The following is a 61,329-nucleotide window of genomic DNA, read 5'->3' on the forward strand; positions in this document are numbered from 1 at the left end:
AATTAACTCTAAGAGCATTGCCATCAATGAGGAAAATTTTCCTCATGAGCAAAAATGTTGAGCAAAAATGATGAATTTGGTACTACAACAATGAGGAAAAAAAAATTTGCTCATGAGGAAGTCCAAAAATGCTCATAGGATGAGGAAATCTGATGATGAATAGTGTATAGTGGGCCCCACAAAAATTACTAATCGCAGCTTTTTTTTTTGCTGAGCCCACCCCCAAAACGACGCGTTTTGGGAAGCTGAAAGAACAAGCTTCCATCAAAACGCGTCGTTTTGATGGTTGCTCATGAAAAAAAAAATATATTTGCAGCCGCTGACAGGGCGCGTCAGCAGCGCCAATGAATGGCTGACACGCGTCCTGTCAGCATTTCTCACCCAATCAGAAAATTCCTACCGTTTTAAAACGGTCACATATCTAAACGGCTATTTTCGTTTAGATATAATTAAAAAAAAAAAAAAAATTCACAAACGGTCTTAAAATTTTTTTCCCTACAAATAGACATCCATTTTGACATATTTTGACAAACTTTTAAAAAGCACAAATTTTTTCTTTTGCTAATTTTCTCCCAAATCTACTTACATCTAAATATTATTTTCTTATATAAATTTGAGAAAGGCTATAATTAAAAAAAAAAAAAAAAAATTCCCATAATTTTGTTTCGTTGTTTTAATTATAATTTCGGAGCAGTTTTGTTGTCAACATCAAGCTCATCTGATTCTGATCAATATGCGGAATTTGATCAATTAGTTGATGACTTTTTCACTACTCAGCTACCAACTATGTTGCCTAACCAAACACAACCCCAACCCATAACCGAAATTGATCGTGTTCCAGAGCCTAGAGGCGATACAGATAAGAGAGATAGGGAAAAGGGGCATGTACAGTTGTTTAATGATTATTTTGCAAGTAACTCAGTATACAACGAAAAACAGTTTCGCCGTAGATTTCGAATGCAACGACCTTTGTTTTGTAGGATTATGAACAAGGTCGTTGAAGGAGATCAATTCTTCCAACAACGTAGGAATGCAGCTGGCAGACTTGGGTTATCTCCGTTACAGAAATGCACCGCAGCAATTAGGATGTTGGCATATGGGATCGCCCCGGATGCCGTGGATGAATACTTACGCATTGGTAACACTACCGCTCGGAATGCATTGCAACACTTTTGCCAAGGGGTTATCACCCATTTTGAAGCTGATTACCTTAGAAGTCCCACGGACGAAGATTTAAGGAGAGTCTTGTATCAAAATGAAATGCGTGGCTTTCCCGGTATGATAGGTAGCATTGATTGCATGCATTGGGAGTGGAAGAATTGTCCTATGGCATGGAAAGCGGAATACGCAGGCCGAAGTAAAAATGCTACCCTTATTCTGGAAGCCGTGGCAGATCAAGATTTATGGATTTGGCATGCCTTCTTTGGAATCCCTGGAGCTTGTAATGATCTTAATGTCCTCTATCGGTATCCGGTGTTTGATGATGTTTTGCATGGCCGGGCACCTCCAATTAATTTTTCTGTGAACGACCATGAATACAACTTGGGCTATTATTTAGCAGACGGCATTTACCCTAAATGGCCTACTTTCATTCAAGGTATAACTCTACCTCAACTTCAGAAGGATAAATTATTTGCTGATAAACAAGCCGCTGCTCGGAAGGACGTTGAACGAGCGTTTGGGGGTACTACAGGCCAGGTTCGCCATACTACGACAACCGGCACTTGCCTTTAACGAAGACATTTTGTGCGATATTATGAAAGCTTGTATCATTATGCACAACATGATTGTCGAAGATGAACGACACAACTATACTCGGGCCGAAGTTTTGAGAAAGTACTACGAACAAGATCGGCCACAACACAACAGTGCAACAACAAGTGTCACGGTGAACAACAACGAGCCTTTTGAATTCAATGTTGGCCGACCGCCTAACGTTGATTTTGACACGTATGTTCAGAGAAGAATGACCTTACGTGATAGAGACACTCATGTTTCTTTAAAGGCGGATTTAGTGGAACACATTTGGCAAAAATATGGTTCTACTAATGAGTAAAAAAATCAAATATCGTACAATGTTCGAATTCAGTAAGCGTAATTTTAATAATGTAAGGTTATTAAATATTAAAGTTTGTAGAATAGTTTATAATAATTGTACGACAATATATTATTTTAGTATGTAGAATAGTTAACGATTGTACGTTATTTTTCGTTCTATTATTATTATCCAAAAAAATTCGGTTTTATTACTACGGAATTTTTTTTTCAGGTTTTATTTTTATGCACGTTAAATTAGAAATTTATATTTTAAATTCATTAAAATAATTTGATTACTAAACCTAAATCGTAATATTTACACTTAATTATACAAAAATCAACAAATATATGGTGATGTGTAAGAGAGATAAAAGTAAGTGGAGTATTGGAATAAGTAGGAGAGAGAAAGGTGAGGAAATTTTTTTTGATCATTGATGGGGTAAAATTTCCTCACCAATTTTCCTCATGAAATAAAGGAGAGAGAAAGTGGGTAGAGAGAGAATGAGGAAATTATTTTTTCCTCATTGTTGTGCATGCTCTAAAATCTAAATTAGAATTCTAGTAAGAGTAAAAGATAAGATTAGAAAGGTTGACTTATATGAATGATCTTTATTAGTGGATTTCTATTGAGAAGTGTTTGACCATCTTTGTGTTGTATCATGTATTAAGAATTTGAAAGTGATCTTTAAAATTGAATTCCGACTACATTATTTTTCAATTATGACTCTCTGAACTACAAATTGTGGAAAATAAAACTTACTAAAATAATCTTTCTTTAGAATGTTAATGGTTACCATTTATCTCTATGATCTCTTATCAAATACGATCTATTGGTGTCTTTACTGTTTGGAACAATTTTGATCAACTATTGATTATGATAAGCCTTCCCACAAGTGAGATTTCAACTCTAGTGCATAATTAAATAAGATTAATTTCATTCTAGGTATCATTATTTAGGTTCTTGTCAAATCTAAAATGTTAAATTAGATAAGGGTAGTTTCATGCCAACTCAACCAAATCTTAACACTTAAACAATTCCAGTCCAAATACAATCAATGTACCCCATTATACTAACAATTAAGGATTTTTAAAGCATAGAAGACGCACTAATAAATATTGCTAAATGCTTAAAAAAGTTGCTTAATCATTACCTTAGCAAGTGTGCATTTGGAGTGTGGACACCAACGTGGCTTCTACTTCTAGTATTCTAGGAAGCTGATACACATACAATTGTTGTATGTAGGCTCTACATACAACACCAATTGAAACTTGCCACATTATCATAGATAAAAAAAAGAAGAGGGAAAATTAGTGGGGAATATTTCACCCATACAGCATTCTAGGCGGGTAGTTTAGCGCCAAACTTTCAGCATTAAATGCTTTTGTTATTTTTTTTTTTAAACCCAATGCTTTTTTTTTTTAATGTGTTTCCCAATAAAAATAATAAAGACCATAAGAAAATTTCATCCTTAGTTTTTCGGCAGTGACAATTGACAAATGCCCCCTCCCTTGTTTCTTCTCAAAAAAAAAATACTTTTCATTTGTTTAGGCTACAAATTCCAGCCATATTACAAATTTAAAAAAAAAAAAAAAATAAATAAATAAATAAATTCTTATGAAGTTAAAAAGATGGGCTAAGCCATTAACGCCAACAAAGAAGAACTTACTACCGGAGAAGATGATCGAAGCTATATTTTAATGCCAATGAATTTCTGATAAAGTTAAAAATAATCTTAAAAATTTGCAAACCAAAAAATGTTGAAAATGGAGATCAACAAGCTAGACAATGGATCTGATGATAATTTGATGAACTAGTAATGTGAATCGCAAAAATAATCTTAATATACAAATTATACTTTTCAAGTACCTAAAAATTATTTAAATAAATAAGTTGGTAACACAAAGGGAGTAATTTGTATTTGTTAGCAGCATGAAATAACAATTGAAAGTACGTTATAAATAAATACTTCAACATGTCTCTCAAACAAATTCAAACAACACTATCAATATATAAACGAATTAGAGGTCTTAAACTATAATGACCAACATTAATTTGCCAATTCTAAAGATGAAATATGAATACTTTTTTGCAAAATATAATACATACGTGTTGTACACAATTATTATCACTTACAACTTTACAAGTGTTCCATCTTATTAGTGCTAAATAATCTCATGTGTTTACGATTTTTTAAATTAATCATAATCATGTTACTAGAAAAGTACTTTTAATAATAATAAAAAAAAATCACTCTAACATGTATTAGGGTTACTAATGTATCCTTCTGTCACCGGTTTATGTTAAAATCTATATTAATTTATTATAAGGCGTTCCTAACAAAGTTTATGTGTCACGTAGACCTTTTCACTTACGCCACGATACCTACTAAACTTCTCATTATGCCACATCACCATTCAATCAACTTTAATCATTCTGCCACATCACTATTACTCCCCTATAAAAAATAAGGATAAAGAGATTCAAATACCTAACCTCGAGGAAGTAGATCTGGAGGAATGGTATGTATTGTATTTGTTGGTATATAACATGACCATTCGTAAAATATTTTAAAATTTAACATTAGTATCACTAAGATGTGAAATGTATCATTGTTATTACAATAATACTGTAAATAGTTAAAATTATACGAAAGATAGTCCACTTCTCATAAGATTGAGGCCGAGTGATATCAAGGTTTTTATCCAATAATTGTTATTAATCATTTAATTAATTCTTCCACAATAAAATAATTAGAACCTCACTAGTGTTTGTGGATAATTTGTTAATCCTCAGTATACACAAACACATACATCAATTACATCGATATTATGTGATCTTATTCATAGGTGTGAAAATGTTAAAATTATTTATCATTCCATTACTCAAGTTGTTCATTTTATTTTAGTAAAATAGTCAAACTTAGGGCATGTTCTCTTACGTTGAAATTCAGTTGTTCTGTTCAGTTCAGTTCAGCTTAGTTCAGTTCAGTTCAGTTCAATTCAATTCAGTTCAGTTCAGCTCCTAATTTTCTTCTCTTATAAAATATTCATTTCATTTCAGTTCAGTTCGGCGCAGTTCAGTTCAGTTCAGCTGAGTTCAGTCGATGAGAACAGACCCTTAATTACGTTTTTTTTGTAATCATGATATTTTATTTTGCAATTACCAAAATTATTTTGCAATTACGATTAAAATACTTGCTTACCACATTTAACTATTTGTGTTACTAAAAAAATTTGCAAATTAAGGGTTCGTTTGGCATTGCTGTAGTTTTCTGTTTTTTGGTTTTTTGTTGTTTAAAAATATATGATATATGTCACATAATGAATAAAAAATTATTTAAACTTATTAAAATCATAATAATTTTAAAAACTGACAACAAAAAAGTGGAAACACCTTTTTTTTGTTTCCTGTTTTTGGTTTTTAGTTTTCAAAAAAACAGGAAGCTAAAAACCAAAAATGATGCCAAACAAGCCCTAAAGTGTTCGATATTTTTTGGAGTTTCACGTTTATAACGCCATTCATCCTTTTTCCTTCCTCAAAATTGAGGATTTTCATGTTTATTTATATATTTTTTCCATAATTTTTTTTAGACAAGCCATAAGATCGAATTCTAGAACTCATTGTTTCTTAAATTTAGGAGTTCAGCTTTTATTATTATTATTATTATTATAATTATTATTATTATTATTATTATTATTATTATTATTATTATTATTATTATTATTATTATTATTATTATTATTATTATTATTATTATTATTATTTTTAATAAGGAAAATTTAGGAATTTAGTATATTTGGTATGCAAGATTGCAAAAATCGAAAAGGACCTCATGGGTAGTGCTGGGCACGTGCCGTGCCGGGCCTGCCGTGGGCCGTGCCTAGGCGGGCCTGGTACAGTGTCGTGCCGGGCCTGGCACGGCCCACGGTGGAGGCGGGCCGTGCCGTGCCGGGCCTACCTTCAAGCATCTCTGTCCATGGCACGGCACGGCCCACCGTGCCTGTCGTGCCGTGCCGGGCCTGCCGTCGTGCCGGCCACCGTGCCGGCTGTCGTGCCGGCCACCGTGCCGGCCGTCGTGCCGGCCACCGTGCCGGTCGTCGTGCCGGCCCACGGCTTACCCTTTTTTATTTTTCTTTTTTTAAAAAAAAAAAAAAAACTTTAAAAAAACTTGAATTTTTTTTATGAAAGAAAAAATTGAATTGAATAATTATACAATTTAATATTTAAATTTAATAATTATTAAATTTTTTATGGAGTTAAGTTATATTAAATATTGTTTAAATTATATTAATATTTATTGTTCATTCATAATTTACTATATATCATATTATTCATATAACTATATAAGTATTAGACAAAAATTAAATAACAATATAAGTATATAACATATTCCATAAATTTAAAAGTTGAAAAAATTCATTCATAAAAATTTATTAAGTAAAAGATAATATGAAGTACAAGTGTACAACTAACAATAATTGATGAATAACTTATTTTGTTATTTTATTATACGGCTAATGTTAATAGAGTACATAGCCAACATAGGAAATACTAACAATTTCATTGATTAATAGAGTACATAGGAAATACTAGAATTTTCGCTAATTAATATTAATTCTCGAGTTGTTGGTAATCTTCAATCAAGGTCTTCATTATCTTCTTCGTCTTCATCTTCGGCTTCATGTTCACTAGCTAATGCGGAGGAGCTAGTTGAACCAGAACGATCGGAACCATCGATGTTGTCCTTGGCCGTAAAAGTACGATCTTGGATGCGTTCTTGGGCATCCATCCAATCCTTCAAGCAAACACACATTTCTAGTGTTTCGGGCTTCAAACTTGTTCTTCTATCGTCTAGAACCCTTCCCGAAGCACTAAAAGCTCGTTCCGAGGCAACGGAGGAGGCTTGGATGCTGAAAATATCACGTGCCATTGCCGCCAAAATAGGATGCTTTGTGCTTTGGGATTTCCACCAATCTAGGATGTCCAACCCCAACCTCGAATCTTCGTCCAAGCCTTTCATGAAGTCGTAGTTTAAATACATTTGCAACTCCGAAACATCGCTTTGTGTTCGCCTTGAAGATGATCCACTACCTGAAAACTTAGATAACATGTTAGCAGCTTGGGCCGCCAAACTTTTGCCCGTTTTACTTACGCTTTTGGATGTTTGAGAAGGGGCAAAATGAGTGACGGTTCCATATTTAGATTCATAAACTCTATATAACTCAAAAAATTTATCTTTCACATGATTTTTATATTCTTCGACACCATCACCGAATTGCATGCATTCATAGTAAATATCAATTAGCATAAATGTGCCATCATACTTTGATCTAGGATCTAAAATAGAAGCAAACATATAAACCATAGGAAGCTTAGTGTAATATTTACGCCATTTAGCCTCCATTTGTGGAACATAATCATTGTAATCTTGTTGTGATCGATGTTCATAAAGAAGTTGAGCAAATAAACATGCATTTTGAAGGAAAGAATGAATGCAAGGAACATAAACAGAAGAAAAACAGTGAGTCATACTATATAATAATTGTAAAAATTGCATATATTTTTCACAATTATCCCAATCGGAGTCTGCTATCATGGATTGTGGATACTTATTATTGTAAAACAATGAAAATGGAACTCTATACGAAAGTGCCTGACTCAACATGTCATAGGTGGAGTTCCACCTAGTTGGACAATCCGTTTTAATTCTAATAGGCTTTATCTTATTTTGCTTAAGATATCGCCTCCATTCCTGATACCTACTGCTAGAAGACATAATAGACAAAACAGCATTTCGAATTTTGGAATAGTATGGACCAATTGCTTCTTGTCCATCCTTAACACACAAGTTTAAAACATGACAAATGCATCTAATATGTAATGCATCTCCATCCATTATGACATTATACAAGTTTGGTTTTATTAGATTAGCACTAGCCGTCATGGATGTTGCATTATCAAACGTCATGGACATGATTTTGTCCCTAAGACAATATTCATCAAGAGCACTCATAATACAATTAGAAATATTAAAGGCCGTATGGGGGTATTCAAGCAATTTGAAATAAATAATACGTTTTTGCAATAACCATTCACTATCAACCCAATGACAAGTAACACACAAATAATGTAAACCATAACCACCATCCCATGCATCAGAAGTTATAGAAACTCTTGAAGTAAGAGTTTTAAGTTCTTCAATTAATTTCATTTTATATTCTAAGTAAGTTTTCATGGCAGCTGTTTTAACGGTTTTTCGGGAGATTTTTTTGTGTTGGGGTTGTAGTGCTCGTTTAATGTAATTGTTAAACGGATCACTTTCAGAAAAAAGAAAAGGTTGTTCGGCTTGGACTATCATTCTCCCAAGTTCATCCCTATCCCTCTCATAATTGTAAGTGAAGCCATAAGGATGGAATTGAGAAATTTTTGGTTGAGTTGGGTCAGTACTAGGGGCACCACATTTTTCACTGTGTCGGTTTAGGTGGCCCGTACCGCCTTTGGCTGGGGCCGAATAAATATTACCACAAGTTTTACACTTGGCTTTTTCACCATCTTTACTTAACAAGAAATATTGCCAACATTTACTCTTTCGGTTTTTCAAAAGGGCCATTTCTTCTTCGGTGTACCATTCAATGAATGGGTTATCAGATGGGGGAATAGTATTTTGGACGGATGGGTCACTAGAGCCGGCAGGTTGTGTGTCGCTTGCTTGAGTTGTTTGATAGTTAAATTCAAAAGGAATATCATGTCCGGAGGCATAATAAGGTGGTCCAGGTGGAGATTGGGTGCTTTGCCATGGTTGGAATGCCCCTTGTTGATCTAATCCGGTGGGAAAACCGGTAGAAAACCCGGGGTGGGTGGGATTGGCCATTGTAGGGAATTGCATTGTAGGGGGGGCATAGAAGAAGAGCCTTCAAATGGACGTTTAGATTTGGCTTTTTTAGAGGAGGATTGGTTCGGGTTTGATGCCATGATTAATTAAGATTATTAACTAATAAATAATAATTAACAACAATATTAACAATTATAACAAATTAACAATTATAAGTTTATAACACTAACAAAGTAACAAATTATAACAATTAACAAGTATAAGTAAGTTTTTTTTCTTAATTATTACTTAATTAGTAAGTTAATAAATTTTCAAAAATAATTATAATAATAGTAGATTATCTAAATCAATGAGATCCCAGGTAGGTTATGGTTAGGATCGACGTTGTCCAGAGCCCAAATCCCGCCTTAGACAGATTTCAACAATCCAAATAACCCACAATTAAAATAGAAATTAGTTTTTATGTAATTAAGTAGTTCCAAGTATACAATAATAATAATAATAATAATAATAATAATAATAATAATAATAATAATAATAATAATAATAATAATAATAATAATAGTAACAATAATAATAATAATAACAATAACAATAACAAATTAAAATAAAGTTGAGTTAGATCTTACAACGACGCTTCAACGCTTTCCCAAATTTATAATTTCTCGAATTTATAATTTCCCGAAATTATAATTTCCCGAATGTAAATATAACAAAGTATTTTTTTTTTTTTTTTTGGTAGTAGACTAATAATATTAAAAATGTAAAATTTATAAGAGAATAAGAGATTAAGAAATATTAAGAGATTATAATTTATAAATTATAATATATGAGAATATTGAGAATAATGAGATTATGAGAATAAGAGAGTAAGAGAATGAGATGAGAAGTTGAGTTGTGGAAAGAATTGGAAGTTTGGGGTGGTATTTATAGGTGAAAATATAGCCGTTTATAGCCGTTTATGGCCGTTTATGGCCGTTGGAGGGAAAACAAACCAGCTTATAGCCGTTAGCCCGCGGGCCGTGCCTGCGGGCCGTGCCTGCGGGCCGTGCCTGCGGGCCGTACCACGTGCTACTGGCCGGGCTCGTGCCGTGCCGGGCTGTTTTTTGGTTTTTTTTAACCGCAGCCCGCACGAGGCACGAGGGGCGTGCCATCGTGCCGGGCCGGGCCTGCCGGCGGGCCGTGCCGTGCCGGGCCATCTTCGTGCCGTGCCCGGGCCGCCCGCGTGCTAGCCCGGCCCACGCCCAGCTTTACTCATGGGCTTCTTATGGTTTTTATTAGACGATTTTTCCTTCCCAAATTGAGGTCGGTGTTCAAGATTACCTTCAAGTAAATGAATATTAATCTTGCTTGTCTATTAATGAATTAGTGTAAGATGACAATTGTTAAGATGGTTAAAAAGATGAGGAATTGAAGATGGAGTTCCGGTGAAATTAGAGGGTCTGTCGAAAGAGTGACGAAGGAGATGACATGTTGATGAAAAATGATGAATTATTCAATGTCGAAAAAGACGAAAAATATAATTCCAAGAAAAAAAATTAAAGCTAAACATTCAACTTCATTCCATGGAGAATGTCGAAGGTGGAAGATGAAATATGAACAAAAAAAATTATTTTATTTTATTTTTTTAAGAAATAAAATTTACATCGGAAATGACACGAAATTTGAAATTCAAAGGCTAGGTTAAATCTGAAATTTATTTAAAATTCAAATAAAATTTCAAATATGGTGGATTTTGGGACCCATTTCACCAACCAATTAAAGACAGACATGTCACGTTGTATATGGGAATCACATACAATGGTTGTATGTGTAGCCTTTTCGAGTATTCTAGTATGCATTAGAAAACTAGAAACCTTAATTTTACCAATGAAGCTAATTGTAAGCTTGTTTTCAAAGTCTTAAGATCAAATTCTCTTAGGGATCGGACTCTTGGGCACAGTTAACATGGTTTCGATTATCCCCATAGGGTTTAAGTTAAGTTGGCTGAGACTCTAAGAGATCCTTGTGTCTCTCAACTACATCGTAATTTAAGTTGGCTGAGACTCTAAGAGATCCTCAACAGTCTCAACTACAACGTATAGGTAGTTTCACTCAAATTCACATCATTATTTAATATAAAACATACATAATTAAAAAAAAAACATCAAAATTATATTTTTAAGTGTTTGAAAAAATTACAATTAATACTTTTGAAGCTTTGCCTATAGCTTACTAAAGTGAGTTGACTTATGGCATTTTTCTAATGTAGATAAATGGAAACATAGTCAAAATATATATTTTTTAAATATCAAATTTATATTTATGTCTATGCTAATTTATAATACGAAGTATATTTTTTTAAATCTTGCATAACAAGTGTGATAAGTACAATTCAAGAGGGCAAACTTTGGTAGTGGCTAAAACCTTTTTTTCACTTTTGATTTTGAAGAGTGGAGCATTTTCCCTCATTTTCATAGGCCACACATGTGTTAATGCTATCATTTCTTGTGAAAGTTTTTTTATTTGACTAATTGTCAAAATTCACTAATACAATCTCTATATAAGTTACTTGGTGGATATTACATCACTTCTCAGCCTCTAGTTTTTGACTTTATTTTTGGGATCTTTTCCTTACACGGTATCATTTAAATTTTTTGTGCTTTCCTTTTGGAGGTAAAGGAGGATAATGTTAAAGTTGGATCAATGTAATTGTTGGCCTACCAAAAGGCACAAGCTAAGCATGAAGACAGCTTAAGGGTGAGTGTTTAGCTCGATTCTATCCTAAAATTATTGTAATATGGACGTAGGGCCTGTTCCGATTGACTGAACTCAGCTGAACTGGACTGAACTTATTAATTAGTGATTTTTAACTACGGATTAGTGATCTTTGATTATTTATTGATTATTTATTACTATACATATGTGTATATACAAATGTACATATTATTATTAATAATAATTATAATATTATTATTATTATTATCATTATTATTAACTATTGATGATGATTATTATTATTATTATTTATTGATTATTATTATTATTATTATTATTGTTGTTGTTATTATTATTGTTATTATTATTATTATTTATTGATGATTATTATTATTATTTATTGATTATTATTATTAGTATTATTATTTCAATTATTATTGTTATTATTATTATTATTATTATTATTATTATTATTATTATTTATTGATTATTATTATTATTATTATTATTATTATTATTATTATTATTATTTATTACTTATTGATTATTATTATTATTATTATTATTATTATTATTATTTATTACTTATTATTATTATTATTATTATTATTATTATTATTATTATTATTATTATTATTGTTATTGTTGTTGTTGTTGTTGTTGTTGTTGTTGTTGTTGTTGTTGTTGTTGTTGTTGTTGTTGTTGTTGTTGTTGTTGTTGTTGTTGTTGTTGTTGTTGTTGTTGTTGTTGTTGTTGTTGTTGTTGTTGTTGTTGTTGTTGTTGTTGTTGTTGTTGTCGTTGTAATAAGAGCTTAAAAGAATGAAATTTGGCTTTATATCATTAGCAATATCATTAGACGTAAATTAAGAGCTGAACTGAACTGAATTGAACTGAATTTCAACGGAAGAGAACAGGCCCGTAGTAGTCACTTAATGACTTAAGTTCAAATGACAACTTAAATGAGACATCATCCTAAGATTTTAATATAATAATAGGACATGACAAATTTTTATATGTAGCTGGTCATACCATGTGGCAGAGGTTACTCGAGTTACTCGGTCAGATACTTGAGGGGTTTCGTCAGGGGTATATCAAGTTCATCAATTGTCGAATTCATCAATTGTCAAGTAAGGCTAATTTGGCACTTGTGAGAACAATATGCCAAGAGGAATTTGTCAATTCTATAATTTTTTTTTAAAAATTTTAAAAAGATTCTATAAAGTAATTTATGTCTTCTATTGTTCTCCAATATGGGACAACTTTTGTGGATTTTTCATGTGATCTCAATGTTTACTCGCTTTACAGTTTCAATCCTTTAGGGGATTATTTTTGGTTATTTATATTATCTTCTACATGTGTTCATTCCTTGAGTTTTTGAGTAAATTTTGTATACATCCGATGTACAGTAATTTACTGTACGTCGGAGATTACTTTTACAATTTTTTGGGTAACTTTTATTTATAAAAATATTTCATAACTTATATTTATGTTATGATAACTTTTATTCATATTAGAGTAACTTTTGATCATTTTAGAGTAACTTTATAACAGATGTACATTATTTTTTTGTACACTAGGTTAAGTCCCGTGCCATGCACGGTAATAATTAAACTTATAACAAAAATTATAAAGAATGATGTTAATTTAACAATAATTTACCAAAAAAAATATTTGTAACAAAATAATAGTCTTTATTTCTTTAATTAAAGATATTAATGGTTAAAGTTGTGTCTGGACCAATGTGCAAATCCAACTATAACATATAAAAAAATGGAGGAGTATAAAATAATAAAATAATTTTGTTTGGTTGTGCTTATACACGCTATGCATGATTTTAAGATTTATACAAAGTATGCTACCAAAATATTTTTTTTTCTATTTTTAATTAAAATAAATTTGGGTTATTCTATACAGTGCCCCTGAGGTATTGACTTTTCCAAGCTGTGCCCACCCATTTTCAAAATTCTACACTGTACCCTCAAGTTACCTTTAGCGTCTACGATGTAACCCTATGTTAATCCCTCCGTTAAATTTTCGTTAACTTCAAAATAAATAAATTAAAAAAAAAACAAAAAAAAAAACCCAAACACCTCTCTCTCCTCCCTCACAACTACCCACTACTACACCTCCACCGCACCACTGCCGCACCTCTAGCCGCACCACCAAGTCGTGCGCGCTCCTCTCTCCTCGACCCACCACCGCGCGTGTCACCCTCCTCTCTCCTCTCTTAACCGAGCCACGCTCCTCTCTCCTCGACCCACCAGCCGCACCACCGCGCGCGACAGCCCAAATTTCGTTCTTCAGGCCCAAATTTTCGACCAATTGAACTATATTCGTGCAGATTTTTATTGGAAAAATCAATTAAAACAAGTTTTGTGTATTGAATCTCAATCTAATTGAACCAAAATTGATGATTTAACAATTAAAATCAAATTGGGGAAAAAATTAGGGTTTTCTATTATTTTAAACCAAATTCTTTGATTTCAAAACAACAATTAACAACTTAATTTTGCAATTAGAATCCAATGAAATAAAAGCCCTAAACCAATTTGTCAAAATTTCACTTCGAATTCGAATTCCTCCATTGCCTTGTCCAATAGTTTCTTTGGTGGTGACGCGCGGTGGTGGATCGAGGAGAGAGGAGCGCGGCTCGGTGGTGCGGCTGGAGGTGCAGCGGTGGTGCGGCTGAAGGCGTAGTGGTGGCTGGTGGGTAGTTGTGAGGGAGGAGAGAGGTGTTTAGGGTTTTTTTTGTTGTTTTTTAATTTTTTTTTTAAGTTAACGGAGGGATTAGGGCAGGGTTACATCGTAGACACTAAAAATACTTCGGGGGTACAGTGTAGAATTTTGAAAATGGGTGGGCACAACTTAGAAAAGTCAATACCTCAGGGGCACTGTATAGAAAAACCCAATAAATTTTAAGTTGAAGGAAAAAAAATTGATAATATTATAATAATCTTGGATAATGATATACGAAGTATTTCAATACCTTAATTTTAATCTATGTTACTATATTTGTAACTAAAAGATTCCTAGTACATAAAATATATGTTAAAAAATAATAAATAAATAAAATAATTGAGTATGATTGGATTAAATGTGTTTTTAAAATGGAAATAAGTATTATTGTAGGTTAAAAATTGGAAGTCATTCAAATTTGGCACAAAAAAAAAAATAAAGAAAGAAAAAACAAGGCGGGAAATTTTTCAATGACATCATGTCAAGTGTCACTTTAGGTTTGCTTTTAGTATAGATTATTAATTATTAATTAATTATTAATTGATTCGATTTTTTAAAAAAATTGTCTGAATTTTGTATGTTTATCATTAGCACATATTTTTAAATTTATAAAGGGGCAAGTCTACCTCGATTTTTTTATAATACCTTCATCCTGAACTGATTTTCTTATAAATTCAAATTAGCTTTCTTTTTGGTGGAGTGTTGTAATTTTCATAAGATCACTTAGTAATTTTATTTTTAGGCTATGTTCATTTCAAGTTATTTAAGTTGCTATCAATCTAATATATAAAGTAGGATTTAATTTTTTAGAGAGTAAAGTAGGATTTAATTTTTCCCGAATTTTTAGAGAGCAAAGTAGGATTTAATTTTTTCAGCGCGCCACAAAGGATAATATATAAATTTCAGTGGTAGCCAATTAAATACGAGATTATTAATTTCTTTTAGAATTAATTAATTTAACTGGCGTAAGCAAAATTGGTGAATGAGATTATCCAGTTTAAAATAATTAAATATAAAATATTATCTTTTAATATCAGGAATTTGATCTAAATATTTAACAGTTTTTAGCACATAGATATATATGTAAAAAATTATTTTACAAAATTCAAACAAACCGCATCGCACGGGCTTCATCTAGTTCAACTTAATAAAGAAATAATTGTCACATCAATTCTTTTTTATTTTTGTTATTTATCATTGAATATCTTTAATTTCGTGATTTAAAATACTATAAAAAAAAAGTTTATATTTGAAAAATATATATTGATACAAAACTAATTATTGAGCTCTCATTTGATAATTTATTATCTTATGCATTAATGCACAAATTAGTTCAAAGTTAGGTCAAATTTACCAAATTAGAAAACTTCAGACGAGTTCATTTGAATTGAGCATAGCTTTACGTGAATGTATAGTTGTTTAATTTCTTATGCATGTTGGAGTGGCAAATTGTGACATTATTGCAAAGCTAAAATTAAATTTAAGGTCTGTTTTCTTCAACTTATAATTTCAATTCAGTTCAATTCAATTCAGTTTAATTTCTAATTTCCTTCTCTTATAAACAATTCAGTTCAATTCAACTCCAATCATTTCAGTTCAGTTCAATTCAGTAAATCAGAACTAGCCCATAATCATCCAAGCTAAGATTAATATGAAGTACTGGTCTATATTGAGGATCTATTTGTTTCATCTTATCTTATCTTAATTTAACTCTACCTTGTAAAAAATATGAGCAAACTCTTATAAATTGTGTTCGTTAAAAAAAAAAATTAAAAAAAAAAAAAAACTTTTTAATAATGTTGAGACTATTAAGCCCCTAATAGCGCTTATTTACGTATTAACCCCTTTTAAAATTATGGCCACACTTTATGAATAGTGTTAAAGACGATTATGTCTCAAAGATGTTTATTTACTTTTTTTTTTCTCATTGATGTTATTTTTTTTTTTTTAAAAAAAAACCCTTAATAAAAATAGCTTGTAGACATTTATACCCCTAAACTATTTGTTTACATATTTTTTCTAATTGACGTTACTATTAACGTCAAGCCGAAAGAACTTTCGGACATGACTAACTATGATACGCGCGTTAGCAGACCTAATTACTTTAAAAATATATAATAAGTTCAAATAATTTCATATAAAATAAAGTTACATAAAATAATACTAAATAAAATGATTTAGATAAAGTAATACATAGTATAAGTTCAAATAATTAATAAATTAAAATAAATTTAAATTAAATAATTTTAGGCAAAATCAGATGAACTAGCATGATGTAAGTTGTAGGATAACAATTAAGAAGAGAAGCTTGACTATTTATTTTAGGACATTCACGTGATATTTGTCGGCTCGATCATAAAGTCATAAAGTCATATGTGGAGTTATGGCCTGTAGGGGTGAACAAAAATTCAAGGTACCCTAATTTGGAATCGGAACTTGTTCGGAATCGCAGGTTTTCAGGGCCGGCCCAGAGGGATAGGCCTCGAGTGTGACCGCCTAGGGCCCATGTCAGAAAGGGGCCCAAAAATTCAAAAAAAAAATCAATTTGCATAGTAGAATTTAAACTGTCTAGTTTTTACTCGTTAAAAAATAAGCTACTTTTAAAAAAGATAATAAATGCATTTAGTTAGCAATTAATATTAAATTACTTAAATGTCAATTAGGTGGAGATAATTATGCAATATAACCTCTTCTTCTTCTTCTAATCTTCCGATTTTATGAGTATCTGTTTCAAAATAATAATCTTTTCAATTACACCGTTTCATATTTATTCAATTACCGAAATATTATGCAAAGTTATTACTCCAATATTGTGTATGGAGACTTATTATTCAAATAATTTAAGTTATTTTCATTGTCTTATATTTAAAGCTATTACGTGTAAAAAAATTTGTTTACGTAAGGGCCCCTTTTCTTACATTATGCCTAGGGCCCATAAATTTCTAGGAACGGGGCTGCGGGTTTTAGAACCGAATTTTATAAATTAGGATTCGGTTCCGGGTAATAAAATTGAGAACCTGTTATAATAGGTTTCGAGTAATAAAGTTTTAGACCCGGAATCTATAAGGTACTCTGCTAGTTTAGGTTCCCTGTAGGATATATACACAAAACCGAAACCTATAATTTAGGCCCAAATACATACAAAAGCCCTTTATCAAAATTGTATAAAAGCCGCCCTCTACCTCTCTACCCCCTCTTAATCAATTTTCATCTTACTCTTAAAGGTTTAATTAATGGTATTAATATAAGTATTTTTGTGATTTTGTAATAAATATTCTAGATAATCGGTGCTGGTTTGTTATATTTGTAGTACTGTATTAAAGTTGTAAGCTTTTATTGTGAACATTTAAATTTTGTAACAATTTATCAAACGACTATTAAGCTTAGATTGAAACACAAGGTACTCTGTTTCGGAACCAGAACATGCAGGTTCCCAATTTTGAGGAACCTGTTGAATGGGTTCCGATTCCAATTCCTATTTTTAGGAACCTGTTGCTATAGGTACCGGTTCCAGGTCCCGAGATTTTATAAGGTACCCTGTTACGCTCACCCCTAATAGCATGGAGTGAAAATATGAAATAAAGCCTTTTTCATTTGACTTTCTAGGATGATTATTTTAATTAATAATAATTATCAAGAAAGTTTTGGCAAAATTGTCTGTTACATACTTTGGGTCCGTTCACCTCAGCTTAATTTCAGTTTAGTTTAGTTCAGTTCTTAATTTTCTTTTCTCATAAACAATTTAGTTTAGCTCAGTAAATCTGAATATGCCCTTAGTAGTTAGTATAGAGTTATATTGCTGTTTCCAACACATATATATATATTTAGGGTGAATCTCACATTCTTCAGGGCCAAGAAACACTAGGGTCTGGGATCTCGGGTAATCAATGACAGATCTTATTTACGACTGTAGAGATTAACCTTTTTTAGATTATTTAAATATAATAACTGATTTGTTTCCTAAAATGTGCATGAAAAGGTGTGACGATGTGGTTAGGTGATCAAAGATTATAATTGAGGTTAAGGGGATCAAACTGTTTTAACTTCCTTTCATTTTTGGTCTAAGATAGGTCATCATACATGATTGGGATGTGAGAAGGAAAATTATACATAAGACAGCATAAATGGTAACCTTGAAATTTCACGTGTACGGTCATCCATAATTGTTATGGTAAATCTTAAATAAGTGCAAGTAAATTCCAATAGTTATAATTAAGTTTTCTAATTAATTTTACATAATATACTTATATCATATATCAAATTAAATTAAATTCATATAAAGTAAGATAATTATAAAGGTAAAAAGAAAACAATTTTTTTTTTTTAAAAAAAAAAAGGTCTCAAAGTAGATATTTTCTTTGAAAGTTTCTTGAACTTTCTTGCATAATCTTAAGCATTGGGCAAACTTCCAAGCAAAAATGCACAAAAAGAAAGGGGAAAAAAAACTGTACATTAATTAAATAATATAATAAAAAAAATTAAAAAAAGAAAAGTGAGTGGACATTTGATATATCCATGATAGTGAAAGAGCACATTTTCTATATAAAAAGGTAAATAAAAAGGCAAGAGAAAAAGAAGAAAGGGAAAGAAAGCAAAAGAAAAGCCAAAGCACTTGTGAATAAGTTATATGCTTGGGACCCATTTACACTAATATTTTTAATACAAGTTGTGGCTTACATTTGCTTATACTTTGAAAAAATATCTGACTGTTTTTTAGTTGATGAGAAATCTGGGTCACATACCCCCCTTAGTTTACCACTATGATTTGGCATATCATATTTTTGCCTCACAGTTTTTCTACTCCTTGATTAGGAATATTCATCATTTTCTTGGTTGAATGAATAATAATCTTAATCTTTTGGCTTCAATGAAGACACAAGGGATGGGAATATGACATATCATATTATTTTATTATTTTAGTCGAGTTAAAGGATGATACTCCGATCTCAACTATTGGAGTATCTCCGGATTGTATACGCTATCTATCAATTCATGGACTAGATTTGCTCACAAGGTTTTTCTTAGTTAGCATTCCTATTTTGTAGTTTAATTAATTCGAGTGTAAACATGATTACAATACACGTATTAATGTTAGAAGGTTTTTTTTAATGATTGTCTTTTCTTTTGAGTTTCTTTTTGTTTCTTTCATTTTCTTCACTATTTTCCTAGAAAATGGGAGTATACCATTGTTATCTAAATTTTAAGCTTATCCAAATGTAAATAAGTAGTAGAACAAATTTAAATTAAAAGAAAACTTGAAAAGGCTAACATATTATCAGTTACCTAATTAACTATCAAATCGATGAAATACTCCGTGATCATAATAATCATTAGATACCGAACAGTTAGCCTTTTAGCTAATTTTTAAGCAAAATTACCCAAACTCAAACTTTTCTCCAGGAGATGGATATAAGACTGCAAGCATGGACCATCAATTATCTTGTTGTCAGATAGCTAACAAAACACAGCAAAAAGGTCTTAAACAGTTATCATCCTATTTGATTTGGCAGCTATCAACAGACTGTTCAACATCTTTCCACAACTGTCACTCATACCCCTCTAGTACTTCCTGCTAGTCATTATTGGCTGCTTAAAATCTCTTTAGATATTCACTAGAAAAAAAAAAAAAAATATATTCTTTTCTGGTAACATTATCTTTCTCTGGATAACAATTAATTATATCTAGGCAAAAAAGCTCTGAAATTCATCAAAATTTCAACCTAACACTTGTACTGTTGTACATTGCATAGATATTTTCTGATTTTCTGTTTTCCTAAAAAAAGGATTCAACAATTTTGGCACTAACTTAAATTGCTTAAACATGCAGAGTCTGAAGAAATGGTACTTCAGAAACATCTAAAAAGGGAGTGAAACAAAGGCAATTTTCATTATTGGATAGAATATATTACAACAAGAAGCTAAGTATAGCTAAATGTATCTGTCACACCCACTCTATTTATACCTCAAAACACTTCAAAAAGAGGTTTATGTACAAGATCACAAACAAGAAAAATTTGAGAAAAAGAAGAAAAAAAAAACTCTGCATAATTCTACAAGATGATGACATGCTTCTGGTTGCTGCTTCTGCTCCAACCCTACCCTAAACAGAAACTTGTTGCCTGCTTCCACTTCCCTGGTTAACGACCACTAATAATCTATAATAGGCTCATCAACTAATATTCTGAGCCATACATGTAGGTGAAGTTTCCGAAAACTCATCCTTTGTTAAGTTTTGGTTTCACCTTCAAGCACTCTCTTGGAAGTTCATTGACCGACATAAAGCTGCAGGGTTAGCCTGTAATGCAGGTGGAGCGTCTATATTGTGTAAATCATCGTCTTTCTTCTTTGACTGTAAGGTATTGAAGAAACCTCCTCCTTTACTTACAGAGTCACCCTTCTTAATCCCAAGAGTACTCCATATAGAACTCTTGGCAGCCTCATCCGGATCATCAATTCTCAATGTCTTTGGTACTAAAACAGTGGGCGTTCCTATGCTCTTTTCATTCTCACTTTGGTTAAGCATTTCTCCATCCCTTGAATGCTTCCCTAGAGTTGGGGAATTAGGGTTGGATCCCGGGCTTTTTTGGCCAGGGGGACATGGAGACACCCAAGGAAAGTTCCAAGGCATTGCACCATTCCAATAAGGAGGAGGGGGGTAAAATGACATAGGGAAAGCTGAAGGGCAAAATGGTGGTACAGGAACTGCCGGATTCCACATGTAAGGCCATTGATAGCAGGGCATTTGATTGGTGAAACCGTTTAAGTTTGGCTTGATTTGCCCTTGTTGGCCTGCCGTTGCCTTCTCATCCATTGAACTCGTTGTGGTGACTGTTGATCCACTAGATCGATCATCCCCGTTTTCCTTGCTCCTACAAACAACCTGGTCCATGTTATGGAACCCATTCCTAGGAGTGGCAGTGGTGCCATTCAAGACTTTCTTATCTGCAATGTTAAGCATTGATTCACACAGGGGATTGTCTGGTCCAAAGGTCAAGACCGTTCCATTGGTTTTCAAGCCTGGGTGATGAACTCCATTTGGAACATCAAGACGAGCTGCTTGAAGAGCCTCAGAAACCGTGATGTGGCAATATCGGGATGCAGAGCTCTTGTTCTTTCGTCTTCCTGCTCCTACAGGAACATTCCTCATAGTACCACCAGCAGTCCAGTACCTCTGACAGCTCTTACAAAAGTGTCGAGGTTGGTTGACATTATAGTTATTGTAGTAGCAGAACTTCGTGTCCATGCTATTGCACCTAGGACATGGGAGTATCTTATCCGGCTTCTTCAATGTTTTCTGCTGCGAACTCTTCTGATCATCTGACTCCTTCTCATCCATCTCTTCAGATTCCTTCTCAGAATCTGGTGCTTTCTCATTGTCATTAGTATCTGACATTATTGGTGGATTTGTGGAGTCTTCCTCAGGTGGTGGTGCAGGATCGTCAGACTGTTCGATCTCCATTGCATCTTCTGTGGATTCCTGAAATTCAGAAAGCTCTTCCTGTCAATCATTGTTATAGTACTCGTACAAAATACCAACTACTGTATTTAGAGTAAACACACTCCCCACCCCTACAAAAATAATGAAAAAACATTTATTAAGAGATTTGATTACAAATCAGTGAATCACATGTTGAGGATCAATTGCCATCTTAGACTACCTTATTGGGTGACATTAAAAGTTACCCCTCGATAAACAAAAAAGTAAAAAAGTCAACCCTGACTTACAACAAGTTCTCATGAGACCGTCTCGTACAATACTTCACTAACTCCGTAATTCCATATATGAAAAAGATGTTGTTAATAGCAAAAATGAAGATGTTCATACAAGCTACTCCCTTAATTATTGATGATCCAAATCATACAAGTATTGTTCTTTTTGCTACTATTCAAAGTGGACTTGTGAATTTCTATGACTAGTAAAAAAAAAAAAAAAAAAAAATTAAAAGGAAAAAAAAAATGGGGAAGAACAATTAATGATTATACACTCCATAATTGAGATGATATAAATTAATGGGAAACCTAAGTAGGTGAGAAGATATGTAATTTTTTTTTTTTTGACGAAGAGAAGATATGTAATTTGAAAAGAGAAAAAAGAGAAATAATTAATGAAAATTTGAAATGTCAAAAGATTCAACCAAACAATAGATTTTTAAAAGCTAACTTTATCACATTAATGAACCTTCTGGAAATTCAAGCATAAATTCCATCTTCGTTACAGATCAAAGATCCTCCACTTACCCAAAAAAAACATAATAATTCATCAAAATAAAATAAATTAAATTGAATAAAATTCCAATTTATTTTTCCCTGTTCATAGTTTCTTCAAAGGAAAAAAAATAATAATTGAGTGTTCAAATAATACTAAGGTATTTATTAAATTTGGTCAAAAAAAAAAAAGTATTTATTAAATTATTGCACTTTCCATTTTTTTTATTACTAATAGATAGACCAATATTATTTCTCAATAATAATTGAGGAACTAATAATTATAAAAAAAAAAACTCTTGTAAATTAAATTAAATTTTCTTTAATAATTCTTATATTACTCAATATTTAGTGAAATAAACCTCAAAAATCAAAATTAAAATTCATTGATTGACTAATTGATGAGTAAAGCTAGTACCAACTACTAAAGAAGCAAGTAAAATCTACCCACTAAACAAATCCCAAATCCAAAAAATGGGTAAAAATCAAAACAAAAAAACAACCCCAGATCCATTATTAAAAATTTTATAACAAAAATTAACCCCTTCATTATTTTTTATCCATAATCAAAAACCCGACCACAAAAATCTTGGTTCGTTCATGTAGCCGACCCCATCTTTTCGGAACAAATTAACTAATAATCATAATCAATCAAACATACAATTAAAAAAACAAATTGAAACCAAAAAAATATAAATTAAAAAATATATATATACCTTATCATCAACATCATGAAGGTCAGAATTAGAACTCTCATTAGAATCATAACGAGGTGATTCATCATCTCCAATAACAGGTATAGTTTTCCCAAACAATTTAATCGCTGGATCCATCATTTTTATTTAATTTTTTTTTATATAATTTTCCACCTAACCAAACACGGCCTTATTCTCTCTCCTACAAAATCGCGGTTTAGAAGGAAGGAAGGAGGTCGTTTAGTGAGTAAATGATTGTCGTTTCAGAGAAGAGGGTATTTTTATTCTTAGAGAGAGAAAGAGAAGAAATAGAAAAGAAATATGGTGGTGCAAACTTGGCATTCTCAGGTTTTGGGTTTTTGATCCGTTTAAAATCAAATTGGATGCCATGTCAGCATCTTTAGTATTTCTCAGCCACATATATTTTTCCTAGTCCCCCACTTACTTTTTTATTTATTTATAACATAAAGTATTTTTAATATTTATAATATTAATTATATACTCTGTATTTATTTTTATATAAAAAAAATCTTTTATCGTAGCATTAAATATATGGCCCTTGAAGTAGACGTGGCACCATCTAATTGGCCCCATCAAGATGAAATTGACCTTTTTGGTTTCAATTTGATTCTTTTTCTTTCTCTTATTTTCATAATTATTTTTCACATGGATTATTTATATTTATTTTTATTTTTGTAAGATTTTATGTTTTTGCTTTTTGGATTGGTTGGAAGGTCAGTCTTATATGTGAAGCAAAACCATGGTTAACAACATAGTACGTATACATAAGTTGGGAAATAGTTATAATATAAAGTATTTTTAATAATATATGTTACACTAATAATACTCCAGATAGTATTAGGGGTGGTACCCTGTAAAAATTCCAGGAATCGGAACCTGTTGCAACAGGTTCCTCAAAATGAGAACCAGAACCGGAACCTGTTGAACAGGTTCCTGGAAATTGGGAACCGGAACCGGAATCTGTAGGTTTCGATTCCGATTCAGAGTACCCTGTATTATAATATACTCACTAACTTTTTCGCGGAATTTTTAATAAAAAACTGGTTGTTCACTAATTTATAATGTTTGCAACTTGCAAATAAGACAAACTAATAGTAGTTGTCTAACAAATTTAATATATATATTTTTATAATTGTAATTTTGATATTTATTATTTAAAAATTGAGTAAGAATTAGTGTATAATTTGAAATTAAGTGATACTTTTATCAGGTACAGGGTACCCTACAGGTTCCGGTTCCAAAAAATTGAGAACCGGAACCTATTACAACAGGTTCTCCAGTTTGCTACCCGGAACCGAAACCTCTTGTACAGGTTCTGGTTCCGAAACCTGCGGTTCCTAACAAGTTCCGATTCCGATTCCGGGTACCTTGATTTTTTGCTCACCCCTAGATAGTATGAGTTTATAACAAGAGCACATGACAAAAAGATACCCAAAATTAGTAATATTAAATATTATGTACTACATGCTTTCTTTCTGTGTGTTCTTTGTCTGAATTGTCTCTAAATTGTTTAGATATTTATTTAAATTGATCGATATGAATAAATAAATCATAAGTTATCTCTTTTTCAGGAAATAAGAGCTATTTTTTATGTTAGTAATGGATATATATCTCACCTAACATTGTTTAGTCTTGAGTAGCATGTTAGCAAACAGGGTGAAAACTATGGGATTGCATTTTTTTATGGGACTGTATTCATTAGCTTATATGTTCAGCGATCTTCACGGCGGCTACATACATATAAATCTTTTAATCCATTTTCTCTAACCGTACTTTATACTTCGTTTTTATTTTTCTCTAATATTCATTTGTTTTCTTTTTCAAAATTATCATAAATGAAAAGTTTATCGGAGTTAACTCGTGAGAATTAAGGAAATATTTACAAGATAACACTGTTAAAACATGCATTAAAAATGATTTAGGGTCTGTTCTCATACGTTGAAATTCAGTTCAGTTCAGCTCCTAATTTCCTTCTCTTATAAAATATTCATTTCAGTTCAGTTCAGTTCAGTTCTAACAATTTCATCAGCAGCAAAATAGGCATCTTAATCTTGGCCTTTTCCGCTTACGACTCGACTACAGATTGAGAAGTAGAAGTCCAACCGGAAATTAAAGAAGAGTCAGCATACGACCCTTATTGATAGGCGCGACCTTTTTCGATCGTTCCACTTCGGAAGTCAAGGAAGGAGCCAAGTTCAGTTCAGTTCAGTCCACTTCGGAAGTCAAGGAAGGAGCCGAGTTCAGTTCAGTTTAGTTTAGTCAATGAAAACAGGCCCTTAAGATAATTAAGAAGACAAATGAGAGTAACTTTTACAAATGGATGGATGGAATTGGAGTATGATATATGATGGCACTAAACCTTAACATAAAATATACATTTATAATAAAATATACATTTATAATTACTCTTTTATTGATATTTATTTATATCTTTCTTACATTCTCTCAAACTTCATAAGCTCTTTAAAAACATGATTTTGCTCAAAAGGAGCAATATAGAAATGTGCAAGAAGGCAACTAGCTATGAACATATTTTTAGAGAAATATTATTGGTTGAAAATAAAAAAAAAAAAAACTGGTGGAAGAAATTCGATCTTGTGATGATTTATAATTTTTTTAAAAAATGTATGTCATATTTATGATATACGATTGTCAATTAAAGTTATAAAAAGAATTTATACATGCAAACTCTAGAGAAACAAACTAAATGCATCTATAGTTCAAAAATACCACAAACATGTACTTCCTCATCTCCATTTTTTTGTTCCATCGTAAATAAAAGGGTTAGATTTCAAAAACTTTAACTATAAATTCTCATTAATCAATAGCAGATAATATAATCATGCGGGGGTTATTAGATTCATCTAATAATTTCATTATATATTTTATTAAAACTGTCAAAATTGTTTGGCAATTCAGCTTCGGTTTGAAAACGGGCCGGTTTGAAATCGGTTCAAGTGCCTTATGGATCGGTTTCGGTTCAGTTCACATTATTATTAGTTCGGTTTTAGTTTATTCTTGACCAGTTTTAATTCGGTTCGGGTAGTAAACGATTCGCTGCAGACGGGTTGCGGTTTGTTAACGGCTCGGTGTGGACGGTTTTTATCCCAGTTCATACGGTTTCAGGTTAGAAACGGTTCGATATTTTTTCGGTTCGATTTTTCATTTAGGTTCGTTAAGGGATTCGGTTCTCATACGTACGGTTTAATAATATTCGGATCGGTTCGTTTCAGATTTTCTAAAAGACAGTTCGAGTCGGGTTTCGATTTTAAAAGATCGATTTTTAATCGTTTCGGTTCACATTTGGGTCTGCTGGTTTCTAGCTAGAATTTTTCAAGTTTCTTTTTCAATTGATAAATTGATTAATAATATTCCTTATTATAGTTTTTGTATTGACTTTAATGTGTTTTTAAAAGATCAAATGATGCAATCATCTATTCTAAGAAGTTTGAGAATTACAATAATACATCATAAGAATTTGATCGGGCAAGCTTTGGTCCAACATAATTCCGAGCTCAATATGAAGCACTTTGATGATGTTGTTTAATGAGAAGACAAAGATTATTTTTGTTTAGTCCATAACTACATAAAAAAATTAGGGGGAAACAATAATGTACTCCATAGTAACATATGTGCATAATTAGATTTCATTTAAAATACAATTTAACATAATAATTTTAATTAATCTTCCCTTATAAAGTAAGCGGTTTGTAAATGGTTCGGTTCATAAACAGTTTGGTTTATAAGTGGTTCGGTTTATAGACAGTTTGGTGCAAACGGCTTGTGGTTTGTTAGTGGTTCGGTGTAAATAGTTTTTCTCCCGATTCAAACGGTTTCGAGTTGAATAAAACAATTTAAGGTTAGAAATAGTTTGGTTCTTTTTCTGTTCGGTTTTATTTCAGTTCGGTTTAGAACTGCTTCGATTCTTATACAGTTTAACATTATTTGGATCGGTTCGATTTCGGTTTTACGAAAATATGTTTGGGTAGGTTTTTAATTTTTAATCGATTCGGTTCTCATTCAGGTCGGTTGGTTTTGGGAAATTAAACGGTTACGGCTTGAAATTTGACAGTGCTATATTTTATTAATTTATATTAGAGGTGGGCATGGGCCGTGCCGCCCACAAGATTGGCCCAGCACGAGCCCGACAACGGCACAGCACGACACGGTGACCGAGGAGTAGGTCGTTCCGTGAACACGATTTAAAGAATCTGGCACGAGCACAACACGAACCCGCGGGCGGCACGGTAGTTTGGCTCGCCAGACACGGCCCGACACAACCATAAAATAACATAAATAATAATAAAGAACTATAACTCTACATGAATAATAAAAAAAAAAACAATTAATAAACATAAACATAATTAATAAAATTATTTAAATAATATATCCATTTTAAATGTTGTTCAAAAAAAAATTAAAAATGAAAAATACTATGGGCGGCCCCACTACTAGAAATAGGCTAAATTCCGACGGAAAAATTCCGTCGGAAACACCCTGAAATCCGTCGGAAATAGGGTTTCCGACGGAATTCCGTCGGAAGAGGTTGTCGGAAAAGAAGTTGTAGGAAAAATGAACTTTTCCGACGAAAATTCCGTCGGAAAAATAATTTCAGGTACTGCAACAATCTGTCGGAAAATTCCGACGGATTCAATTCCGTCGAAAATTTCCGACGGAATTTCAGTCGAAAATTTCCGACGGAATTTCGGTCGAAAATTTCCGACGGAATTTCCGTCGGAAATTGCTTTTCTGAAATTTAAAAAAAATACGTCGCGCCACCACCGGCACGGCGTATCACCACCTCCAATCGCATTTCACCCACCACACACCTAACCCAGCGGCCACCACACACCCACCCTAAACCCTAAACACACCTAAACGGCTAAACCCACCTAAGCCCAAACCACCCCCCCACAAACCTAACCCGGCCAGCTCCACCCACCACACACCACCAACCCACCAAACCCAGATCTAAACCCGAACAACGCCCCACCTAAACCTAGATCTAAACCCACCAACCATGGTCTACCTAAACCCGACCCACCCACCACAGTCCACCTAAACCACCCACCACCGCCCACCTAAACCACCCACCGCGGCACCAAAACAGCCCCAACGAAATCCAAAAAACCATTTCCAACCACCACACGCATGCACATAAGCCACACCCACCACCACCATCGAAATCCAAAAACTAATGACAATAAAAAAAAACGGAAACAAAATCGAAAATTTAAAATATAAAACATACCTTAAATTGAAATATGCTTCGAATTTCACCATGGAAACGGTTTAACAAGGTCAAATTCGGCCATTTAAAGTCTAGATCTAGGCTTTAAATGGACGAATTTGGCCTCAAAACCTTTAATTTGCTTTACTCATCACGAGAAGAGAGAGAAAGGGCGATTGTGGTGGTGTTGTTAGTGATTGTGGTGGTGTTGTTGGTGATTGTCGAAAAGGGGGAAAGAAGAGGAAAGAGAGAGATGAAGAAAGAGAAGAGGAGCATAAATAAAGAGAGAGAAGGAGAAGGAGAAGAGGAGAGAGAAGGAGAAGAGGGGCTGATTGAAGGAGAAGAAGAGAGGAGCGACTGAGAGAAGGAGAGAGAAGGAGAAGAGGAGAGAGAATGAGAATGAATAAAAGGAGGCGGAGGAAGCTTTAGGGTTTAAAAAAAATGTTTTTTTTTAAAAAAATATATTCCGACGGAAAAATCCGTCGGAAATTTCCGACGGATTTTAGTGTCCGTCGGAACCATTCCGTCGCTATTTGCCTGTTTTCTAGTAGTGCCCAGTGCCTAGCATAGCACGCAAGACGCGGGCACGGCACGGCACGAGCCACCACCAGGCACGGCCCATGGCGGCCCAACACATCACGTTTCCCACCTCTAATATATATCAAGTTTTATAATTTTTGCGCATATAAAAATAAAGTTATATATCTTTTAAGACACATTTTGAAAACCGTAAAAAGTCAAATAGAGCAATAAAATGAGGACAGCATAGGGAGTATATGACATAAAGAAACTGAGTTTGTTATCGGAGAGTAACGAGCAGCACGGAACTTGAATCAAATCAATCAAATGGCATAGTAGAAGGGGGCTTTCCACTATTCGTGTGGTTGAGATCCCTAACAGCCAGGCACAACGACATAATTATCAGGGGCGCGCTTTTATATTTTCATATATAGCTCAACACTTACACAAATTGTGTCTTCAATACGTAGTTCAATTCTTCACATAATAGTTTGATACTCGTACTCCATATATAATATACTCCCTCAATCCGTTTCAATTCGTTTGCTTCATTTTTATATACTAGGGTGGCCAACGCGCGCGATGCGCGCGATATGGCTAGCCAATGCGGAGAAGTTATCAAGACTTGTCTTTATACTTAAGATTTTAGCTTGTGCATAGTTATGATTAGTAAGCATTTTGCACGTAAAATGTGTTATGCAATTTTTAAATACCTTGAAACTGGTAAGAATTAATACGATGAACCTTTAGAAAGAGTAATAATCGACTATTAAGTTCAAAATCATATATCCTTAACCTTTTCTTATGTATTTTAAAAAGTAAAAAAAAGCATTTACATGCTTTTCTTATAGAGTCTAGATGGTTCTCTAGAATAAAATTTTGATATATATTACAAGCTGAAAAACAAAGAGAAACAAACAGAGGAATAATGAAATTTTGCATCAATTTGTTCTTGGGTACCCTATGAGTAGTTAGGACTCTTAGGTGTTAAATTTAGTTTTGAGTTTGGATTTTTCTCAAGTCCAATGCAACGTACATTTATACTTAGTATTGGTGTAAAGTCTAATATGATCATCTAATATAAAGTTTGGTAGCTTGAACCCAATGTAAAAATCCAAAATAATAAAATACGGAGTAGCTTTTTTTTTTCCTCTCTTTGTATATTGGTCCAGGGGCTTTATTTTTAATTTTTTAATACTCTGTAATTAAACCCAATGTAAGAAGAGCTGAGTTATCCAATGCAGGCAAGCTTGAGCTCAGCTTAATTCAACTCAACAATACAAAGAAATATAGTAAATCATTAAGTTGATACTCATTAGATGCAGAGCATATAGCATTATTAGAATGCATCATATCAGATTCTCACAAGAAAAGTGGTATCTTCTATTCTAACAAGTAACAATAAACCTTTAAGGTAGGTTATGATTGATAAGAGAACTACTCACACCTCCTTTCCTTCAAATATAGAATATACATCCAGAGCCTAAGCACAAAGGCATTCTACTCCCTTTAAAAAACATGTACATTGAAAAATTGCATCTTTTAAAGTTGTGGACTCTCATTTTACGCTCTTAATCCCAAAATTATAATCAAAATTTAGATGTCCTTTGCATCTCATAACAACGAATCTAATAGCAATGTTAAAAGCCACCTTTGTAAAATTCTACAATCCCCAAAATCAAAACCAAAGTACAATCTAAAGATCATAAATAAAAATCCTAAAAAATCGTATAGAATTAAAGTACCTTTTGATCGGATTTGTGGTAGCGCTTAAGGGGATCAAATTGAAATGATCAAATTGAAAGAATAGAAAAAGACATGAGGGGATTCCATGGGGTAGTGCTCGGAAGTTGGTATATTTTCCTCGCTTATAGTGTTTTTGGTTCTCCATTCACTTTAATTATCTACTATATTTTTTTCTTTCAAAATCCAATCAAATTTAGGAAAAATAGATGAATACCCAGACCCTAAAACGTAAAAAGGATAATACCTTAAAATCTAAAATCAATCAAAACCTTATAAAACAATTGAAATTAAAACTGAAAAATACTTTGAAGATAGTCAGTGACTTTGTGGTTGAAACTTGAAACCAATAATTCAACCGATTGAATGGAAAGATGAAAAAGTACGTAATAACAGAGAGAAGATATATAGTATTAAAAAAATCTTGTAATATTAAATGGGGGCAAATGCGTAAATACACATTTTTGGGATTATAATTGTCACAACAGTATTCATAAGAGCAAGATTCTACTTTTTATAAAGTAGGGATAAGGGTGTCCCTAAAAGGATTGATCTATACTATATATGGTCAGGGAGACTACAACTTTACTCACACAATTGATTTAGGTCCTACTACTTTTATATCACATCAATTTTTACTTTTTAAAAAATAAAATAAAATTATCTCTCGTCATTTCAATTAAAACTAAAAAAAAAAAGGAATATATGAGTACGTGGAAAACAATCAACGATAATGCAAGACATAAGAAAAGGACTTATTTTTCAAACAATCTAAGGGTATGTTCTCATTGACTGAACTCAGCTGAACTGAACTGAGATGAGCTGAACTGAACTGAACTGAGCTGAATTGAACTGAACTGAAATGAATATTTTATAAGAGAAGGAAATTAGGAGCTGAACTGAACTGAGCTGAGCTGAACTGAACTGAACTGAATTAAGCTGAACTGAACTGAACTGAATTTCAACGTAAGAAAACAGGCCCTAAGAGTGTGTTTGGTTAGTATATTTTTAAGGATGGAAACGAATATGGTTAAATCATTACCATTATTAAATGTTTGGTTATATGGTTAAACACAAATGAATTTCTTTCTATAGTTCAACCTAACAAATGAAAAGGTAATACTTATATGATTGGTTTCCCTTTTTATTTATTTATCTCCTTTTCACTTTGTTTCCATTGTTCTAACCAAACGCCTCTTAAGTGAATAGGATTAATAATACTTCCTCCGTTATTTTTTTATTGCACTATGAGGAATTTCACGCTTGCCAAAGCATTTTTTTAGCTATTAATATCTTCAATTATACTTTTGTAAAAATTATAAACAAGTGATATTTGAAAAGAAGATTTCGAGACGAATCTAACTAGATCCCACATGACTATATTTTCCGAATGGATAAATCACAAATGATAGTCAAAGAAGATTAAGTGGATACTGTAAAAGTTCTAATGGTGCAATAAAATAAAAACGGAGAAAGTATATGAAGTTCACCCACTCGATTTTCCTTTTAAATTCAATGGTTGTAAATTCGTAATAGACAAAATAGATACAACAATAAATGTCCTTCTCATAAATGACAATGGTTTAATTATTGTTTGAAAAATGCCAATTATATATTTACTTAGTATTTTAATCTGTACTTGAAAAAACAAAGGATAATTGTCACTTTACTAGGATAAATTCAAGTATGTGCCAATAGACAAGGCCTCCTATATACGAAATACGGAGTATATCATTGGATAACTTAGCCAATTAGCCTATCGCCCAATCATAAGATTCATAACAATCCTTTCCAATAGAGCGAAAGTAAAATTTTTTTTGTGGAGGCGGATGCACCATGCTTGGTGCATCCAGTGTTCTTTAAAAAAAGGCGGAATGAACATTTAGTTATTCAGTAAAGAACATATAGTTGTTTTGTAAAGAACATATAACTATTTTATAAAGAACATCCAGTTTTATATGTTTTTTTTGTAAATCTAAAGAACATTTGTAATATTAGTAAAGAACATGATAATATTAAAGAACATTATTCATATAGTAAATGTACATTTGGTATAAATGATCATGTATGTATATGAAAATGTACATTTTACTGTATTATAATGTACATTGTATTATATTCTAATGAACATATATGTTATATTGTTGGTTACATGTTTTATGTACATTGTATTATTTGCATCATATAAGTATATGAAAAAAGAACATTTTACTGTATTTTAATGTACATTGTATTATTTGGATCTACAACTTTTTCTAAATTTGTCTATTTGCTTGCTTTCTTCTTTGAAAATATATTAATCGGTTGATCTTCTTCAAGAATTTCATTTTATTTCTCATTGCAACAACAAAATTATATCAAAATCGCAATTAATTTTCAATAAAATCAAATATTACAATTTTCAATCAAATTTATAAAAAACAAACACTCAAACTCAAAATAAACAAGTATGAATGTCAAATAAACACGTATAAATGTCGAATTTGGTCTTACCTTTCGTTTTTATTTGTCATCTTGAACAATTTTGGGCTCAAAATTTCGAATTTCTTGAAATTTTGTTTGAGGTTTGAGGAATTTAAATGGGTTTGAAGTTTTGTTTGGAGAGAGAAAGTGAACTTTTGGTAAAAAAAAATTGAAATGATTTGTAATTAATGTATGGTAAAAAAATTAATTATAGTACTATTTATCTATTTTATTATACAAAATTTCTTTTAAAAAAAATATATGTACAAAATTGTTGCATAAAAAACTGATGTACATTACAAATGAACACTATGTTCTTTTATGTATATGTCCATGTACATTATAAATGACTAATATGTTCTTTTATATGACCATGTTCATTAGTATATATCTGAATGTTCATTCCGTCTTTTTGTATTTTGGTGGATGCACCATGTGGATCGTGCATCCGCCTCCACGAACCAACTAGAGCCAACTTTACGAACTATCTTATACGCATGTTCATTTCAACTTTTTTTTTTTTAATTTTTTTTTATTTACAAATTCTTATCTTAAACTATTGTGTGTAATATCAAGACCAATTTAATTATCTTTGATTTATATATTATAGTACTAAATACCTTTAATTACATATTAATGAAAATTATAAAATGAGTATCTATTTGAAAAGTACACATTGGAAAGAGTCTTAACATTAAATCAGACTAGCTAGACTAGAAAAATCAAGATCAGGCCTTAATAAAATCATAATTACCCAAACTCGCCAATATTATAGTTAATAAAATGATACTCATACTATAATGTAGGTTTAAATAATATTAAAAGTTTAATAAAATAACTTTAATAAATTTAAAAACTAAAGAGTATTAGGGTCTGTTCTCATTGACTGAACTCAGTTGAACTGAATAAATTATAAGAGAAGAAAATTAGGAGCTAAACTCAACTTATTAGAGCTGAATTGAACTGAACTAAAGAGTTGTTTGATTGACAACATAAAATAAGGGAAATGGAAATTCATGGGATTTGAGAAATTGAGGAGTTGTTTGGTTGACACCAAAAATGCAAAAATGGGGGAAGTGAAAATTCATGGGAATTTCAACTTCCTACAAAACAAGGAAAGTAAATTACCTAGCCCCCCTAGGTCAATCAAAATTCATGGGATTTCTAAATTCCCACATTACCAACCAAACAAATTTAAGAAATTCCTAGGAATTTCATGAGGGAAATAACTTTCCATGAAATGTAATTTCCTATGGAAATTTAATTCCAATGTTAACCAAACAAGCCCTAAAAATAATTATATGAGAACAGACCCTTAATCCTTAAAAAAAATAAAAAAAATGGGACTTTTACTAAATTTTCCAGATTGCCACCTAAGCATCTAACCTAATTTTATAGGGCCCAACTACCCAATAGTAAAAAAAAGGCCCTTTTTTCCTTTTCCTTTCAAAAAGAAATTGCTCTTCTATCCTTTTTAATTACATCATTCACTTTTTCACTATCAAAAGTTCATCAAATTTAAACTACTGCGTATAGCTTTATTTGGAACTACAAGTGAAAAAGATGTACTTTCTTTATTTTTTTATTAGAGTCTCATTATCATTTTTCACATAAATTAATTTTTTTTTTTTAGATTTCTTAAATCATGTGATTAGAAGTATCAAACTAAATTAAGTGTGTTAAATAACAAGTGAGAGAAGAAGAAAAAAGAGGTTAATAAAGGTCAAAAAGAAGAATAAGTACCTAGAAAGAAAGAAAAATGAGGAGAGATAACATGTTGATGGATTAATAAATGCCAAAAGTATTTTTATAATTTTAATTTTCAATATTTATATTTAGCTATAATTGACAAATACATCTTACTGAATAATTACATCGATTATTATGAAACTGAAGGAATTTTTAATTAATTTGAGATTGAGTATAATTTTTTTAAGGGTAATGCTATATGTAACCCTAAGGGCTATATATAAACATTAAATACACTATTGAAAATTGAATACAGTTAGGAATTCATGACAAAAACATGCATAAATCAGTGTGATTAGTGTTTATATTTTTTTATGATTTTTTAACATTTTACGATTTTCAAGTATAAATTTAATGCTTATATGTTGCTCTAAGGGACTATGGCCCTGTTTGGGAGAAAACTGAAAGCTGAAAGCTGAAGCTGATTAAGTTAGCTGATTTTGACTAGCTGATTTTATTAACTGATTTGACTAACTTATTGTATTAACTGATTATATAAAAGTGTTTGGTAAATAGTTGATAGCTTAAAGGTGATTGAGTATGTGAAATGACCAATAAGCTAATTGTGGGGTAGGTAGTTTAGATAGGATTTTTAATTAAATGAGGTTATAAGTGTCATTTCACAATAATTAATGAATAAGCTTATTGAAAAAGTTCTTAAAAGGGCTTTTTCAAAAAAAGCTTATAAAGCTTATTTAGTGGAATAAGCTCTTTCAATAAGCTTACTACTAAACACTTGTATTAGCTTGTATTAGTTAGTTAAATAAGCTAATATACCCCCAATAAGTTTACTAATAAACAGGGCATGTAAAGCATTTTCATTTTTTTAAAGAACATAAAGGACGACCTCGGGGTCTAATTAAATTATCTTGGATATTGGGGTATATTTCACCATCAGCTTCCACGTGTCCACACCAAAGCCAAGTGTTTAAAATCTAACAAAGAACAAGTCACTGCCAGTGTACATGACTTTTCATTGGCACACGTGTCCCTTTTGAAAAAAAATACACTAAAAATATAAATTAATCAATAAATTGTTTACAATATATTGACAAAGTGTCGCCATAATCTTTATCTCTTTCGGTGTTAAAAAGGGCGCATGACGTGGCAAAATCATCAATATTTTAATAATAAAATACAAATAATGGGGTTATAAATCAAGTATTATCAAGATATTATTAAAATGAAAATAGTAACTCCAAAGTTCAAAAGTGATTTCCACATCAGCACAGTAAAAGATACCACTTTTAATTTAATACTATGATTAATTTAATGAAAAAGATTATATTATAAGACATAATATCATAGATTAACATTATGATTATAAGAGAAGGCCGCGTGTATTATTAGAGGCCCATTTTATAAGCTTGTTTAGTTGGGTGTATAAAAGGTAAAGTTGACATTGACATATTATTTGCTTTAGGTCAAAATCCCATGAACAGGGTTATTTTAAACTTGGAATTTATGTGAGCCAAGTATTTTTTTCATACTTGTTAGATCTCATTTATGAAAATTTTATTCAGTGGATTGAGATTGGGAAATCTTGCTATATACTTGCGGCTGTCTATGCCTCTTACAAAAGTATGATCAATAAGACAATAAAGTGTTTTGTTAGCTTATTTGGTATGGTTTTGGGGAGCGATATGATTCTTGTTAATTTTTTGTTTGAATAAGGCTATTTAGAAAATTGTTTGATGGTAACTTTGATCGTTTGTGTAAAAACTTTTTATTCACGAAAGGAATGTTGGGCGGATAAAAAAAATGTGGATATACATATAATCATGTATTAAACTTGTTCGGATCGTCAAAAGGATTCTATAAGTATTAGCCGTTGTTTAAAAAATCAACGGATGTTAGAATTTCACCTTAAGTTGATATCCTATGTTAACAAAACTTTTTAATAAAGGTATTCGTCAATTTTGGTTATAAGCTAGGGGTATCACTGTAACTTCAACAATGAAGCTTGTAAACGGTAGAATAACTTGGAGACGGAGTTAACTCTTGTGGCTGTCATTCAATGGAGAATGAAAAGCTCATCTTCAATGAAGAAAAAGTAAAAGCTCTATTTTATCGGAGAAAATGATAAAGTGAAACACTTACTTTTTGGGGTTAACCATATTTAATTTCTCCATTTTTCTTAGGGTTTTCGTTTAATTTGGCTGATTAATGGTAGTGTTAGAGACTACCATCTTGTTGTTTGAGTATGAGGGCGGGTTGGGCTAATGGGCGTGATGGTGGAAGTTAATGAGGCAAATGCTTTTGAAGGAAAGTGATGGGTCTTCTTTGGCTTCGTTCCTCCATTTTCAAAGGTTAGTTCCGAATCTTCATCTCTTTATGGCTTCGTCCCTCCATTGTCAAACGAAGAAAATGGGTCTACTCTTTGAAGCCTTTACAGACGTTGTTTGACGGAGTAAACGTAAGTCAACGTCATCACCAAAGGAAAACTGTAATATTTAACAATACTTGCTCAGTCCACGTTAGAAATGAGAGGTTATAAACACAACTTTGTTAATATGGATGTTTCTACTATGGTCACTTTTATTATGACCATTATTATTCTTGAATCCTATTGGTTGATTTTTCCTTTTTTTTAAAATGGTTGGTCAAACTTCTTTTTTATTTTATTATTTTTTAAATCATTTTTTTTTTCTAGAAAATAATTTTTGATTTTTCAAAAAGAAAAAAAAAAACATTTTTGTAATTTTTTTTTTTTGAAAAACTTGTAATTATTTTATTAAAATCAGTTTTATTATAAAATCTGAAATAAGATTTAATTAAAATAATCAAAAATCAAAAAAAAAAATTTTCTTCATTGTTCTTCGTTATTTTTCAACATTCTTCAAAGTTCTTCATCCATGAATGAAATTAATCACCAATTCATGATCTTTGTCTCGCAAACACAATCGCACATCAACAAAGATTAAAAATATGACCCGATCTACACAACCTATGCAAAATTTTAAATTTTCTGAAATCGAGGTTCTAGCAGAGCGAATTTGGGTTTGTTTTTAATCCTAGAATAATAGATTTTTATTGGACAATCTCAATTAAAGGATGCAAAAGTTGAGATCTTATGTAATCGAAATTAAAAATTTTAAGTTTTTCGTTAATGTGGGTTCGCCAGGAAAATTCAAGAAGAAAATGTAACATATTTTCTTCAAAATCCTGTTAAATCGAAAAAATGAAGATGAAATTTTAAAACTTTTTTTTTGTATTAGGTTTTCACCAATATGCTAATAGAACATTACTTATAACAAACAGATTTACTGTTTATTCGTTTGCGACCATAAAGAGTATTATAATCATATTAAATGCTATGATTATGACATTTAATTTATGATTATATTTATGTTATCATCAAAGAAATTCATTAGATTATCAATGCAAATTTAATTTAACTATTAATAATTGATTTGAATTACATTGAAGACTTTAACATATTAATTATCAACAAAAGGTTATGACCGTGCACATTATAGGTCATTACATTATGAAACGATATAAGCCAAGCTTATGTCATGAACTATTTATATAGAAATGTAATTCAACTACTTAAATATCAACTAGAGTCGTGATTTTTGCGAATTCAAAAAATAATACTATAATATTGTTTTCCAAATAAAAAGATATTCAACAATTATATATATGGTTATCATAACAATTGAAATCTAAATGTCTTTCAAAATTTGATAAAAGTTTCTAGACAAAACTTATGTTACAAATCTTACAATATGTCAATTTTAAATATCATGCCTTCAATAAATTGAGTTATTATAGTTAATTATTTATCATCATTAATTGTATTCCATATATTGATACTATCCTTATATATTGATATTTAACTAGTTGGATCACATTTCTAAATAAAAACTTTGTGACATAACTTTGGCATATATCGTTTCATAATGTAATGACCTATAATGTGTATGGTCATAACTTTCTATTGATAATAAAAAATGTTAAAGTCTTAAATAATGTAATTCAAAACAATTATTAATAGTTTAATTTAATTTTTATTGATAATCTAATGAAATTTATTTGATGATAACATAAATATAATCACACATTAAAACTCATAATCATAGCATTCAATATTATTATAACACTCTTTATGGTCGTGGACGAATAAACTATATACCTACTTGTTATAGGTAATGTCCTATTAGCATATTGGTGAAAACCTAATACAAAAACAAATTAAAATTTAAAATTTCATCTTCGTTTTTTTGGATCAAAAAAGGTTTCGAAGAAGATATTTTACGTTTGCTTCCATGATTTGTTTCACGAACCCAGATTATCGAAAAAGTGAATATTTAAGATTTTCAACTACATGTAATCGCCAATTTCGCATCCCTTGATTGAAATTATTCAATTTAAATGTATTGTTCTAGGATTAAGAAACAACCCACACATATTCGAATGCGTATGAACTCCAATTTTAAAAAAAAACAAAAAAATAAAAAATCGTACATGGTGTGTAGATCGGGGCATGTATTCATTTTCCGCCCGAAGCGTGAGTTAATTTAAAAGACATAGATCATGAATTTGTTGTTAATTTCATCCATTGATGAAGAAACTTGAAGAACTTTGAAGAACAATGAAGAACTACGAAGAACAATTTTTTATTTTGATTTATTTAATTTAATCTTATTTTTGGATTTAATTAATAACTGATTTTAAGTAAATAATTTCGAAAATCACAAAAAGGATTTTTGGAAATCAATAATTATTTTTTGGAAAAATGAAAAAGAATTAAAAATGGTAAATTCTAAAAATAAGGTTTGACCAAGATTTTTTAAAAAAGCAAAAATTAGCCAATCATAATTAACTATAGTCATGGTCATAGTGAGAGTGACCATACTAGAATTTTTATGTTAATATAGGATAAAAGTGGGGGTCGACTCACCCAAATGCACTCCAACTTTTCCCTAAAAATCCACCTCTTGTTTTCACATTACCACCAATTCTAAGACTTTGAATTCAAAATGTGTGGTTAGAATTCAACTCTACCTCGGTATCTTGTATATGTAAAAAAATTTAATCTTATGTGGCTCTTTATTATTTGTGAAGTGTTTACTAGTTAGAAAATGTCATTTCATAGTAATTCCCTTTCATTCAAAGTACTATGATCAACGAATGAAAAAAAAAAAAACATAGTTGTGGAAAGAAAATTGTGTAATTTCCTTTAGCTTCTTACTAAAGACTACTAAAAAAAAATTGTATGTTGTCAAAAAAAAAAAAAAAATTGTATTATTTGGCTTATACTTTCTTTGAATTCTTATAATGTGGCCTAATTATCCATATTTATATTTGTATCTATATATCAGTAGTAAAATGATACAAAGTATAAAAAAAAGAACTTTTGTTATTATGCTATGACTTGTCCCTCCTACTTTTCACATTACCATATTTTTATTAACCACACTGTAATTTATATTTTTATATTTCTATTTTTTCCCTAACCATATGTCTTTTCATTTTTATTACTTCGTCTACTATGCCAATTTATTAAGCTCTCCCCCCCCCCCCCTTTCAATTAATTACTTTCACATGTCCTACACTAAATTATCAGTAATTATATTTTTTTTTAAGGTTGCATTAACCCTTTTTAAATGTTTGATTTAATTACATTCATTAAGGGTCTGTTCACATTTACTTGATTTTAGTTCAGTTTAGCTCCAATCAGTTCAGTTCATTTCAGCTCCAATCAGTTCAGTTTAGTTCAACGCTTAATTTCTCTCTCTCATAAAATATTCATTTCAGTTCAGTTCAACTCCAATCAGTTCAGTTCAGTTCAATTCATTTCAGCTCATTTCAGTAAATGTGAACATGCTCTAAGATAAAATGTAAGCTTGATTAGTTTTATCTTATCTTATGATAAGAACTTAAGCACATATAGATTAGTTTTATGAGTTTATCACAATCGCATTTTAAGATTCAGTTTGGACATAATATGGGCCAAAAACCTAGTTAAGGTCATGTATTATTAATGGACATCCGAGGTTATGTGTTCAGTCAAACAGATATAAAAATGTAAGACTGATCTTTCTCATTTGATATTATCTGGCCCATAATCCAAAATCCAGCATGTCTCTGCTGGAATCGGCCCAACTTATACCTTAATGCTTAACAAACTCATCTATCTTTTACCATTTCTCTAATTTTTTTTCTTCATGTTTTTAGAATTCCCTTTGATCTTTAATGTCTTTTTTCTATCTTGATTGTACACCTTTGTCATTGCATTATTTTGACAATAAATATTTGTAGATGCATATTAGCAAAACATAATTAACGGTTGTATTTTATTGTAATAAACTACTCATTGAATTATTGAGATAAATTAAATAAAACCCAACAAATACAAATTGGTTTTGGGCAAATAATTAGACGGGGTCGAACAATTAGTTAATCCTTTGATTATAATGAGATGAATCTATCAAACATGAATCACCTTTACAGATGCAACAATTCGATACACCTCATTGAAGAATACTGTACAACATGTTGATAGAAAAGAGCTGGTTTAAGAATACTTGATATGCATCAATGATCGTAACTTCGTTAAAAGGAAGGTTCAACTTAATTTTACTTAATTCAGATCAGATCAAATAAAAAATAGTTTAGACATTCTTTATTCTTTCATGTGTGGATTTTATATCGCTTAATATCTTAAATTTCGTGATTAAAGAACTTAAGAAATTACATGGATAAAATACGGGATTAGAATTTTGTTAAAACAGGATTGGAATTTTGGGTCCGTTATTTTTTGGGCCTTAGAAGGAGTTGGGCCTTATATGAAGGTAGTCATATCATGTGGCGAACTACATTAAAAATTTCTAACAAAACCCAATTTGATATATTTTTCTTTATAAACTAGTTTTGTGCCCCGTGCGATGCCCGGGTTGTTTATTAAATTTTTAAGATAAATTTAAAATCTATGCTTTTCTCACGATTTGCTATCTAGTAGGTATGTAATGACTAATAATAACATTGGTGAAAATGTTCGATTTAATACATTAAAATATATATATATATATATATATATATATATATAAAATTAGCAAAAAAATAAACTAAATGTTCAAAGCACGTTGGATTGACCCGAACCAAAAACTTTGGGCAAGGGTTGAACATTTCTTGACTCATAACCTGAAGCGACCCAATTCAAGATGACTCATGACCCAACCCTAATTGACAGGTCTCCATTCTATTAGATTGTGAAGTATATAATAATAACCGATTAGTATATATTAGACTACTTCCTTTGCTTTAAACTACTTCCTTTGCTCCAAAAAAATATCATGATACAAAAAATAAATTTATATGATAATTTTGAGAATTATAATCTAATAAATTTTTGAATAAAATTATAATTCAATTTATATATTTTATCGATAATAAAACTCTAAACTAACAATTTTATCCTAAAATTATATTCAAATAAAATTCTTAATTAGCTTTTTTATCTTATAAAGTCTATTTAAATCCTATCAAACGTGGCGCGACACTTGGTGAAAAGTTGGAACGCCAAGTGTCGCAATCTCGTGACCTGACTAAAAGTTTAGCTTTATATATTAGTTATATGATTATAGTATCCATAAGGTGAAACTTTGGTCTCCCATAAAAAAAAAAAAAAAAAAAAAAGGGTTAAACTTTGGTCAAATCAGGCAATCATATCATGTTGATAAAGCCAGATACGTTCGGACCATATGAAATAAGCAAAAATATACTCAATTGAACAAACCCTTAAGGACTATATGGAAAGGGTTATTGTTTAAAAGGCTTCACCACTTAGAAATTTGTTTACATGGTGACATGTCATAGATTAAGCATGCTTTGACATAGATTTTATCCATATTTAAAAATAATAGTGAAAGGGAACTTTAAGAATGGTTTGAATCCAATATTTATTTACATTATCTATATGTTAGATAAAAAATTTATATGTGAGCTGAGTTCGGACTAGTTATCCTACATGAAAAAAGGAGAAGAATAAGAAGAAGGAGAAAGAGAATGACTAACATAATAAGTTAATATAGTATTACACGATTACACTTATCACCAATTAATTTTAGATGAAATAGTATATATTGAACTTAGCTTAAATGGTTTGGACTTTTATTTGGCATGGACTTGTGTGTTGTGTTTCACCCGGTGATGATTTATAAGATTATCACAATCAATTACATGCATAACACAACTTCTCTTATTAGCTCTTTTCTATAACTATATGATGATATCTAACCTTCATTTCCCTAAGCAACAAATCCATTTGCCTACGTATTAGCCCTTAACTATTTGAAAAAAAAAAAAAATACCTTTGTGCTCTAGTATTAAATCTCATTTACAAGTTTACATCATAATACTATAATCTTAAATAATTTATTGTTATTATTTTATCATTTATTACTCCATTTATTTTCATTCTTTATACAGAGTACTTTAAATTTTACGGTAATGCACATTTTTTACCACATACATATACATTAAATATTTGTATAATATGAGTAAAATTGTAAAAAAAATATTTAGCTGATATATACATGTCAAGCCGAATCTAATAAAATCCAAGCTGATCTTAATAGTCAAAATGCAAGGAATTAAAAAGATCGAAGGAGGGTTTTTTATTTTTATTTTGACTGGGTACATAGATTTTAAAGATTGGGACAAGAAGAGTCGCAGTTTATACTTTATGGAATACCGCTAATCCCTGATATGATCATGATTAATTAAACCTAATATCCACAAATAAATATGTGATGATCCAAATTAATTAAGCGTGCCATAGATAGAGGTGATGAACAGCCCCGTATCTGGGGCAGGGCAGCCGGGGCAGCCGCCCGGGGCCCCAGATTGGAAAGCCCAAAATTTGTAGAGAGTTTGGTTTATTTAAAAAAAAAAAAAATCAAAGCCCTTAATTAATGTTTAATATTCCTCCCTGTATTCACGCAGTCACTCTAATGAAATTATAGAAAAAAGATTTTCCTTTCCCAAAACAGTTACTCTCCTAATTAATACCTTTAAAATTTGGCTAGGTTTAATTCTCGGAAAAATTAAATTTATCGAAGAGGGAAAGAGAACAACGGTGGTTCTCTATAGGAGTACAAACATTGGTGACTAAGGCTTAAAGAGATGAAGAATGTTGACAAGAATGATGAAAAGGGATTGAGTAGATGCCGTAGATCGTTAGCAGAGATGATTTCCATTGAAATGCTTTAAGTTATTCATGATGACCTCTTAATCTTAAAGGTTCAATTTTTTGTGATTTTTTTTATGTTTTTAATGTATAATTTCACAAATTTGTTATACTATGATTTTTTATAAGCTATCTTTTTGCCAAGAATTTTGGAGGGTGTTGCTAGTATTTAAGCATGTAGAATGTTTTGAATTTCATCTTGATTAAGTTTTTTTTTAAATAATTTTATCTTAATTTAAGTTATGTCTTTTGATGTATATATAGTGCTATGTATGGTGGACGCTGATTAAGTTGGAAAAGAAATGAATATTTTTTTCCCAAAAAAAAAAAAATTATGTGAAAATTTTCAGAAATAAGTTACTCAGCATTATTTTTGTTGTAAGTCTTGTAACTTAAAAATATTCATTTTTTTTTTGGTTTTTGCATACCCTTGAAATTTAGAATTTTTAACATCACTTTTTAATTAGGGCCCCAAATCATAAGTTTGCCCATAGGCCACCAAAATCTCAGAAACGGGGCTGGTGATGAAGGGTGTGGACAACTTAATTGCTTGCTTTGCTAACATCCATCATCATCATCATGCTCTTGTCACCCTCCACTTTTATACCTTTTTACATCTTGCCTGCTCCATCACCATCTTCACCCATGATCATCATTGTCTTTTTTTTTTTTTTTTTTTTTTTATATTTTTTTTTATTTTTTATTATTTTTTTTAAAATAAAAAAATAAGACCATTTAATAATCTAATTTATAATATTTTTTTTTTTTTGTTATTGATTTAACACCCATCTTTGACCTTTTTAGTGGTTAACATATGATATAGACAATGCCCCAAAAAGCTAGATTTGGCATAAGATTATATATAACAATATGACATAACTCATGAAAAATAATAAATAGTATAATTAATTAATTAATGTTTGTGATATTTTTTAAGACAATCTTTTTATTTGACTTTTTTTGATATTGATTGCTTACCCCAACCTCACATTACACATACACACTACACCTTCCTTTTATCCCATTTGAAGAATGTATATAAATTGCACCACTTTGCCTTAAAAAATGACCAAACCCAACAACTAAACTACTTGCTTAGCTTGCTCTTACAATATGGCATTGCCTAAATCTCTTCTTTGCTTGCTTGTGATTGTTGTTCTAGGATTGTCTAGCATCATTGGTAGCTCGAATGCTGTCCCTATTACAAGTAAGATTTATTCATTTATTCGCGATACTTATAATGACTAATTATGTTGCTTATCTTTGTGTTTTTCAAGGTTGTTAGTTGTTTATTGTTAATGATAAACCATTAATTATTATTCATGTAATTTTGTAGGAACAAAGAGTCTAATGCATGAAAGTTATGCAAGTATCCAAGCTTCAATGAACTCTCATCTGGTTAGTTTCCTTTCTTATTTGTATCATTATATTAAACTAGGCATAATTAGTTGGACCGTCCAATTTCCAAGATCCAAATTAAATTACACTATTTTCATTGATAATCTAAATTTACAATATATTGTGGTTAGAGCTTAGTTCGTTTTTTCACTGGTTTGTTTAGGGCTTGTTCATTACCGTTGTATTTTTTTTAAAAATAAACTTGACTAACTTTAAAGTCATGATACACCTTATATTATTTCAAAATGAAAACCCGACAATAATAATGAACAAGTTCTTAGTTTGAATTAAAAACAAGAAACTTAACTTGACATATGTTATAACAAATTGAAAATCTAGTGTGTTTAAAGATGTTACTCTTCCAAATCATACAGAATGGTGGTGTAGAGGCAATGCCAAAGAAAACATTCATGGAACGACGAAAGCTAGCCGATTTCGAGCTCGAAGACTACCCAGGTTCAGGAGCAAACAATCGCCACACACCAAGGCCTCAGTTTAAAGAGTGTGCTGATTGTTAGAGAGATGCATCCCTCAAAGGCCAAAGGCAAAGAGAGAACATGCATAAATCTGATTAAGGGAATATTATTAATAATTTGTACTATGCGATCTATATTTATTAAGAGAATATTGTACTTTGGTAGTGAATTTTGTTACCACTAGTATTATGTATGGTATGATCTTAGATCGATACTAGCTAGTATATATGTGTATATATATTTATATAAGTGATATTAGGGAAATATCAGCATATATAATTAATAATTTGCTGGTTAATTGAGTCTAGAATAAATCTGTAATAGCTAGAGTACGTACTCATTATCAGGTTAATTTATGTTAATTTGGTATAAGAAGTAGTCTTCAATTCATTATATTATGAGTATTTTTGTCAAATTGTAGTTTTGATTAGTTGCTAAATTTTAAATTTATACACGGAGTCCTTCTTGATCTAGATGATTTTCATCATATAACTGGTTAGTTGTACCTTACAATGTACAACTTATGCTACGAGTATTATTTAAGCCATGTGCTGATGTGCTCATAAAGTACAAGCACATAGACAAAGAAATAACATTACTAGTTGTACTAATCAGTTGTACATAGAAAATTGATCTTGATTTGCATCCTCAAAAGGTAGAAGCAATATAGCATTGTCATACAAGTAATTGGATATGATCAGCTTAATTTATTATATATGATCTTTAATTGAAATTTACATATTTCGATTTTAGAATTATAATAAAAATACTTGTACAAGCTAACTTAGCTTGTTCATTCTCTTTGATCACATTCCAAACCTAAATTATGCATGCCATTGTTAATTAAACGACATTTTAAGGGATTGATGAGCTACTTACATTGATCAATATAATGTCCAATCGTCCACAATTAGCTAATTGTCTATACTGTGGGCTTTGTCTTTCTTTTCATGAATTTCTAGACTGTTTTAAAAAGTGAAATTAATTAGAAAACACGCACTTACAAAAATAATGGATGTATGATATACCCAAATGTATACTAGAGTTAATAAAATTGTTGCAAAAAAGCAGTTTCAAATGAAAAAAACAAGTACGAGTAACTCATTATTTAATTATAGCTATTTTTAGATATTGTGAATAAAACTTATGCAATCTATGCTCTTGTCGCCCTCAAATAAAATTTCTCCATGACTTTTTGCTAACTTCCAAGCTTTTAAAAAAAATTTGATAACGAAAAAAGGTGCAATGCATATTTACTTGACAAACTAAGTGATCAAGACTTCATGAGGCAAGACCCTTTACACCTTTTCTCCATAACAAAGGTTCAAAACCTTTCACACACATTAGATCTAGCTTATGACAAAGTCATATAATTACATGTTTTCCACAAGTTATATGACTACATGTAAACGAAAATGACAATTTTCTTAGCTTAATCATTATCAAATAGTTAATAATAAGCTAAATTGTACACTAAGTATCATGTCGTACTTTGTGATGAATTACAACAATCTAGGAGCACATTAACCATTGTCAAATGGTAATAATTAGCTAGCCAAGCACACAGAGTATCTTGTACTTTGTGATGAATTACAACAATTTAAGATCACGTTAAAATTAAAGACAACGCTTATATACTAACAATTCTAGTTGAGTTAGTTATTTGACAAATAGTATCATGTATCAAACAATATCATTATTTCAGCGTGTGCACACCATTTACACAGTGTGAAGGAGCTTGTATACCTCATAACTAAGAAACTTATTCGAAGTTGACGTGTAAAAGATCTAAAAGCAGAGAAATAGGATAATCAAGATCCATAATCAAGCAAAATGATGTGAAAAAAATATCTAGAAAGAGTATCTTGTGTAGTTTATGTAGTAAGTGGAGAGGTGGAATTTGAGTATTAATCCACTTTGTCACCACTATCAAATTTTTGAGTTGCTTCTTTTGTCTCAAGGCTTTTTATGCCACTCACATGGCAAAGTTGCATAATAAGTAAAAAGATCAAATTCTTCTTTTTGTTTAGTGGGTCTCAACGGTTCATCTTTTGCCAGCAAATTAATGCTCAAGAAAATGACAATTTGAGAAATTTGATCATATTTTACAAGGCCCATATAGTTTGTTGGGCATGCTCTAAAAAAGTTGCATTTTATTATGCTAATGTAAAATTTGGCTCATTTCCTCTATTTTGATTCATCATTTCCACCCACTTATTTTGACCACATGTCAATATAAATTCATATGAATTACCTTAATGATTACGAAGTATAATTTTGGGTATTATTGTAATAATGTAATATTCTTGCCTCATATTTTGTAACCATGACTATTCTTATGATGATGATAATTGACTTTTTCTTCACTCTACCTATAAAGTAGTTGACTTAACAACTCAAGGTTGTCTTAAACTTTCTTTAGATGGTCAACTAGCAACCTATTAAAAGAGATTTTCTTACTTTCAGAAATAACAAAACTTTAAACATTCTTTTTGTATTTCTTTGAAGAAATATACACGAGTAGATTAGGTTCGTTTCATTTCAATACTATGATCTAACTTCTCTAATAGAAGGAAATAAAAAAAATAAAATCTATTTGTTGTCAATAGTAGGATCAATTTCTTGATGACTATCACTTAAAAAAAAAAATTTCATTTTCCCCATAATTTAATAAATGGGCATAATTGTGGCAAAGAAAACAAATTACGTAATACCATCATCACCATGTAACATCTCACACATTACGTAATACCATCATCACCATGTAACATCTTACACTAGCGAATGTAAAAGTAGGGGGAGTTTTGGGATATAAGGAGATGTATTTGACATTGAAGAATAAAGGCTAAAGGGTTACTCTATCATATGATTTTAAGGTGGAATTTTATTTGATTTATAAAGTGGACTTTTGTGGCGGGTGTGGTCCAAGTCTGTTTAACAACTTGTGACCCATGTGGGAGAATTAAAAATGAAATAAATGAAAGTTATATAACACTTAAATAGACCAGAACACAATATATTTCCCTAAAACAAAAAATTACTGACTTTATTTAAGCAACGAACATGTGCAACTTCATATGGCAAAAGTTGATTCATTGTTCAAACCCTCGTAAAGGGTTTTAATCCAACTTCCCCCCCTATGTGATGAATTGTTAGAACGATTATAGTAAAATCTTAAATTAAGGTGTGTGAGTGTGTGACTATAAAGCTTTAACTTATTAGTGTGTTTACAATTTGAAGAATGAGCTACATAGCCGACAATAGTACAATGGTACATTGGTACCATTAGCAAGTGGTAAAATTGGGTGGGCCTAGCTATGTACTATGTTCTTATCCATAGTATGCCCATTATTAGATGGATTTGATGTAAAAAATGACCTGGCCCGAAACACTTTACTACTACATGAGCTATAACGCCTATAAGCCTATAAACCCAAAAAAAAAAAAAAAAATAATAAATAAAAAATTAATGTTGGTACAAATTTTAATCATGAACAAGCCATGGTTCATACAGACCCCTGGATGAGAGTGAGGGATAACTCATATGGATAGAGTTTCCATCTCGATTTTAGGAGATTTTGGGATCGATTCTCATCTCATGTCCTTGTGGCTCTCTAAACATCAAATAAAATATATAAATATATAGCACCCTTAGATCCGCCATTGTTGCAATGACAATACTCTTCTATCTTAACTTTATCAACGGTGTATGTTATTACTTACTCGTATTATGTAGCCTTCACATGTATTTCGATTTTCTAATCCAACTATAATGAGGCATTTGATATTCTATGAGATAACCCTTCATTGTTGATGATTGGCTATTTGGTTATCTGCTTTTGGATCTTAGCTTAAGAAGGTAATATTAGTAGTATACTTTGTAATACACAAATTAAATGTTAACAAATGAAATAATTTTGAATTATGCAAGTTATATATTATAGTTCATTTTCATTTCCTAGATATCAGTGGAAAGAACAAACAGTAAAGAACTAAAATTCCACCAAATGTGTACAAAATGAATAATACCTCAACTTATGGACCTTTTTTTTGTTGACCTACCAATAACAAACCACATCAATAATAATCATAATATACTTAAACTTAAAAATGCACTCCATTGCTAGGAGAACTGATTAGCTACTAGCAGAAGGAGCATCAGCACCAGAGGGACCGTCAGCGGCCGAGGGTGCATCAGCAGCGCCTGAGGGAGCATCGGCAGCAGGGCCTAATGCTGGTGCAGGGGAAGGAGAGCCGTCGCCATTGTCATCTTGGTTAACCCTCGTAAACTTGAACTTCTTTATGAGCTCCTTAGCAATGATCATGTTTGCACTATCACTTGGATGATATTCGTCCCAAAACACATATTTGCTCCTATCCTTGCACAATATTGATGCTGGAACACATGTCAATGCTGGCCTAATTCGTCCAAATGAACAACACGGCGAGTCTGAATTTGTAAAACCTACAATTTACAGAGTAAATGTCTTAGGAATTATCTTACATCGAAGATTAAGAAATGACATAAAAGGGTAACTTTGCATTTACTCAAATTGTACAGGCCTTGTAAGCCTAAGACAATGCTGATAGATTATAAAACATATTCCTATGCTTTAACTATCTGTTTAAGCTTTTGGTTGAGTTGATCTTTTAAGATGATGTCATAATAATAATGTTAGCAACATTTAGCTATAACTGGACGAGTAGAGTCATGTTATGTACTATCTCCGTCCCTAAATGACCTGTAATTAACAAATGTCGCCTATTTGATAGAGACGGAGGGAGTTAAGTTATGATTCTACTTACCATATCTGTTAGGATTTTTGATGACATCGTCGACAACATCAAAGGCGTCACCAAATTTGTAGGTAGCATCAGTGAGACTTGTTGAGAGTTCTTGCATCATCTTGTCTGTTGCTTCATTGAATTGTTTGGCTAGCTTGTTTGTTTTATCTTGGCATTCTCCTGATGTGCTGAGCACCCTTTGAAGTGGGATGCAGCCCATGGGCCCAAGCCCAAATACCATCAACTTTCTTGCTCCTAGACCATGCAATATCTACACAAATAATAATATATCATTACATTTGGTTTAAATCTGTTTGGGTCCGGTCATGTTCAAGTATATTGTTATTCCGTAATACATTATTCAATTTGATTCAAAATTGATCGAGTGACATACCTTGAGTTGATCTCTTAAGGTTCCAACTAAGTAGTCCATGAAGGAGTTGTCATTATACTTCCAAGAATCACTATAGACCGGCATTAGGTAGTTGTTAATGAAGTCATTACTTCCTAATGCAACCACATAACGAGCTTCTTCGAAGAATTTTCGAGACTCATTTTTGCCAATTTTTCGAGCAATCAACTCTTGGGTTCCTTGGAACAACTCGATTTGCTTGTACATACATAGCCTTTGAATCTACAAATGCAAGAATTTAATTAGATTGCTTAAAAACTACTACGTATTTATAAGTTGTGTTAGTATTTACGTAAAAGTTGTTAATACTTACAAAATAACCACCAGTTTCATTCAAGATGCCACCACCACCAGATGCATAATTAACACCATTATTCAAAATTGTATCTTCATCCAAATTCGGATCCAAAAAAGCCGGTGGTCTTGGCAAACCCATGTCATCCCCTGCATATAGCGCGTTAATTAAACTTCATAAAACTTATTTTCAATGAAATATAACAAGTATACTAGTTGATGATGTACATGATTATAAATTGTTCAAGACATTAAAAAAATACGTAGCACGTACCTATAATATCAGACACGGTACGACCATTAGTAAACCTTCCATTAGGCAACCCGTTACCAAAATCGATACCATACCAAGGAAGATTGGCTTTTGCTAGACTTTTAGGGAGTTGCTCATTATTGCCCACATCCGAGAGCGAATCTCCAAAGATAAATTGTACAATTCTACAATTGTACCCGTCGATGACACAACCTAAAATCGTTACAATCACCAACGTTAATGTCACCACAAACTTCATACTTAGCATCAATTTCTAGCTCGTAAATGAAATGAAACTTGGTATGATTATTGTGTTTGTTTGGAGGAAATCGCGGTCTAATATAAACATGTAAGGGTGCAAGAAGTCATTGCTAACCGAGATTAAAATGGGCAAGAATATTTGAGCTAGGAAAATCATGATAAGTAAGAGTGTTTTAAAGAGAAGAGAATGAAAAAGAGTTGGATGAACAAACAGGTAAAGATTTCAAACCTACTGCAACTAACTAAAAATGTTGTTCATGAGATGGGTTATGGTAGTTTGGGTAAAATTTGTAACAAAATCTTGAATTTAATATTAGGGAGAATGGCGTGTTTAGCTTAAGATGTAAATAATTTAAGGAGTAGAAATAAGTTGGCGTCATTATAAGTCAAAGAAATTAAATTTTTTGTCATACTAGTGTAAATACTTGATTTTTGAGGAAATGCTTTGTTTAGTAACGCCTTAATTGCGACATATCATTTGATATGATCTAAGTTTGAGGGTTGGTCCGTGAAATAAGAGTTGACCAACCAATTATTCATCTATGCTTACATATTTGTACTATTCTAGAAAGAGGTTATGTAAGTATTAAGAATACGAGTAATATATATAGTGTAAATGACGGGTTGAAGGGTGTAAATAAATAACTCGAGCATTGAAGACGCGTCAATGAATAACATGACACAGAACTAGCTACTTTGAGCTGAGCCATGCATGCATACTCTGTGGCGATGCTCTCCTAATTGTCTGTTCTCTTACGTTGAAAATCAGTTCAGTTCAGTTCAGTTCAGCTCAGTTCAGAGTTCAGTTCATCTCAGTTCAGTTCAGTTCAGTTTAGTTCAGTTCAGCTCAGTTCAGTTCAGTTCAGTTCAGTTCAGTTCAGCTCCTAATTTCCTTCTCTTATAAAATATTCATTTCAGTTCAGTTCAGCTCAGTTCAATTCGGTTCGGTTTAGTTCAGTTCAGTTTAGTTCAGTTCAGTTCAGTTCAGCTCAGCTCAGTTCAGTTCAGTTCAATTCAGTTCAGCTGAGTTCAGTCAATGAGAACATACCCTAAATTTTGTAACATCTTGGATACATGTCAATTTTTTTCATAAAGCTTTCTAGATCCTAATTGTAAAGCACATTTTTTAACATTTCTTTTGCATGAACAAGTCGCAAATGCGTCTTGACTTCCCTAATGCCTCCATTGAGCGAATTAGCTCCAAAAACACAATTATATGTACTTTACATACATACGACAATTATGCTTACATATATATACAAGATAAGAAATACAAAGTAATTATTTAAGAGTTCCGAAAATGGTCACATTTACTAATGGCTTGATAGAGAAATTATGGGATAATATTATGCGTTTTTGAGTAAAATTACTAGTATGTTGTACAAGTATATAATTGTATGATACATTATAAGATTCACATAATTAACAAGGTGTTTGTAGTCTCTTTGTTCTAGTGTATGGCTTTCAAATAATTCGTGTTCAAATCGATTATACATTTCGGCCATTACAAGAAATTAAAGATAATTCCCTTTGTCTTAATTAAACTAGAGCTTACAAAGAAAGCAATAATCAATAAACTGCTAGTTCAAAGAACGAATATTGTGACTTAATCAATTAGCAATATCCAATTGTTTAATGTCCAAGACTCCAAGAGCAGTACCAATTAATGTAGAAATTAGGAGACATAAAGGCTATTTTGTCAAAAGTTAATAAGGCAATTGGCTTGAAAAAAAGATCTTGTCTAATGAAGCTGGTTTTACCTTTATTTTGGGAAATTATAGATAGGAAACCCACTGATAGACACTAGTACTAGTCATTGCCCAATATGCCAACTTAGATTGTTAGATTACATGCGTAAAGACTGGAACAAGAGTTTGGTTGATCTTTTAATTAGTGCTCACTTGCCAATTTTACTTGCACTTTTTTTTTTTTTTTTTTTAATGACAAAACTGCTTATCTAAGAAATTTCGTATAGTTATTAAATTAAAGCAACTAACACATGGTGATTATTGCACCTTTTGCATTGTTAATTGTGCATGTTGGAGTTATGACAATAGTAATGCAAATAGGAGGAAGTTCTTATCGAGCGCTATCTAAGAAGTTGTCGTTCTCTAGGTGATGACATGCAAAAACAAGGTCGAGCTATAGCTCACAGGTGATCGAGTAATAGCTCAATTGCACACGTGGTTGCGGACTTGCGGCAAAGTCAAGCTATAGCTTGCACACGAGTGAGCGATAGCTTGAATGCATGCCGGTGCCCCAATTTAAAGAAGGTTTAATTTTATGTTAATTTTCAATTCTTAATTTTTTTTTTTTAAATGTTGCAAAGAGCCTTCTTGTTTCTAATGCTCAGCATATTACTCTCATTTACCAATTCTGTAACAATGACATCAATTTAAAAGTAAAAAAACGTTTACCAATTCTCATGCTCATTTTTCTCTTTCAATTCAAGCTTCTATATTAGTTTCTACAATTTTCCATATTCTTCCATCAATTCAAATTAGTAATTTCATAATTATACCAATTCAATTCCATGAAAAATTGTATTGCCTAATTCTCCACTCAAGAAATTTCAACTAGAAAAAAAGTTATTTTCAACCTAATTCCACTTCAACATCCCTGGAAGGGTACTAGCCTGAATTTCAAGATAAAAAAAGTCATTTATCTTCTTATATAACAATGACAATATATTTTATAATGTAACAATGACAATAAATTTTATTATTCTTATCAAACGACTAAGGGCTTATTTATTTTTAAGAACAGGGCCCTGATCCCGAAATAATTGCAACGACCTTGAGTACATTTATGTGTGCATCAGGAGCGCAAAGCCGAGATATAGGTCGCAAGCAAGGAGCGATATCTCGGCTATTCATGTGTGTGGAGTGGAAGGCAAGATTTTTTTTTATTTCCTTGTCTTGTCCACTCGTATACCAATTCCATCCTTCAAGTTCGGTTGTACAAATTATGAGGGAAGTTGTGTTAAACTTGGGGGCGTGCGTCACTAGAAAACTTGTACCACTAGTGGCGTATTTCGCTTCTAAGGTACTGAGTGATTATGAGGGAAGTTGTGTTAAACTTGGGGGCGTGCGTCACTAGAAAACTTGTACCACTAGTGGCGTATTTCGCTTCTAAGGTACTGAGTGGATTATGTTCCTTAGCACGCAAGTACTTATCTTGGCCCTTTCACATACAATTTTTCTAATTAAATAACAATTGATATCCAAAAAACTTTCCTATAATTATGTACCATCATAAATTTAAAATCTAATACGGGGTAAAGAAAATACCAAAATAAGTTTGTTTGCAAATTTCATTTGTAAAATTGTTTGCTGGAGATGTAGCTGTTTCGATGGCACAACAAGAAAAATACCTTTTTGTACCGAGTATTTTTTTAGTGTGTATTCATGTCATTGATTAAAGGAAAATTTGCAAATTGCAGCCATTTAAAGTTTATATTTTGCAAATTGCAGCAATTTAAATTTTTTTTTGCAAATTGCAGCCCAAAAGTTCGTATAAATTGTAAATTGCAGTCCGATTTAATTTTTTCATCGGTTTACATGTTGAAAAATCTTCGGTTAAGGTTTTAGTGGTCATTTTAGCCCTTAGGGACCCGAATTGAGCTCGGAATTAGCAAAAAAATAACATAAGTATTTCGTTTTGCGTAACAAAAATGTATCGATTTGTAGGAAACTGTAAATATGAGACACTTACGTTATTTTTTTGTTAATTCTGAGCTCAATTCGGGTCCTTAAGATGTAAAATGACCCCTAAAACTTTAACCGAAGATTTTTCAACGTGGAAACCGATGAAAAAATTGAATCAGGCGGCAATTTACAATTAATACGAACTTTTAGGCTGCAATTTGCAAAAAAAAAATTTAAAAGGCTGCAATTTGCAAAATACAAACTTTAAATGGCTGCAATTTGCAAATTTTCCTTAATTAAATATATTATTTATGTGATGTTATTGTAACATCATCACTTTACAATCACCACATTAATCAACTCTAATAATCAACACTAAAAACAAATAACAAACTCTCTGACTTTATAATTATGATTACAATTGGAAGTAATGACAACAAACTATTTGAATTTTTAGACTTGATTTTAATTGTTGCTATAAACTCTAAATGATGAAGGTTTCCTTAGTAATTGTGTTATTTTATTAACTAATTAGTTTGTGGCTCAGATGATGTTTTTGTTATTTTAAAAAACACATCATATTCTTTACACATAATAGATACGAGTTAAGGTCTGTTCTGTTCACCTTATTTTCACTTAATTCAGGTGTAATAAGTTCAGATAAATTCAGTTAAGTTCTGATAAGTTCAGATCAGACTTAATAAGTTCCGATAAGGGTTACCCAAATACAAATTACAACTGAAATAATTAAGTTTTAATAAGGTCTAATAACTTCAGATAAGTTCAAGTAAGTTCATGTAGTGAAAATCAAGGGAATAGAAACATATGTTGTTAATGTTAAATAAAAGTGGTTAGGTTCTACACCTGGCGAAATGGTGGGGCGGGTGGAATACAGTGGTTATGGCTCCTACTATTAGGGTTATGTTAGTCCGTTTGATAATCAAAGAGATAAAATAGATGAATGGAGGTACTGTAATTGAATAGATCTTTTACAAGTGAAAAAGGATTAGATTAATCTTTTTATCATTATTTTCCCTCTTCTTTAATAAAACGTGTATTAATTAAAATGATGCAATTATATGAAAGGGATTAAGTAGTTGTATGATTGTGTATTCAAACGGAATTCTAGTAAAGAATTGCTACTCTTATTTATTTATTCTTTGAAGGGGAAATATTGAATTTTGTTTTTGGTGAAAATAGGAGAAGAATGTCACCTAACACGTGGCAATCATGCATTGGTGAATACACATTTGTTAACAAGAGGATGTTAACAATGGACAAATTGCAGAGCTCATACAAGTACCTCTACTAACGTGGCCAAATATCAACCATCCCAAACTAAGGAAATCTAGCAACGTACACTTTTTTACAACCCATCACCAAAATCTCCCAAATCAATCCTCACCCTCCATTCCCCTCAATCCAACGGTCCTCTACCCCACTTATATCCCAAACCATATCCTAATCACAAAGATATCACTAGTAATACAAACTAACTTAAAATTAAAAAAAAAAGTTCTAACTTTGGTCTCACACACTCTCTTTCTTTGTCTCTCCGCCTCAAACATCCAATGGCTTCCTCTATGGCTTTCAAGCCCTTCACCGGCCTCCGCCAATCAACACCTTCCACCACCCATGAAACCACCTCCTTCAAATCCATCAAGATTTCCCCTAAAATCAAGGCTAGCATCACTAGCCCCAAGGTAATCTTGTCATTTCTCTTACTCCTTTCCGTCCATAATTATTAGTCACGTATACTGTTTTAGAATGTTTCGCGTAATTTGTCACATTTCCATAGTAGAAATAGACTATGCATTTCATGTTATTTAACAAATTAATTTATCCACTCATAAAATATATAAGCGGATAGTTATAAAGCCCATGATTAATTTATTTTAGTACAAATGAACATAATTTGTACATCAGTAAGTCTTTGCCAATGTGTCGTCTAGACATTATTGATTAATTATTTAGTTAATTATTGTAAAGATTGATAGAATATAAAATATATTCTTTGGCCTCTATCAACTGCGTTAATTATTAGTTTAAGCTTTTGGTTGAGATGATTTTGACTAATGGGTTAGCGCCAAAATAGCTGACAGGGCGCAACCTGCGGGTGGCGGTGATAGGGGGTGGACCAGCAGGAGGGTGTGCAGCGGAGACACTAGCAAAAGGAGGGATCGAGACGTTCTTAATCGAACGAAAGATGGACAACTGCAAGCCATGTGGTGGAGCAATACCATTATGTATGGTAGGAGAATTCGACCTACCATTAGACATAATAGACAGAAAAGTGACAAAAATGAAGATGATTTCACCCTCAAATGTGGCAGTTGACATTGGTCGTACCCTTAAGCCGCACGAGTACATTGGTATGGTGCGGCGAGAGGTTCTTGATGCGTACCTTCGTGAGAGGGCGACCGAGTCCGGTGCCACGGTTATCAATGGTTTGTTCTTAAAAATGGATATGCCAAAATCGTCCGATGCTCCTTACCAGCTGCATTACACGGCTTATGATGGTAAGACGGGCGGAGCTGGTGAGAAGCGGACTTTGGAAGTGGATGCTGTGATTGGTGCTGATGGGGCTAATTCCAGGGTTGCTAAGTCTATTTCTGCTGGTGATTACGAATATGCTATTGCCTTTCAGGTAGTATTTTATTGGATTCAATTCTTATGGTATTCAGTTATATTGGTTTGCTCGATTTGGATTACATCGGATTTGACCTGATATGGGAATGACATGAAAAATAAGTACTTGTATTTGTTAGTTGTTACTCTTGTTGGGAGGGAAGTTCTAACCAACCGAGCTATCCCTCACTCTCGGTTGTTACTCTTGTTAGTTGTTAGCATAATTGTTGAAGATATTTGTTGCTATTAACTAAGGCCTAACCGCGTAAGTTGGTTATAATATGCATTGAGAAAATTACAAAGTACATAATTAGTTGTTGGTGGATGGTAATTATGGATAATCTACCCATGATAATATGGAAGGTAACGGTTAGTATCATGTTGTCGTGATCAATTTTGGTAACCAATTGCATTTGATGTCCATTTATTGAACAAGAAAATGTGATTAGTTATTGACTAAAATGCTGTTCTTTCAGGATTTTCACATCATAGAACCAATTATCTGAAATAAATATCTTAAGATCGATTATAGAAAGTGGTAATTTACTAATTTGATGGAGTAATGATCTTAAACTCATTACAAGAAGAGATGTCTTGGACCCTGAACTTAAATTTCTTAGTCATGATATAAGTGTTCTGTTTGGACACCTTGCTGATACATCTAATTGATTACAAAATGATGATTCAATAGCATGTATAAACTTTCTAAGAAAAACTTGACTTATATACGATTTCATCATTTACAGGAACGTATCAGGATACCTGACTCAAAGATGACCTATTATGAGGACCTAGCTGAAATGTATGTAGGGGATGATGTCTCACCAGACTTCTATGGTTGGGTATTCCCCAAGTGTGACCACGTAGCAGTCGGCACAGGGACTGTGACCCACAAGTCGGACATCAAGAAGTTCCAATCAGCAACAAGAACACGAGCCATGGACAAGATTGAGGGGGGCAAGATCATCCGAGTGGAAGCTCACCCCATCCCTGAGCACCCTCGCCCAAAACGTGTTCAAGGGCGAGTAGCATTGGTTGGGGATGCTGCTGGGTATGTGACAAAATGCTCAGGTGAGGGGATATACTTTGCAGCCAAGAGCGGAAGGATGTGTGCAGAGGCGATTGTGGAGGGTTCTGAGAATGGAAAGAGATTGGTTGATGAAGGAGACTTGAGAAAGTACTTGCAGAAGTGGGACAAGAAGTACTGGCCTACTTACAAGGTGTTGGATGTGCTGCAGAAGGTGTTTTACCGCTCGAATCCTGCTAGGGAAGCGTTTGTGGAGATGTGTGCGGATGAATATGTCCAGAAGATGACTTTTGACAGTTACTTGTATAAGACTGTGGTTCCTGGGAATCCATTGGATGACTTGAAGCTTGCAGTGAGGACAGTAGGGAGTTTGGTGAGAGCGTATGGGTTGAGAAGAGAGATGGAGAAGATTGATGCTTGAGAGCCGTGATATTCTTCTGATATCAACTGCACTCTTGATAACTCCGGTCTGGGGTGCTTCAAAAACTTGTAATGTAAGTAGCGAAATCTGGTTTTAATAGGATACTCGAGGCTGAATTTGTAATGAATTATGTATATTTTGCATTTTCAACTTTTGATATTGCTTTACTTCTACTGTAAAACTGTCACTGTGACATTCAAAACCCATTGTATCCCTCTGTTGGGCCAAATCTTTGTAGGGAATTGAATAATGCAGGAGATTATCATTCATGGCATTCTCGATATAAGTCTCTTTGACATCCAAGCACAGACTGGTTTTGTTACTTGTGTAATTATGTAAGATGAGGATGATCCTCAGAAGTCTGATCAGTATGAAACATGTAACAATATGGTAATTTTCTGGATCATCGCATTATGTATAAGAGCTATGCTTTTAAAAATTGGTGTTACTTAGAACACACTTTCTTTAGCTATGTATAACAGTAGGAAAGTGAACAAGGTTACTTTACTCTCATTACCATGTAGGAAGCTGTTGCCTCCACACGTCGTGACTCGCAAGTCTTGACCATCATGTGTAATAATGAACATATATACAATGTACGATTTGTTACATAAGAAGAAACACCGAGGATGTGCTCAACGGGAGATACAACCAGCGGCTACATACAGAATAGGATTCAGTGCAGAGGGTTGCTCAGTGTTTGTGGAGGCAGAGGTCACAGAGAAGTTAGTTACTAGATAGTAGTAGCCTTGTACAAAGTTAGTTAGCTATCAAAATACTCTGTATTAATAAGCTTTAAATAGAAGGATTTAGTATAGAGTTAGATATGATTGTACAGCATACTTTGTTGTCAATTTTGGACTTGAAATTAATTTGGAAAATATATTACTCACATAATTAATAAACTATTAGGCCAATGGCTAGTAAATTTGCCATGTAAATTTTTTGATCAATTATTTGATTAATTTCTATTTTTTGTGGTCAACAGACAATGAGATAGGATAAGATGGTGTTGATAAGTACTTTTTAATACTCAGTCCTTACATACATAGCTGGCTAACAAGAGAGGTGAGGCTAGCTTAAAAAACTGAGTGAAGGAGTTTGTGTTTTTTGTGTATGTTTTCAAAATATCAAATTTAGCTATTTGTAATTAGAGATATAAAGCGTTAAAATTATGCACTAATTGTTATTGATACTACACGAAACTAGTATCAAATAATATATAAAACAAATTAAACATTACACATACCTTTATACTTGATTCAAATGTAAAATATTATGACCCGAGCCCAACAAATCACATTGTGTCCTTAAGACAATTTTGCTCCCTCTACGATACCCAAGGTTATTAAGCAATTGTCTCCCAGGATAGAACGGGTTTCGTTTCTTATAAAATGGTATTGTAATTATAAGAAACCAGCGAACAAACTAGATTAGAGTAACCGCAACTATATGCATGTGTCTCTTGAGAGAGTAAATAAAACTAATATTCTCTCTTCATAAATCAAAACAACCAACCACTATTTATAGACAAAGAAACGTGAATGAAAAGATGCAAGTAATGAAAAGATACAATTATCCATTATAACTAATGAATAGTTAA

At 31.8% G+C, this 61,329-nt stretch overlaps 4 protein-coding genes and 1 long non-coding RNA gene across 6 annotated transcripts; 3 read left to right on the top strand and 2 right to left on the bottom strand.

The window, feature by feature from the left end:
* The first annotated feature begins 54 nt into the window (after nt 1-54).
* On the top strand, nt 55-1,734 carry LOC145576491 (uncharacterized). Its single transcript, XM_081634247.1, has 2 exons — nt 55-79; nt 695-1,734. The coding sequence occupies exons 1-2, from the start codon at nt 55-57 to the stop codon at nt 1,732-1,734; spliced, it is 1,065 nt and encodes a 354-aa protein (XP_081490373.1).
* An 18,437-nt stretch (nt 1,735-20,171) lies between these two features.
* Nucleotides 20,172-23,544, bottom strand: LOC145601682 (cyclic dof factor 3-like). Of its 2 annotated transcripts, none has more exons than XM_081657741.1 (2): nt 23,225-23,544; nt 20,172-21,780 (listed from the first exon to the last, which is right to left on the bottom strand). In XM_081657741.1, exons 1-2 carry the CDS (start codon nt 23,342-23,344, stop codon nt 20,548-20,550), a joined length of 1,353 nt encoding a protein of 450 aa, XP_081513867.1. In that variant the 5' UTR covers nt 23,345-23,544; the 3' UTR covers nt 20,172-20,547. The 2 variants fall into 2 exon arrangements, with proteins under 2 accessions (XP_081513867.1, XP_081513874.1); XM_081657748.1 differs by having other exon boundaries at nt 20,172-21,872.
* A 21,606-nt stretch (nt 23,545-45,150) lies between these two features.
* On the top strand, nt 45,151-46,391 carry LOC145588810 (uncharacterized). Its single transcript, XR_014101621.1, has 3 exons — nt 45,151-45,331; nt 45,461-45,522; nt 45,897-46,391. It is a non-coding gene; the product is annotated as an uncharacterized LOC145588810 (long non-coding RNA).
* A 3,553-nt stretch (nt 46,392-49,944) lies between these two features.
* On the bottom strand, nt 49,945-52,131 carry LOC145588818 (GDSL esterase/lipase At1g74460-like). The gene is made up of 5 exons (XM_081645420.1): nt 51,764-52,131; nt 51,509-51,639; nt 51,178-51,417; nt 50,805-51,054; nt 49,945-50,463 (listed from the first exon to the last, which is right to left on the bottom strand). Exons 1-5 carry the CDS (start codon nt 52,008-52,010, stop codon nt 50,135-50,137), a joined length of 1,197 nt encoding a protein of 398 aa, XP_081501546.1. The 5' UTR covers nt 52,011-52,131; the 3' UTR covers nt 49,945-50,134.
* A 5,014-nt stretch (nt 52,132-57,145) lies between these two features.
* On the top strand, nt 57,146-59,995 carry LOC145601696 (geranylgeranyl diphosphate reductase, chloroplastic-like). Its single transcript, XM_081657760.1, has 3 exons — nt 57,146-57,353; nt 57,746-58,297; nt 59,025-59,995. Exons 1-3 carry the CDS (start codon nt 57,222-57,224, stop codon nt 59,724-59,726), a joined length of 1,386 nt encoding a protein of 461 aa, XP_081513886.1. The 5' UTR covers nt 57,146-57,221; the 3' UTR covers nt 59,727-59,995.
* The last annotated feature ends 1,334 nt before the right edge of the window (nt 59,996-61,329 follow it).

This window comes from Chenopodium album, chromosome 2, assembly GCF_948465745.1.
Source record: "Chenopodium album chromosome 2, dcCheAlbu1.1, whole genome shotgun sequence".
NCBI classification, from domain to species: domain Eukaryota; kingdom Viridiplantae; phylum Streptophyta; class Magnoliopsida; order Caryophyllales; family Amaranthaceae; genus Chenopodium; species Chenopodium album.

Bases quoted from the DNA above. Each gene is read 5' to 3' on its own strand.
- LOC145601696 (XM_081657760.1), top strand. From the start codon at position 57,222: ATGGCTTCCTCTATGGCTTTCAAGCCCTTCACCGGCCTCCGCCAATCA. The intron at 57,354-57,745 runs GTAATCTTGTCA...GCGCCAAAATAG, and splicing joins CTAGCATCACTAGCCCCAAG to CTGACAGGGCGCAACCTGCG. The intron at 58,298-59,024 runs GTAGTATTTTAT...CATCATTTACAG, and splicing joins AATATGCTATTGCCTTTCAG to GAACGTATCAGGATACCTGA.
- LOC145601682 (XM_081657741.1), bottom strand. From the start codon at position 23,344: ATGATGGATCCAGCGATTAAATTGTTTGGGAAAACTATACCTGTTATT. The intron at 21,781-23,224 runs GTATATATATAT...TCTGAATTTCAG, and splicing joins TTCATGATGTTGATGATAAG to GAATCCACAGAAGATGCAAT.
- LOC145588818 (XM_081645420.1), bottom strand. From the start codon at position 52,010: ATGCTAAGTATGAAGTTTGTGGTGACATTAACGTTGGTGATTGTAACG. The intron at 51,418-51,508 runs GTAAGTATTAAC...TTGCATTTGTAG, and splicing joins ATGAAACTGGTGGTTATTTT to ATTCAAAGGCTATGTATGTA. The intron at 51,055-51,177 runs GTATGTCACTCG...TTATTTGTGTAG, and splicing joins CCTTAAGAGATCAACTCAAG to ATATTGCATGGTCTAGGAGC.
- LOC145576491 (XM_081634247.1), top strand. From the start codon at position 55: ATGTTGAGCAAAAATGATGAATTTG. The intron at 80-694 runs GTACTACAACAA...ATTTCGGAGCAG, and splicing joins GAGCAAAAATGATGAATTTG to TTTTGTTGTCAACATCAAGC.